Genomic DNA, 72089 nt, shown 5'->3' with positions numbered 1-72089 from the left:
TCTCTCTCTCTCTCTCTCTCTCTCTCTCTCCACCAACTCCACCATTGATGGTTGTTCATCGCCTTCACTATCTCTATCATCGATTGGGATCGCTCATTCTCACAATTGGCCCACGACCACCATTTTTACTGTCAACTATCACCATTTCAGATTTGATGCCTATGAACTCATGTTTGGGATCAATAACTTCAAATCTAAGATAAAATGACCTCATATATGTCAAAAAAATGATAAATTGATATCTTACAATGAAAAATTGAGAGTTTTTTGTTTGTTTGTTCATAGATTTAAAGTAAAATTCGACTATAATTCCTTTATCTAATATGTACTATGTTTTCGTAACAGTAAAACTTTACTCTGGTTAACGAAAATAAAGTTTGATTGTTGATTTGCTTAACGACAGTAAACTTTTACTTTGAATCATAGTAAAATCTACTTGGATTCAAAGTAAAATTTTACTATGAATGACGCTGCAATTTTGCCTTACTCTGATAATGACAGTAAAATTTTATTGTCTATGTCAATTTCAACAATTTTTTTGTTTTATTTTTTTACGAAATTTCATAGTAACCTGAATCTTATTTGATAGAACTTGAGGAGAAGATTTTAAAAATACTAATTTTATTAAAAACCGACATTTAAAAATAAAAAGGGCACATATGTGGATACAGGTTGGATATGTTTTACAGTATAACTCATATTAAACTTATATTGTTTCTGGCAGTAACATTTTATTGTTTTTCAAAGTAAAATTTTACTCAAAATCTTCATTTCTACTGAAGAAGCTCCATTACAAATTCTTTTACATAAGACTAATCAAGAACATTAAAAAAATATATTAAAGTGACAATGTGAGACTCCTAAGTTTTATAACCCTATTAAGGCCCTTACTTTTAAATTATTTCTTTGAAATCGCTCAATTTCTTAATTAATTGCAATTTTAACCCTAGGATCAAAATACATGCACTAATTGAAAACTCGCAACCCTAATCAATTTCGGTAACTTAGAAATCATTTCTAATACCCTAATACTAATTAATTTACTCCCTAAATATGAAATTACCACTTGAAAACGCTAGGTTTTTCCGATCTTTATCACGTTCGTCGGTTGATCGCGTTTTTGTTCGAAACAAGAAATCCAAACCAAATTAGATTCTCTAACCCCAATTTAATTTAAATTCTACACAAAAATAAATGTTCCAATTCATAAATTAAATCCAAAGCCCACACATTTTTCTTGAATCACATTTTGACTCCAAACTAGTACCATTACACACACATACACATATATATATATACTTGTACCTTTCTTAAATAAATAATTTTGTACACAAATATCTTCATATATATATATATATATAATCAACAAAAATCTCCCCAAATCTAGCACATGCCCAGCCATCACTCTCTCTAGGCTACAATGATAGATACTTTAGAGACAAATTCCTTAAATCATGGAAAAAGTATCATTGGTACCCCCAAATCAAGCAAAGTTGTCTTGTACTTGTAACTATCTTGGTTCTACTTAAGCGTAACCCTAACTAGATCATGCCTTAATACATGATTAGGCTCCCTAATGATCCCTTATTCCATTACATTCTAACTAAATACATCTCAATTCCATTCCATTCCAACCAATGGGCATTTGGATCTTTTACACCAATTTTATTATAAAAACACCACCACCCTTCACATGTTACACATCTTATGCACTCACACACCTACACAATATGTTAAGAGAAAGAAAGAAGAGGAAAATAGTGAACTTTGGTAGTGAAGGAGAGGAAAAGAGGAGCAAATTGTGCAAACACTTCACTAGGCAATCAAGTAAGCCACAACACAACTCTCTCTTATTTTTCCTTTCAAATACATGCTCTTAGAATTTTTAAACATTCATTTCAGATGTGTTTTCATGGCATTCTTGTGTTAAAAATGAAAAGAGTTGAGCCTTGGTTCTACCCTTCTTGTATTTCTATTAATCGGTATAAGACTACATTTTTCCATATCAATCTCTCAAACTTTCCAAAGGCACACGTGCACCTTAAATTTCTGAGTTTAATACATATTATTTATCATTTTTTTTATCATAACAGAAGTGGAAAATTTCCCCTACTTGACTTCTTTTCTCACCAACTTTCTTATTTCAAGAACTATGCCAGAAAAATCTATTTTACAGCCAACTTGCGAAAATTCTAGAAAAATGTATAAAAATCTTCTGGACCTCAGTTTTATGTACAAATCTTCCTTAAGAAGTTATCTTTCAAGTAAAATTGCTTTGATTGAAAACGAGTGAGCGGTTTGTAAGAAAATTCAATTTTCGTAACAATCAACGAATCTGGACAGCGCTGGAGTGTTTTTTAAATAACTAAAAATCTAGAAAAGCTATCATTTTTCTGAAACATGTTATGAAAATTAGATTAAGTTCTCTACGAACCACAGGAAGGCTATGTTCAGGAAAGATCTGAAATAGCCATTTTGATTTTAATCTTTAAATGGTATTGAATCTAGAAATTTAGTTTTGCATGGGTGTCTTATGCTCTTGTGTTGATGAGTATGCTTATTAGTACGTGATCATGTCTTGGGATGATATTTCATGTGTTATGGTTATGTTCCTTATCTTTTTCAATTGATGATGTTCATGCTTATGTGGATGTTACTACCTTATTAAGTTGTTTTAACTTTAATTTAAAGCATTTAACTCAATGGGAAACTTAATTGGGGTGGTATTGGGTTTTCGTTCACTTGAATATTGAAGAGATGATAATGTGTTATGTATGGATTGATGGGATGTGCTCCTTAATTGAAGGTTAAGTCTTGCGCAATCGGTTGTCGCGTAAACCCTAAAATGGAACGGATGTATTCGAACTCTTTGCGATGGTTTGATTGGTGAGATAAAGTTGGGTCCGGATAGGACATTCAGGAGGATAAAACTTTTTGTGGAAAGATAAGGTTGGATTCTGGGTGACAAAACCTTTTTTCTTTTCGCTGTCCCTTTTGAGACCCTGTGGTTGGCGCTACGCGGTATATAATCGCTGGTAGGCATCCGATGTAAGTTCTGAAACAAAGCAGCAACACGGGGAGTTTCGAATAGTCCGGTGTCCAATTTTTTTGGTTGGGAGGATGAAATCTCTTTGGGAGATTTCTAGAATACTAACATCTAACCTTGTAATCCTTGTTGTTGACTTGAATATCATGCTTCACTACTTGCTTGTTATAAATGTGATGGTGTATTGGATTGGGAAAAAGGGACGGGGTGTGTGTGCGTTTACTGGGTATTCAAAGCTCATGATATTTCATGCGAGGTATTGAAGACTATTAGAACGGTCAAAGGCAAAGCTGAAGCATTTGAGGACATACGGCTACCCTAGGAGGATTAGAAACTAGTTTGTAAACATGTTTTGAGATTGTAAGTGATAGATCCCATGTTGTATTTAAGACATGACTTTGTAATTTGTATATATATATATATAATATTTATAACCTGTCCTTTGTCACGACCCAAACCCGCCCCTATGGGTTTAAGCATCGTAACCGGCTAGTAATCCGTGATTACCGAAAGCCTGCTTAATAGTAAAGACAGTAATACAGAGTACAGGGGCTGGCGGAAGCCAAAATAGTAATAAAAGATGTCCAATGAGTTGTGACAGTTTGTATGCAAAAAGACTTTTTTGAACATATTCACATTCATAAGCAAAACATATATACACCATATGTACAAACATTCAGAGTACAGTACAAGTCTTAAACAGTATTACAAAACAGAGACGGAAGGGTGGAACTGAGACACCCTAAAGCAGCCTTAGCTCGGTTAGACTTGGAACCTCGAGGTAAGGCACAATGGTTGGCTTGACAAAAAGGGAGTTAACCTGACGCTCCTAGCATCGATCCGGTGCCTGAACACCTACATATATATATATAAACAGTGAGCTAAAGTCCAGTGAATAACAGTTGTGTAAAAAGGTTAAGAATGAATGTCCTTTTAGTAATTAAATAGTCATATCGGTCATTTAGAAACCATAGCAGTCATATGTGGTACATCCAATAGTAAAACAGTACAGTAGGTCTTAACAGACTGAACAGTCAGTTGATGGCCATCATAACAGTAACAGTAGTGGTTCCAAACTTGGGAACCGACAGAGATCTTTGTGATAGTAACAGTAATAGTACAGTAATAGTAAATTGCTATAGATACCACGAATACAGTTTACAAATAGGACAATCATTCATTCATTAAACAATAGCATTTCAGTAAACAAAACAGTTGATCATTTAGAAAATATTCATAATTGAACATATCTTTACAACATTGTTACTCATAGAGCACTGGGCTATAAGTAGCTAATGAGCGTCCTTAGATGCCAACCCTACACAGTTACAGAACGAACACACACTAAGTTACACACTTGGGAATCAACAACTTAGTCCCTATCTTGACTTGGTGTGGTTCTACATCAATATCCTCATTAAGATGCCTTAAGCATGGCCTAGGAATGCCTACGATGGAAAGAGGATGCAAAGATGCACTTTAAAACACTTTTCAAAATTTGCTGAAACAGGGGTTCACGCTCGAGCGTGACTTCCTTCGCTCGAGCGGACTGTAAACTCAAGCAAAAGTACTGGATGCATGCAATTCACGCTCGATGGGCGCTCGACCTCCGCTCGAGCGTCAGACACAAGTCCTCACTCGAGCGTTCATTTCCTCGCTCGAGCGGATTGCAAACATATGAAAAGTACTGGATACATGCATTTCACACTCGAGCGTTACTTTCCCCGCTCGAGCAGGATGCATGTACTCAGAGTGTACGCTTGAGCGTGAAGTCTTACACTCGAGCGTGGGTTCAAAATCTGGAATTTCCAAATTGAACCTCCAAGCTCAAATTCAACATTTAAAGCATCAATTTTGATTCTTTTGGGCCAATTTCCTGGAAAACACTTTAAAACTCATAATATGACATGCTACAAAGATCAATTTGTAAAATCAAAGCCCAAAGGTAGTTCAATTAAACACTAATCCAAACAGAACTTCATGAACATAATGTATATGTAACATGCAAGTGTTCAATTGAAATCAAAGCTTCAAATACTTAATCAAATGAGTCAATTCACTCAAAAACATGATGAATTCATGGACCATAGCTAGAATATAGACATGCATGTGAGGATTTCCATGAAATCAACCTTAAAACTCAACAATGTGTACATGCATGCATGATTTAGTTACTCAAATAAAATCTTTAAACCAATTCTTGACTTAGATCACTAATGACTCATGAACCATGCAAGAACCAACTTGAATTCATAAACTAAAGGATAAATATCCTACCTTAGGTCCTCAATTTCAAGTCTAGAAGCTCAATTATGCAATTTACTCTTCAATTCTTCCAATTCTCCAAGCAATTCTTGTTGAAACCAAAGCTCTCCTACTCTCCCTCTCTTGCTCACGGTTTTGGCCTTAAGAAGGATGATGAAATGATGTATGGAATGTACTAATTAAGTCACAAACAAGTGTTTAGGAAATGGCCACTCAATGGCAAAATTGTAATAAACTTGAACTAATGTAATTTAATATTATTTAATCTAATTTAATCGTTCCAAATCAAATTTAAATTAAACCTACCATAAAATCACACAAATTCTAATTAGCATAAAACACTAATCAATTTCTGATTCGGCCGCCGATAAGGCCTTCAATTTGCAGTTCAAAACTTAAAACATGAACAGATCAATCAATTGATAAACAGATAGAAATGCAATCAAACAACATACTCACGCAATCAGTTTAGGATTTCATCCTAATCAGTTGCTTATCATGTTCAGTCACAGTTTAGCAGTAATCAGAGGTGAGGGTTGTCACAGTCTCCCCTCCTTACAAAGAGTTTGGTCCTCCAAACTCGAATTACCTTCATTTTGGAAGAACACTTGCTCCAGAGGGAGCAGTTCAGGATACCGTTTTATCATATCATCTTCCCTTTCCCAAGTGGCATATACGTCACCATGGTTTTGCCAATCAACTTTCACTAACGGAATCTCTTTATTTCTCAACTTCTTGATTCGTCGGTTTACAATCTGAATAGGCCGTTCTTCATAAGTGTAGTCATCACTTAGCACTACACGGGTAGGCTCAATCACATGGAAGGGATCCCAAAGATAATCCCTCAATATTGAAATATGGAAGACATTGTGCATATGCTCCATTTCTGGAGGAAGTGCTACTTGATACGCCACCGGATTAATCTTCTCAATGATTTCATACGGTCTGACATATCTCGGTGCTAGCTTACCCTTGACTCCAAAACGAGTCTGCCCTTTCATTGGTGTCACTTTAACAAAAACATGATCACCTACTTCATATTTCCTGTCTCGCCTTCGGACATCCGCATAACTTTTCTGTCAGCTTTGTGCGGTTTTCAATCTCTGTTAAATCAGTTTCACTTTTTTGGGTAGTCTCATGTACAATTTCGGGCTCAAGCAAAGGCCCATCTCCAACTTTTGCCTAGCAAATAAGAGATTGACATTTTCTGCCATACAAAGCCTCGAAAGGTGCCATACCAATGCTCGAGTGAAAACTGTTGTTGTAAGCAAACTCAACTAAAGATAAATGACTTTCCCCATTTCCTTGGAAATCAAGAACACACATCCGTAGTAAATCTTCCCGAGTCTGGATGGTTCTTTCTGATTGGCCATCTGTCTGAGGATGGGATGCACTACTCAGTCTCAATTCAGTACCCAATGCAGTTTGCAGACTTTGCCAAAATCTCGATGTGAACTTCGAGTCTCTGTCAGAAACAATAGATACAGGCACTCTATGCAACCTAACAATCTCGTCAATATAAATCATAGCCAATTTGTTCGCATTATAGATTGTTTTGACAGGTAGGAAGTGAGCAGATTTAGTCAATCTATCAACAATAATCCAAATTGAGTCTATACCTTTACTGGAGCAAGGTAAACCAATAATGAAATCCATGGTGATATGTTCCCATTTCCACTCCGGTATTGGTAAGGGTTGCAGTAAGCCTGCGGGTCGTTGATGTTCAGCTTTAACTTGTTGGCAATGAAGACATTTCGATACAAAGTCAGCAATCTCTTTCTTCATTCCCGGCCACCAGAAATTCAGTTTCAAGTCTTGGTACATTTTTGTATTTCCTGGATGGATAGAAAGTTTTGAATTGTGGCCCTCTTGCAGAATTCGTCTTTTCAGTTCAGAATCATTCGATACACACAACCTTCCCTGGAATTTCAACACATTGTTCTCAAATTTAAAGTCCGGCCTTGGTTTGGACTCCCGTTCATTAATGACCTTTTTCAAAAAGTCATCATGTTGCTGTTTCTCTTTAATCTCCTCAATCAGTGCCGGTTGAGCAGAAATAGCGGCTAAGGTTCCACCTTGTTCACGCAAAATAACTTTAACCTCAAAAATTTCAAGGTCACATAGCAATTCTTTCTGCCCGGTGAGTAAACAGGCTAAATTTCCAACTGATTTTCGACTCAATACATCGGCAACGGTGTTAGCTTTCCCTGGATGGTACAAAATTTGCAAATCATAATCTTTTATCAGTTCTAACCATCTCCGCTGCCTCATGTTCAATTCTTTCTGTGTGAAGCAATATTTTAAGCTTTTGTGATCTGTATACACTTCACATGTTGCCCCATAAAGGTAGTGACGCCAGATCTTCAATACAAACACTACTACAGTAAGTTCTAAGTCATGGGTCGGATAATTTTTCTCATGCGGTCTCAGTTGTCAGGAAGCATATGCGATAATTTTACCATTCTGCATTAAGACACATCCCAAACCCTTATAAGAAGCATCACTAAATATGGTAAATCCATCCGTACCTGAGGGTAAGGTGAAAATCGGTGCAGTCACAAGTCGAGTTTTCAACTCTTGAAAAGTTGATTCTCTCTGATCGGTCCAGTCAAATGATATCCCATTTTGAGTCAACTGAGTCAATGGTAGGGCAATTTTGGAGAAGTCTTTCACAAATCTTCTGTAGTATTCGGCTAAGCCTAAGAAACTTCTGACTTCAGTAACATTAGACGGTCTGGGCCAATTCACTACTACTTCAATCTTCTGTGGGACAACTGAAATGCCATCCTTACTGATCACATGTCCCAAAAACATTACATTGTCTAGCCAAAATTCACACTTCGTTAGTTTTGCATACAGTTTCTGTTCTCTTAAGGTCTATAAAGCAATGTTCAAATGACGTTCATGTTCTTCCGTGCTTTTGGAATAAATCAAAATGTCATCTATGAACACAACTACAAATTCATCGAGGAACGGTTTAAAAATTCTGTTCATAAAGTCCATAAATGCGGCAGGTGCATTAGTAACTCCGAAAGGCATAACAAGGAATTCGTAATGTCCATACCTCGTTCGAAAGGCAGTCTTTTCAATGTCCTCTGGTTTGACTTTTAACTGGTGATATCCGGATCTAAGGTCAATTTTAGAGAACACTTGGGCACCCTGTAACTGGTCAAACAAATCATCAATTTGAGGCAATGGATATTTGTTTTTCATTGTTACCTTGTTCAGCTCAAGGTAGTCAATGCAGAGTCTCAAGGAACCGTCTTTCTTTTTTACAAACAAAACTAGAGCACCCCACGGTGAAGTACTAGGCCTGATGAACTTCTTATCTACAGTTCTTGTAGCTGAACTTTCAGTTCTTTCAATTCAGTAGGTGCCATTCTGTAAGGAGCTTTGGAAGCTGGTTGTGTACCCGGAATCACATCAATGGTAAACTCAATGTCCCTGTCAATCAAATCCCTTGGAAAATCATCTGGGAAAACATCTGGGAATTCTCTAACTATAGGAATACTGTCTACATTAGCTTTAGCATCAATAGGTACAGTCAATATATAACATAGATACCCTTTACACCCCTTTTTAATCAGTTTAAATGCTTTCATGGATGAAATCAAGTATGGGGGAGGTACTACTCCAACTCCATTAAACACAAATTCAGGCAGTCCAGGTGGACGAAACACAACTTGTTTTGTTACACAGTCTATGGTAGCATGATATTTTGTTAACCAGTCCATTCCCAATATCACATCGAAATGATCGATATTCAAAGGCAGTAAATCAATATACAAATGCACATCCCCAACAATAATTTCACATGCAGGGTAAATATAAGCACAAGTCATGGATCCTCCAACAGGTGAAGATACAGCTAACAAATAATTCATGGGTTCTAGTGGTCTATCTAGTTTTTGCGAAAAAGCATGCGAGACATATGAATGTGTAGACCTCGAATCAATCAGAACATAAGCATTTTGAGCACAAATTGAGAGTATACCTGACACAACGGTCTCGGTTTTCTGCACATCTCCAGGTACAAGTGCGAACACTCGGCCTTGCCTCATAGGCTCCTTTCCAGTAGCTTTGGGGTTGGGTTTTGGTGGAGCAGTTGATGCTGTTGCACTTGCTGCAGCTTTACTATTGCCTTGAGAAGTAGAAGGGCAATCTCTGACCATGTGGCCTACCTTGCCACACCTGTAACAAGCACCTGAGATTTTATAGCAAACCCCTTTATGTCTTTTCCCACATTCGGAGCAGGGTGGTATGGAACCACTTCCTTGGCTAGAACTAGTCGTTGACCCTATATTTTGCTTCTTATTCGATGAATTATTTCGGCCTTTCTTGAACTTAAAGCCTCGTCCCTTACCGCGCCATTCAGTTCCCGGTATTTCAGTCCGTTTCAGTGCCTCGATATTCGACTCGGCTATTATTGCTCAGTCAAGAACATCTACATATTTCAGTAGTTTTAGAACATTGATTCTGTCAAGTATTTTAACATTAAGGCCGCCTTCAAACTTCCTGACCTTTTTGTAATCAGTGTCTACCATGTGTGGTGTATATCTGGCGAGTTCGGTAAACTTTGATTCATACTCTGCTACTAACATGGTACCTTGCTTTAACTGTTCAAATTTAGTTACTTTACGATCCCTAACACACTGAGGAAAATATTTCTCAAAGAAGGCTTCTTTAAACTGAGCCCAAGTCATAACATTATCGGTGTCACGGACAAGCATCCACCACTGTCTGGCTTCTTCTTGTAAGGTAAAGGTAGCCAGCAATACCTTGTGTGCTTCGGAACAAGGAAACACTTTGAACAATTTCTCGATTTCTAGAACCCATGCTTCGGCCTTTAACGGTTCAAGGCCTCCCTGAAAGGATGGTGGTTTCATTTTACTGAACTTCTGTGTCAGAGCAATTATATCATCATTAACATTCTGCTCGGGTTGAACTGGAGGAGGTGGGGGCTGTTGGTTCTGTTGTAGCCTCAAGGCCTCAGTTAACAGTTCAATTGTTCTTTCCAATCTTGCCATTTTGGTGTCAGATGATTCTGTTTCATCGGCATTCCTTGCATTGTCCATTTCACTATAAGCAATATAGTAATAATAAACATAAGAATTGTTTACTTAAACACATTAGTACATTAGCACATATATTCATGTCATGGCCACATACAGTTTTTCAATGCTCATGCAATGCCCTATTCACTTTTCTAGGACATTCTATAGCTCATTTGGACACGTGTGTGCGATATAACTTGTGGTTTGATATTGCTCGGATACCACTCTGTCAAGACCCAAACCCGCCCCTATGGGTTTAAGCATCGTAACCGGCTAGTAATCCGTGATTACCGAAGGCCTGCTTAATAGTAAAGACAGTAATATAGAGTACAGGGGCTAGTGGAAGCCAAAACAGTAATAAAAGATGTCCAATGAGCTGTGACAATCTGTATGCAAAAAGACTTTTCTGAACATATTCACATTCATAAGCAAAACATATATACACCATATGTACAAACATTCAGAGTACAGTACAAGTCTTAAACAGTATTACAAAACAGAGACGGAAGGGTGGAACTGAGACACCCTAAAGCAGCCTTAGCTCGATCAAACTTGGAACCTCGAGGTGAGGCACAATGGTTGGCTTGACAAAAAGGGAGTTAACCTGACGCTCCTAGCATCGATCCGGTGCCTAAACACCTACATATATATATATATATATATATATATAAACAGTGAGCTAAAGCCTAGTGAATAACAGTTGTGTAAAGAGGCTGAGAATGAATGTCCTTTCAGTAATTAAACAGTCATATCGGTCATTTAGAAACCATAGCAGTCGTATGTGGTACATCCAATAGCAAAATAGTACAGTAGGTCTTAACAGACCGAACAGTCAGTTGATGGCCATCATAACAGTAACAGTAGTGGTTCCAAACTTGGGAATCGACAGAGATCTCTGTGACAGTAACAGTAACAGTACAGTAACAGTAAATTGCTATGGATACCACGAATACAGTTTACAAATAAGACAATCATTCATTCATCAAACAATAACGTTTCAGTAAACAAAACAGTTGATCATTCAGAAAATATTCATAATTGAACATATCTTTACAATATTGTTACTCACAGAGCACTAGGCTATAAGCAGCTAATGAGCGTCCTCAGATGCCAACCCTACACAGTTATAGAACGAACACACACTAAGTTACACACTTGGGAATCAACAACTTAGTCTTTATCTTGACTCGGTGTGGTTTTGCATCAATATCCTCATTAAGATGCCTTAAACATGGTCTAAGAATGCCTAGAATGGAAAGATGATGCAAAAATACACTTTAAAATACTTTTCAAAATTTGCTGAAATAGGGGTCCACGCTCGAGCGTGGTTTTCTACGCTCGAGCAGACATGCAGATAAAGGAGCTCCGCTCGAGCGTGACTTCCTTCACTCGAGCGGACTGTAAACTCAAGCAAAAGTACTGGATGCATGCAATTCACGCTCGATGGGCGCTCGACCTCTGCTCGAGCGTCAGACACAAGTCCTCGCTCGAGCGGCCTGCAAACATATGAAAAGTACTGGATACACGCATTTCACGCTCGAGCGTTACTTTCCCCGCTCGAGCGGGATGCATGTACTCAGAGTGTTTCTCGAGCGTGAAGTCTTATGCTCGAGCGTGGGTTCAAAATCTAAAATTTTCAAATTGAACCTCCAAGCTCAAATTCAACATTTAAAGCATCAAATTTGATTCTTTTGGGCCAATTTCCTGGAAAACACTTTAAAACTCATAATATGACATGCTTCAAAGATCAATTTGCAAAATCAAAGCCCAAAGGTAGTTCAATTAAACACTAATCCAAACAGAACTTCATGAACATAATGTATATGTAACATGCAAGTGTTCAATTGAAATCAAAGCTTCAAATACTTGGTCAAATGAGTCAATTCAATCAAAAACATGATGAATTCATGGACCATAGCTAGAATATAGACATGCATGTGAGGATTTCCATGAAATCAACCTCAAAACTCAACAATGTGTACATGCACGCATGATTTAGTTACTCAAATCAATTCTTTAAACCAATTCTTGACTTAGATCACTAATGACTCATGAACCATGCAAGAACCAACTTGAATTCATAACTAAAGGATAAATATCCTACCTTAGGTCCTCAATTTCAAGTCTAGAAGCTCAATCTATTCTGTAATTCTTCTAATTCTCCAAGCAATTCTTGTTGAAACCAAAGCTCTCCTACTCTCCCTCTCTTGCTCACGGTTTTGGCCTCAAGAAGGATGATGAAATGATGTATGAAATGTACTAATTAAGTCGCAAACAAGTGTATAGGAAATGGCCACTCAATGGCAAAATTGTAATAAACTTGAACTAATGTAATTTAATATTATTTAATCTAATTTAATCGTTCCAAATCAAATTTAAATTAAACCTACCATAAAATCACACAAATTCTAATTAGCATAAAACATTAATCAATTTCTGATTCGGCCGCCGATAAGGCCTTCAATTTGCAGTTCAAAACTTAAAACATGAACAGATCAATCAATTGATAAACAGATAGAAATGCAATCAAACAACATACTCACGCAATCAGTTTAGGATTTCATCCTAATCAGTTGCTTATCATGTTCAGTCACAGTTTAGCAGTAATCAGAGGTGAGGGTTGTCACATCCTTATACTCCGCCAACTCATGTAGGCCTTATGTTAATACCTTGTCAAGATCTGTCAAAAAGGTAGCTTTGCTATCTAAGGTGGTTGGACTTAGAAAGGAGGCTATTTTTTACTCCTTCGACCTTCTTGGGATCTTGCTTGGTTATTAGCCAAAGGACTCATTAGTGACATTTCCTACTCTTGTAACCTTAGATAAACCCTGTCTTTAATGGTTAATATATTATCTGATGTTCCCGATTTTTGGGGTGTCACAGGCAAATTGAATTACAAAGCAACTCAGTGAATTGGATAAACAATCATTCAATAACACAGTAAAAATGGATTGTTATTGCAAAAGTACTACATTATTTTCATACTTTCATTACAAAATAATAATGTCTTTCATGACAATGTCTCCTTACAAGCCTTCTTGTGTATGATCGTACTTTTTACATTTACCACACTATGCTCGTCTTATACTCTCACCTCTAAATAGAATCTTATTCTTTCTTGGCCTATTGGGTATCTTCTTACAAATTGGATGAATGACAACAAGATCATCCACAACTATCTGTAGTCTCTGCATCAACAATACCAATTGTAAGAGGAAAAAAATTTGAAAAAGAGAACATTTTATACTTAGTAAGTATCATACACAAAAGGCCAAAAAAATAAAACAATAAAATGTTACTATAATTAGAAGTAGAAGTTTACTATGAAAATAAGTAAAATTTTACTTTAAAATTAAGTAAAATTTTACTTCGTAAGACACTGACAGCAGTATCTACCTTGGTCTCCATCCTTCGTTGTAGTGATAACAATATGCCTTTATATTTGCCATTCAAGAAAGTACCATCAATAAACAATAGAAATCGGTCAAATCCTACAATATGCAGTTTGACATAACTTTCAACACAATGGTACAATCACCATATTTGCATAACAACATAAGTGGTGGAACCATTTTTCAAATCTGCAATCAGTTGATAGTAAAAATTTATTGTCAATCAAAGTAAAATTTTATTATCACTACAAGTCCAAAAAGAAATCACAGAAGCACACAGTATCAGAATAAAATTTTACTGTTATTCTATCAAACAAAACAAAAACATATAATACCAGAATAAAATTTTACTCTCATTTTATTAAACAAAAACGGAGCACATAAAACTAGAGTAAAATTTTACTCCTAAACAAAAACAGAGCATATAGTATCAAAGTAAAATTTTACTCTCTTTCTATAAAACAGAAATAGAGCACATAGTACTAAAGTAAAATTTTGCTCTCATTCTATCAAACAAAATCAGATCATACACAATAAAAATGAATAAAAAAAAAACTAAATAATCAATAAATCAGCATACCTGATCAAACTCAAACAATAATCAAACATGTAATTGAAGCAAAACTTTTAAAACTTGATCAACACTTTCAATCTTGATGAAACTCTCAAAATTCGATATAGATTTGTATAGATTTGAAATATAAGCTCTCGTTGATACAGATTTCGAAATTGCCGGAGAACACATGATCGAAGCAAATTTGGTGAGATCATCAGCATCGAATCGTCCATTGTTGATAGACGACAAGATCGTCGACGGCAAAATCTTTAGATTTCAAGATTGTCTTCGCTGATTAGATTTTTAAATATATGAGATCATTGTATATATCAATCATAATTTGAAATATATGATATATATATATAAGGGCAGTATTGTCCAAAAAAATGAAAAATTATGGTGTGTCCTTACTAAGTTACATGCCTCTTTCACAGGGACTTTTTGAAGCTAAATTAGTTAAATTGTCCTTTACCCTAAAAAAAAAGCCTAAAAAGGAGGGTTTCATCAAAAATCCCAAAATAAGAAAAATTAGTGAAACATCTCTCTTCAACTTTGTGTAGTAGGAGATGCCAAAGATATATTTTTTTTTATTAACTAAAGTCCCTCAAAGAAATTTTACCCGACTCAAAGAAATTTCAATTTTCACAAAGAAATTTGAAAATTGAAATTTCTCTGAGTCATAGCCAAATTTCTCTTAATCGGGTCAAATTTTTTTGAGTCGAATTTTTTCTATGAAAATGTTGAGGGACCTTAACTACTATGAAAATATTGTATATCTTTTATCTTATAAAATCTTAATATCATGAATCTTACAAAAAATTTCCTGATAAAGGACATATAATATTTTCATAAGATAAAGGACATACGATATTTTCAAGAATATTTGAAATATTTTTATAATATTTTTATCCATGGACATACAATATTTTTATCGGGACATACAATTTATATGAAAATATTTTTATGAAAATATTATAAAAATATTGTATGTCCTGATAAAAATTTCCCGATAAAGGACATACAATATTCTTGCGAGAATTTGATTAGAATAAAAATTTTGCAAGAATAAAGAAATTTGAAATTTTAATTACAAGTAACCCCATGGATAGATTACAATTTTCTCGTGTTTTGTATTTTTTGTTATATATATATATATATATATATAATTTTCATCATCTGCACGTTGAACAAATTTAAAAAATATTTTACAAAATTGTCTCCGTCCGGCCATAGCTTCTTTTTTTAGGTAATAAGAAAAGCTAAACAATAGAAAAAAGAAAAGAAAAGAGAGGGTTAATCCCTCTCATACACAATTCCAACCATATTAGCCACAAGAATGGGCCTTAACAAAATAGGAGGGTCTTCATAGATCTTCAAATCTTCCACTTGGTTTTCTCCCATATGAGCAAGGGCATCTGCGCCCTTATTGGCTTCTTGAAAAATGTGTTTGATAGTGCAGTCCATACGAGAAGTAAGGAATTTAATGTCTTCCACAAGAGCACGGTAAGGGCAATTTAGATGAGCTCTATCATTGATGAGGTTGACAGCATCTTGACAGTCTGTTTCAATTATCACATTTCTCCAACCTTTTTCATGAATGATGGTTGTTCCGCGATAAATAGCCCATATTTCTGCTTCGAGGCTTGTTGCTACATCCAACTTTCCAGAGTATCCCAGAATCCAAGAACTTTTTGCATCTCTAAAGAGTCCTCCAAAACCAGCTTTTCCCAAACTTTCCTTGACACATCCATCAACATTTAGCTTGATATTACTTGTAGAAGGACGCAACCAATTGATTAGTTTAATTCTTTGATGATCAGAGCTAAGGGGGCATTGGAAAGCCTCATGGATCTTTTGAGTATACTGGAACACTAGACGTAAGCTGTCACTAATGTGAATTATCAAAAACAGTTTTATTCCTACCTTTCCAGATGAACCAAAGGGTGACAGTTAGCCATATGTTCCAGTTGATACTTGCAAGTTTTGTTTTATCACAAAGATTGAAAGAAAGCCAAACATCAAGAGGCTTGTCAATGCCATCCTTAATCCATTGATCATTTTTCAAATTTTTCCACAACTCCCTTGAGTAATAGCAATCTCTAAGGAGGTGGCTCATGCTTTCCCCATTAGAATGGCATCTAGGACAAAGATCATTGCTGTCAAAACCTCTGCTGACTCTGAGTTGGTTTGTGAGGAGTCGGCCATGCATAACAAGCCATAAGAAGCCTTTGAGTTTTTGAGGAATTTTTAATTTCCAAATCCAATTCCAACAAAAATTATGATCTTCAACATTAATAATGAGGTCATAAGCAGATTTGGAAGAGAATCTACCTTGGGGAGAACCTGTCCAGTAAGGAAAACCTACCTTGGGGAGAACCTGTCCGGCCATAGCTTCGACGCACCTTTTGTAATGCTTTTTTCACAATCTATAGCATTGATGTTGTGAACCCTTGCATACCATTAACCAAATTAATGACATAAGCATACCTAAAAAATCCAGCATTTACACTTTTATGACTGCTTGAAGAAAAAACAAAAAATAAAACAAAACAAAAAGACAAAACAAAACAAAAAAAGCTATTCTCAATTATTTTTAGAAAAAGAAAATAAAGAATTTCAATTCTGTTAATAAAATTTTTATTAGATTTAGATCGAGAGAGTGTTAACCAAAATCTCACCAAACAACACAATGATGAAACAATTGTGTTGAGATTTCATGCCTGGAAAGTTCAAGAACTTTCTTGGAGTAAAAAAAATAATAAAACAAACAAGAAAAAAGAGAGAAAGAAGAAGAAGATAATGATGTAAATGATTGAATAAACAATCAAATACAAGAAAAGTATATTAAGACTATCTCTATTTAAGTTTAAACTACTCATATATAGATTAGATTTATCCCTAGGATAGAAAAAAAAATGAAAATCAAGTCATGTATTGATTTCTTGGACCTTTTTACAATAGAGCCAGCAATGGCAATTTATACAGAAAAATGTAGGAAAGAACTTCTATTAACCATCATCTAACCACCTATATAACTTTGCCTTCTTACATTATCAATTGTCCTCCATCTCTTGAATTTCCAAAACTTGACTTAACTTCTTTTAACTTTCAAGATTTTCCTGTATAATCATAATAATAACAACAACAATAATAATAAGTAATAGAAAGTTTAAACCTAATTATAATAGATATAAATTTTATTTATGGTGCAAACAATGCCCCCCAACTCTTTAAGAATGAGTATTCGAATTCTTGAAAAGTTGTATAAACATAAATATATAATAGAAATTATGAAAATTATAATCGATTGGCCATATATATATAATTTTTTGTTTGTTGTGGCCACATCGAAATACTCATCCATTACTGTTATATAAAAAATAGAAATAAAATTCAGATGTTGCGTTTGGTAGAGTTTTAGAATTATGATTTGAGAATAGAGTTGTATTTTGAGTTTGTGAGTTTTAGAATTATGATTTGAGTACAGAAAATTTGTTTGGTTATGAGTTTTAAAAAGAGTTTGAATTGAGTAATGTGACATATAATATTGAAAAGTGGGTGTTTTGAAAAGTGGGTGTGGAATTAATTTTCTAAAGTTGTAACCAAATAATACACTCAAATTAAGGGGTAGAATTAAATTTCAAAAATTCTACCAAACAGAGCCAGAATTTCACTTTGTAAACCACTTTATCAAAATTAATTTTTGATATAACCCACAAAGCCATTGTAGTTGTTAGATGACAGAAATCATAATGTCAATTGATTTTAAAAAATTCAATTTTTTGACAAAATTAACAAAATGTCAAAAAATTCAAATTCATCAAATGTGAGTTGTTCATAATTTTTAGCCATGTTTGGTTTAAAATCATACCCCCTAATTGGATTTTCACCATCATTTTGTATTTTTTTTCAACAAATTTAGCCATATTTGGTTTAAAACCATGCCCTCCAATTGGATTTTCATTATCATTTTATGATGGTTGTTCATCAAATTTAGCCATGTTTGGCTTAAAATCATACTCTTCAATTGAATTTTTGCCATCATTTTGTAATGGTTGTTCAACATTCTGTCATATTTGACTTACAACCATTTCCTCTAATTGGATTAAAATGCTCAATAGCTTTTGGCAAAAGAAGTTGGTATTTTTTTTTTCAATTAATGGCTTAAACAATTGCCCCACAAAAGCATGCCATTTTCAAAACTTAATTTTTCCTTAGGCCATGATTTTTGTAGAGAAAAAGTTTTGCTTGGAAAAGCCTCTTAGAAATACATAAAATTTGTGTTTTTTAAGATTATTTAATTTTTTACTCCAAAGTTGAATTTCTCTATCAACTTGATAAAATTGACAACTAAGTTGACGAGTCTTTTCATCAAAGTAATTTTTATCTTTTTACATCAAATAATATAGCGGTGATGAAATTATTTAAAATTTTTGCCAATCAAGAGAATTAATTTCTTCTTGTAGAGCCAAAATTTCATTCTTGCGCTAATAAATTTATTCCTCACAACACCGAATTATTATTTCCATATCATTTGTCATGCCATTATGTTGGCAATAGACAGTATAATCATTGTCATAATATTGACAATTATTATACATGGAAGATAAGACATTCCAATAATAATTCATACCCATTGGTAGTTTACATCCATTGGTACACAAGATACAAACATGCCACTTGATGGCATAATTTCTTGATATTTTATTTGTATCATTTTTTTTTTCGCCAAGTTAAGACGATATCCCACTAGCCGTGCCAAAAATTATTAGTAAAATTTTTGTTCGGTTTAGATTCACAGAGCCTTAACCAAAATCTCACCAAATAATACAATAATCAAGCAATTGTGTTAAGATTCAATGCCTTGAAAGTTCAAGGACTTTCTTAGAGTAAAAATAATCATAAAACAAATAAGAAAAAAAAGAGAAAGAAAAAGAAGATGATGATGTAAATGATTGAATGAACAATCAAATATAAGTAAAATACATTAAAACTACTCATATCTAAATTTAAACTACTCTTGTGTAGATTAGATCTACTCCTAGGGTAGAAAAGAAATGAAAATCAAGTCATGTCTTGATTTTTTAATCCTTTTTATAATAAAAAGGAAAAAATATCTATTAACCATCATCTAACCACGGATATAACTTTTACTTTCTTACATTATCACTTATCCTCCATCTATTGAATCTTCAAAACTTGACTTAACTTCTCTTAACTTTCAAGATTTTTTTGTATAATAATAATAATAATAATAATAATAAGTAATAAAAAATTTAAATCTAATTATGATTGATAAAAATTTTATTTATGGTGTAAACAAGGTGATATGCTCATTTGAGTATTTATCTTAATATAATGGAACACTCAAATTGACATTTGTGATGCAACATCACTGATTTATTCTCTGAAGTTCCACACTTGGAAGCTTTGAATCTCCTAAAGGTCAATATATATCTATTACATATTTTTATAATCATCAAATTCAGGTCAATATATAACTATCAACTATATATATTTTTATAATCTGCAATTTTTTTTTTTTTAATTAATGTTTGTATTCATAGGCAATTAGGTGATTTAACATCGAATAAGACTTTTAAGTTCACAACTATGGATGGAATTTGTCTCTTTTCGATTAGTATTATATAAAGTCTACCTTTTGAGCATCAAAGTCTTTGCAACTTTGAGTTCACGGGCTCTATGGCACCCACCTTTCTTTCTCCTTTTAAGGCTTATCTGAAAGAGAATTAAATACTTATTATGAAGGTTTTAACTGATTGTTCTTCGTTTTAAGAATTCTAATATTTTATCATTCTAATCATGACTTTAATTTTAAAATTTATTATACAAACTAAAAAAAAATATTATAAATTTTAAACTTTGAAAACTGAAATAATATGATAGGTGTTACATCAATAAGTAAAAAAAGGTTTATAAAAAAATTTGTTGGTTTGTGTAATATTACTCCCCTTTTTGTTAACTTGATACATATTTAAACATTACTCTCATAAAAAGTATATAATCATTTTAGGCATCTTAAAAAGTACTCTTACACCACTTGTTAAATAATCCTAAATTAAAAGAAAAATTTACTGAAAAAAATTAATACAAAATTACCACACCATATAGCACATGCCCTTAACACTTGTTAACATTAGCAATTAGCCTTAAATGAAATGAGCCCATGCCAAATTTAATGGAGTCTCCTCAAGAACATGGAAAGTTTGAGGTCTTCAAGAAAGGCAGGGTCTTGCCTTGAGAAACCAAGTAACAGAAGATGGTGATGGATGAGATGAAGCTTAGAAATTGTCAACAGCGTTAATGCTATACTTGTCATGACTTAAACAATTTCTCAAGTTTTAAAAAACTGCTAAATGCATAGAAATAAAATACTGAAAAACAAACAAAAAAAATATTCTGTGCAATTGAAATTCATCATGATTGCAATGCAGGCTATTTAAAAGAAATTTCAATCACACAATACATTTTATGTGTATTTTTGTTTTAAATTTTTATGCACCTAGTATTATTGTTTTACATTAATTGAGTTTTTTTCTTTGCATTAAAGAAATCGATCCATTGCCATCATATTCTAAGGGGTTATTTGGAATGTCCTAAATGAGTGTACTTTTTGACTTTTTATGAAATATAGGTTAGGTATGGGTTGGGTTTGAAGTGATGTAATAAAGAGGTGATGTGACTTAAATAAGATGATGTAACTTAAATAAGATAGTGACTTAAATAAGATAGTGACTTTTTTATTTTTTAAATTTTTTTAAGGATGCCAAACTTGGCCTAAATATTATATACATGAGGGGTGGACCAATTGGGAGCAAGAGAGAAAGAGATTGGGAAAAAAAATTCAATATAATTAGTAACCATGTGATAGGCACCTAATACTAGTAGTCTCGAATCTGGCATAATGTTTCAATGTCTCTCAAGCCCTCTCTTTCATGGTTTGAGGCTCTATTATTATTTATATTATTATTGTTATTATATTATTATTAGTTTAAGATTAGAGACTAAGCTAGCGACAAAAAATGAGGTGGCCTCTTGATTTATGGTGATCCCTTTGGAATAATCATGAGAGAGCTTGTTAGAGATGAAACTTTGATCCCAATTGATTAGTAACAAGCACTGTGTCAACACTCTCCTTTCACACATGCAATCATCAATTGCCTCCTAATGTTTTTTTTATTATTATTATTGAAAATTACCATTAATTTTGATAGGCTTGAAAAAATATATTAAAATGTATAAAAAAAAAAAAGTATTTAGAGATGTGTAAAAAGTACTTTAAAACTCTTCTCTTTTTCTTTTCCTTTTTCTTTTTCTTTTTTTGTCAATATTTTTTTTTCCCATTGACTATGGCTCGCATGGCCTTTTATTATTTTACATTTGCATCATTTTTCCTTTTCTTTTTTTTTCTTTTTTTTTTCTTTTGGAGGAAGCGATTTTGCATTACTAGACTCTAAAATCTTGTTACATATTATTCTGAATCCTCCCACAATTACATAAATTATTTTTTTGATCAGCGAAGAAAACTTTATTGATGAAAAACAACACAATTACATAAATTATTATTGAATTGATTTATTGGGCGAACAAAAAAAAACTCTTTTCAAAAATTAGCATGCTTGGTACATCTAAAAGAATAAAAAAAATATTTAAAATTTTAAAAACATTCACTAAAAACAAAAAAATACGAAAATAAAAAAACTCAGTTTTCGAAAAATTTAATCCAAAAAACTCAAACCAAACACACTGTTGCATTTATATTGGACTTTTGTTAATTAGATATTGTTAAAAGAAGGTTAATAAGAGAACCTTTTCTGCAATGATCCTTCATCAAACTTATGCTAAAAGGAGCTACTATGATTTTACAAGACGTGAATGCTCAACTACTTTTGTGATAGATTTTTAAACAATAATATTAGGGACACAAATCGAACTCAAAATTGAACACATTGATGGGTAAATTTTTACAATACTTATTTAATGGGACCCACGTCTCAAAAATCCTATGCATTTATTTGTTTTGTGTTTAATAGTGTGTTTTGTTTTTTATGTTCTAAAAAATTACTATAATTGTGTCCTTGTGAATGGAATCAACAAAACGGATGACTAAAATATATTTTGCAATTTACATTCATGCCATGAATGTTTTGACTGAAGGTGTGATCTTGTAGCAAGAGCACGAGAGAATTTTTTGCCTTTCTCATGCTAGTAAAGGGTCGTTATAAGGAAGTGAAATTGATCTTGTTTTGCAGCCCTTAGTTTAAACTTTGTTCCACTATCTTAATTTCATGCATGACCCTGCAAAAATTGTCCAATACACTTTTTATAAAAAAAAAAAAAAAAATCATATGCCACTTAAAAACATATTTCATCGAAAGCCATCATGTTGCAGACTCACCAGCACCATGCTCTTGGACGCAACATTGGGTCCAACACAATTATTTGCCCACTTAAAGTTGCAGCCTAAGTAGTGAGCCGATCTAATTAATCACTACAAGAAAATACACCTTTGGCGACTAAATTTTTAGTCGCCAAAGGTCCTTTTTTAGTCGCCAAAGGTCGAATTTTCACTTTTCCCGACAAAAACTTTTAGTCGCCACTGTTGTCGCGAATTCATGGTCGCCCATTCCTTTGGCGACTAAAAACCTGTTAGTCGCCAATTCACAGGTCTTCAGCGACGAATTTTTTTGTCGCCAAATGCAATTCCATTTTTTGAAATCATACATTTAGCGACTAAATTTTTAGTCGCCAATAGTGATTTTTTTTATTTATTATTTAAACATTTCCCGACTAAGATTTTCGTCGCCAAAAGGTATACCTTTCGACGACCAACGCCTTTAGTCGCCAAAACCATATTTCAAAAAAAAAAAAATATTGCCTCTGCTGGATGTCCCAAGGTTCGAACCTGTGTTCCCAGCTTGCTCCCCACTACGCCACTCCCAATTCATATGAATATTATTGCAACAAATATTATTTATATACTATATTCACTGGCATTAATACAAAATTGTATATATGAAAATAATTTTTTTATTTAATATATTTGATGTAAAAAATAAAATATTTACAAAAAAAAATAGGGTAAGCACTTTTGGCGACTAAAGTCAGTTTTAGTCGGCAAAACCTCTACTTTTAGCTACTAATTTTTTTTTAGTAGCCAAAAACAGCCACTTTTGGCTACTAAAGTCAGGTTTAGTAGCCAAAACTCCTCCTTTGAGCTACTAATTTTTTTTAGTAGCCAAAAACAGCACTTTTGGCGACTAAAGTCGGGTTTAGTAGCCAAAACTCCTCCTTTTAGCTACTAATTTTTTTTTAGTAGCCAAAAACAGCCACTTTTGGCGACTAAAGTTAGGTTTAGTAGCCAAAACTCCTCCTTTTAGCTACTAATTTTTTTTAGTAGCCAAAAACAGCACTTTTGGCGACTAAAGTCGGGTTTAGTCGGCAAAACCCCTCCTTTTAGCTACTAATTTTTTTTAGTAGCAAAAAATCTGCACTTTTGGCGACTAAACTGAATTTTAGTCACCAAAACCCTTACTTTTGGCTACGAAATTGATTTTAGTCGCCAATAACTATGCATTTGGCTACTAAATTGTCTTAGTCGCCAAAAGTGAACACTTTTGGCGACTAATTCCATTTTAGTTGCCGATTGTCCTACTTTCAGCGACGAAAATTCATTTTTTAGTCGCCAAAGCTGGATTTTCTTGTAGTGAATGTATATTAAAATCCAATATGAGACTCCATTCATTCACACATGTTCCAACATAGGCACATATAATACATATCTTTCATAAATCCCTATAAATATGTAAATGGTAAATTACAAATACGCCTATTCAGATTTGATTAAAATACAAATCGCACCATGTGGTTCCGGAAATTATATTTTACTCTTGAGATTTCTAATTTCATAACAAATCACCCATTTTATTAATAAATCATCAAATCAATTAATAATTTTTAATAATGTTATAAATATGTTTCAATTAATAATTTAGGTAATTTTATTATTGTATAGGAGAGAAATTATGAATTTCTTTTTTTTAGTTTATTCTGTTAAATAAAAAATTTTAACGAAGAGATATTTATAATTTTTCAAACTACAGTGGACAATTTGTATTTTAAGTAACCTCATGGATGTTTTTTTTTTTTTTTTGATCGGCAAAACGAAAGACTTTATTGATACTAAATCCAACAAAATGAAGAATACATCAATAAAAAGGAGCTTGAAGCTAATCATAACTCCAACCTCATGGGTGTATTTGTAATTTAACCGTATGTAAATGATGCTTAACATGCTCTTAGCTTAAAGTACAACTTTTTGAACAACAAATACTTTGATGATGTAACTTTAACTTGAAAACTTGTGAATTAATTTTCTAATAACTAATAAAAGTAATAGATGCCTATTGATAAAACAATCGTCCATGTAGAAAAACAAACCTAGAATTAATCATATATTTGTTTGGAAAGTGAGTATCAAGATTTTAAATTGGTGGAACTCAACAGTAGTGAAAATAAATAAATTATGCATCAAGCTTTGTTATATAGGGTGTGTTTGGTAACATTTACGTTTTCAATTTATATTTACAAAAATTTTATAAACTGGTTTTTGTTTCTTTTTAGAAAGACATAAACTACAAACGTGTTTGGTAATTGACAAAATATTTAAAAAAATTTAAAAATATAAAAAAGAGTGAGAAATGACAAGTGGTGGCAAGTGGCGGCGGAAGACGATGGTGGAAAGTGGTGACGGTGGGTGGTGGGTAGCTAGCGGTGTTGGGTGGTGGCGGGTGGGTGGTGGTAGCAGGTAGGTGGCGGGTGGTGGTGGTGGGCGGGTGGGTGGGTGACGGTAGCGGGTGGTGGGTGGTAGCGAGTGGGTAGTGGTGGTGGTGGTGGCGGGTGGCGGGTGGTAGGTGGTGGTGGCAGGTGGGTGGCGGATGGCAGGTAGTGGTGGGTGGTGGATGGTGACAGTGGATGGGTGGGTGGGTGACGGTGACGGGTGGTGAGTGGTAGCAAGTGGGTGATGGTGGTGGTGGTAGTGGTAGTAGGTGGTGGTGACAGGTGGGTGGCGGATGGCGGGTGGTGGCGGGGGTAGTGGTGGTGGTAGTGGGTGGGTGGGTGGGTGGGTGGGTGATGGTGGCGGTTGGTAGGTGGTAGCAAGTGGGTGGTAGTGGTGGGTGGCGGGTGGGTGGCAGGTGGCTGGTAGTGGTGTGTGGCTAGTGGTTTATGGTAGTGGCAGGTGGCTGGTGAGTGGTGGTGGCAAGTAGGTGGCGGATGGTGGGTGGATGGCAGATGGGTGGTGGGTGGTAGTGGTGGTGGTGGCGAGGGGTGGGTGGTGGTGGCGAGTGGGTGGGTGGTGGGTGGTGGTGGTGGTAAGTGGGTGGGTGGTGGGTGGTAGGTGGTGGCGGCGGATGGTGGGTGGTGGTGGGTGGTGGTGGGTGGTGGTGGCGGAAGACGGTGGTGGAAAATAGTGCAGGTGGTGACTAATGTTGGGTGGTAAAAAAAAAAAAAAACTGAAAACTCAAAATGGAAACACATTTTTTGGCCAAATTTATAAACTGAGACCACTGATTTATAAATCAAAAATTTTACCAAACAAATTTTTATTTAAGTTTTTTAAATTTTTATAAATATAAATAGAAAACTAAAAACGTAAGTATTACCAAACGGCACCATATTGTTTTCTTTGTACTTGCCACATACATTGTTACTCTCAGAGAAAACTACCTTCGATGGTGTACGGAACTCCCTAGTTTATGCCCCCAAAAATATATATATATATATATATATATTTTTTTTTGTCTCTAGAATTGCATATATGTCAACAATAAACATTTTATTTTATGGGTATTTAGTTTATGCCTTATCGTAGCCACTAGTGCTCTTCTTTCCAATCATCAGCCATTTGACATGCCTTAAAAATAATGATTTTCCAGAACCACTATATACTTTAAAAAATAAAAAATAGAGAGAGCAAATCCAAGGTCCGAAAAAAAGAAGAAAAAATATAATGGATAAGCAAGCATGCATAATATATATAGTATCGAGAGAGGTGGTGTAAGATCACCAAATATTTTCAAAAGTTTATTGTTGTTTGTGTGTGAAGCAAAAAATAGACTCTTTTTAACTCTTGTAGTGTCCCATATGTTGGGATTATGTTCCTATATATTTATTTTCTCCAATCTTGTGGGGATAAAAGAGTTATATTTAAGAGGATATATATAGATTCATAGTCACATTGGGTATTTATTTAAATCTATTACTTGCGACAATAATGATCCTACATTAATTTGTTTGTTTAATTTACCAAGCAACATATAAATAAGCATATTTTTGTCTGGTGGGTAGTTTGGTTGGATGCTCTACTCAATTGCAATTTGTTCTTTCCCATTTAAATTTCTAATTAATCAGAATAATCTCTATCACAACTAACTTATTACAATATTAGCCCTCATTTGGGATGAGGATTTTTGGGGCTAAAAATGCTAAAATAACCACAAAAAAATAAAATAAGCTAAGATGTCAATTACATAAATGTTACATCCAAATCATAATCATTTTATTTTTTCTCTCATAAAAGTCAAAAAAGCCAAAAAAAAAAAAAAAACTCATCTCAAACGAGACTTTTTAGCCCCGGGTTAAAATAGTCAAAAAGTCAACAATCCAACTCACATCTCAAAGGAAGCCTTAAATAAATAAATAAAAACTAGCTTATTAGAATGTTTTAAAGCAATTAAGTTACATTTGAGTGCTTTTGGAATCAGCTTAATAATCTCAATGTACTATTGGGCGAACCATTTTAATATCGTTTGAGTGCGTGCAAATTAAGCAACATTTAGCATAATGAAGTTGCTAATGCTAATGCAATGTCATCACACGTTTAATGACTCACTAGTAAATATAAATGTGCTTGTTGGTGTCATTTCCATACTTATGCAATGTCATCATAAGGTATCGTTCCAGTTTTAACAGATAGTTGATTAATGCTCAATTTGATGTAATTTTCATAATTTAAAAAAAAAAAATTATCCTCTACTGAGTGAAAAAGTATTTTAAAAAAATAAAATATATTTCAATGCTGCAGGGGAGATCAAATTGCAACTCATTTTATGAAATTGTAAACTCAACATTTTTTTGACGTTCAAGTCAAAAATCAAAAAGAGGGGAAAAAAAATTATTCTTCCAATTAACTTTTTGTGATATTCTGTTTTTCTATTTCTAGGAAGGATTTGTCTTCTCTCGGGTCCAAATTATTGCCTGGAGGGTGTTGTCCGAACTTGTGAGACTCACTACGGGTCACGTTTTAATTATTAAAATTGTGTATTTTGTCGGGCTCTTAGGCCTCGTTTGGGAACAGGCTAATTTAGTAATTTTTTGGCTATTTGGCTAAAAAGGTAGGTAAAAAAAACTTGTATGTTTGGGATGACTTTTTGGCTAATTACGAAAAGATGTGCAAAAAGTAGAGAGAAAAGAGAATCTTTGACTTTTTAGTATGAGTTGTTGGCTTTTTGGCTAATTTAGTAATTTTTTGACTAATTGGCTAAAATAGCCTCTTGCCAAACGAGGCTTTAGATTATATCACCCATAATTGCAGTTTATTCAATTTATCGCATTTCTCATAAAAATAAAAAATAAAAATAAAAAAGGGCGACAAGTGTATTTTTAAAAATAGTCAATTCAATTTTATTTTTATTTTTTTGTGACAAACGTATAAATTGAATAGGTTACAAATATCGGATCGGTTTAATTTTTTATGAATGATATATACAATAAATTTTACAAAATGATTAATTTAAATTATTAAAACGGGCCTTGGTAAATCACATGGGCCGGATAGCAGCCTCCAAGTGGAGGGGAGCCTGGTCGGAGAAGGGAAGCATGAGAATTTCAATAAGTAACCCATTTTTGCGTGTGTGTGTCATTATAAATTTCTTAAATAAACCGAAAAGGACTTAAAACAATGAATTGAAAAACTAGGCTGCTTTGTTCGGTTTTAGTTTTAGTTTCAATTTCAGAGTCAATTTTCGATTTTTTTTTTTAAAATAGAAATTAATTTGACAAAAATAAATATTAAAAATATATTTTTCAATGTTCTAAAAATATCTTTAACCTTAAAAAATGTAGAATCATATAAAAATTATGCGCATTTTATTTATTATTTTTTACGTTAAAGTAGTTTTACATTTTTTTAAGAAATAGACAAACGAAACCAAACCAAACTTCATACACATTCTTGTGGCCTGAGGCCCATCTCACGAAGTTAAGTATTTAGTTGATGCCCACTAGTTTGAAGAGGTGTCAATATAGGGCCGTTGGCCCAAAATAAAGGAGCCCCAAGTTCAAATTTGTATTTGTTTTTAAACTTTCTCTCTTCTACTTTAAGGTTTTTTTGTAATAATATTTGTATTAATTTGAAGTTTTTTTATAATAATTTGTTGTATTTGAACTTCGTTGTCACTGTGATTCATTGTGCTAATGTACAATTTATAAATAATAAAAAAATCATTCTTGGCATGGGATTATTTGTTCTCTTGTCCTAGTACACTTTTAATCATTAAATCATATCTTGAGATTCTACATATTAAAAATGGATTGAAATAGAGAAATTAAAATATCTAAAAACAAAAATATTTTGTGGGTCCATTTTAGACATACCTCAATAATTCAAATTGTTTATCTTGTTGGGCCCGTCAAATAGATCATCCATAGTAAAAATCAGATTGACTGGATATCACTAGTCATATGTTTCAACCACGCTTGTTTTAAAAAAATAGACGACAAGTGTGATTTTGAAAATGAATTAGCATTTTTTTTGAAGACAATGTTATTCAAATATATGGATACTGAAATCCAATCAAATTGATTTTTCACATAAATTAAAAGTTGAACGATTCAAATTATTAAGATTAGTCCAGAGTAGATTCACAGTCGTTATCTGGGCTATTATACCTTTTTTTTTCTTTCTTTTACAAAAGAATATATATCTGAAGAATATATAAAGCTAGACTACTAATTTAATCACCTCAAATCAAAATCCTGAATCTCTTGTATTTCCAACCTAGTTGGGTATGGTAGGCAAGATTGCAACATATATATGATGAGAATTTAAGTAGTAAGGACCAATAAGATCTCCTTTGGTGATGTTCTTGGTATATAGATCACACTGTACATGTAGGTCATATATTCTATCTAATTTATTCTCTGCACATTCATATTAAAAAGTTGTACCAGGTTCTATCTTGGTTCGATTTACATTATTATTATCCTCTCATCTTCAAAAGATTCTACATTTTAAGATTGTGATGCTTTTTTCGTCATTGTTTATCCTATACACCATTTGTATACATGAGCACAAGCATACACACTATATAGAATGTAATTGCAAAATTAACAACCACAAGTAATTAATTCTATCAAAATCATTGCATATGTATATAATATAGATGTGCACTCAGGGTGAGGGTTCAATTTTTCTACTCTCGTGCATTTCACGGAATCAGGCTGATTAGCTCTAGCCCCTTGGGTGTCACTACCATAATCTCTCTCTTTATCGGGCAATTATTTAGTAATCTTGAAATATGGACATGTGATATTTCATAGTATTATAATTGGTGAAAAAGGTGAGTAGGTGGAGTATAAACATGAGAGGGTATATTGAAAATAATTAGTTATAGAGTATAAATACGTGGTACTCCGGGAATATTGAAAAAAAAATTCTCTTTTTCTATACCTATATTAACTTTTGACCCATCCGATGCATGAGATAAAAGATATATATATATATATATATATATATATATAAATAAGGCCAAATAACTTCAATTCTTTTTCTCCTAACACATGATGGCATTAATATATCCAAATTTTAGTGGCATATACATAATCTGTCTCCATTTCGTCCACTTGGTATTAAGGAGATTCTGTTTATATATAGACTAGAATGTATGCACACTCTCATGATGAGTAGTTACAAAATTCTTAAATTTATAGATGTGCAGTTATAGAAGAAAGTATTTACTTTTATGCTGTGTTTGGTTGGGGGTTTTAGGGAGGGATTTGGAAAGAAAAATGTGAGAACCCGAATATAAAAATTAAGTAAATAATTAAATAATAATTTTATAAATCTCAAATATTTTATTATGAATCTTTAAGTGCAAATTAAACATTATTAGAGGATCTTTTAATTAATTTTAAACCTAAAATAAATTTATGGTGAAAGTCATTGATTGAGAAGCAAGATTTATTATTAAAAAAAAAAAAAGAGAAGAGGGTGTGACTTGAACTCTAGACCACAAAATTAATAAGTTAGACTCTTACCATTTGAATTGCCTGTAACTTATATATGTATTTTGTATATTTATCTATCTATTTGACCTAAGTGTGCCCACAACTAGTATAAAATAAAATAAACACAAACCCTAACTCTTGTTATAATTGTTTTCCACAACACTAGCAGCCCTAGGAGCCGTGGGTTTATGAAGAAAAGAGAGGGGTTTTTCAATCATCAAGATTATTGTTGTAGCCAAGAAGGAGAGCTTTGGGTGTGTTGTGCTGTGTGGCTTACTAGGTTTTCTTCTCTTCTTTCTTTGTTCTTTATCTGTTCTTTATCCTAATAATATTGTTATTTAATTCATTGATGGAGAGATTGTAGATGTATGTATTTTGTGTATATATATATGCTGTTAAGAAATCTAAGGAGTTAAATTCATGTATAAAGAATCGGTGTGAATCTTAGTCCAAAAATTCTGCACATAATCGCTAACTTTAAAAATCAAGAAACCATATCAAACAGATGAATTTTAATCTGAAATTTTTACAGTAGATCAATTACACATTGAATTGCATATCTGAATTTTTTTCATAATTTTTGGGAGTCGAAATCCATATAAATTGAGGTATTCAAATCTGTCCAGGAAACCAGTCCGAAACAGTAAATTCGGGATTGTTGTTCTATTTGGGTATAAATCCAAAAATTATCAAATTAGTGTCATTAGAACCGGTTACGAGTCTAGTTTTATACGTTTTTGGCCTTGCATTGATTGCTTTTGTATATTAAGAGAACCGTCAATTTCTTTAAAGTGCTGCAGAAAACAACCTGTTTGGATATAATAAATTGTAGAAAATTATTTTGATAAGCAAATCAAGTGAAACCAATTGGGTTTGAAACTTAGGATATATTAGATTATATCTGGAGGTTATTGGAATTTTTCGAATAGCGTGGAGTGGGTTTTGAAAATTTCAAAGTTAGCGAATAGATTGAGAAAACTTGTTTAAAACACTGTTTCATCTTAAAGTTTTTTTAGTTAAGTTTCGATCGGAATCTATATCTTGGGTGATTTTAGACCTTGAAGAATATGAACTTAGGTAATATTTAAGAGTAACGGTGAGTTGGGTTGAGCCGTGTTAGTGCGTTTTAGTTTGAGGTTACTTAGTTCCTATTTTTTTTAGTATTTTTAAATTAGTTGTGACGCGTAGTTTTTATACTTGGTTCAGGCCACTAGTTGGACTTTTACACTCTATTCGAGGATTATATTATTGCGTTTCAGGTGAGTAGTTTCATGCTACGTATTTTTATAAATGTTCCCTTACCCTGAACTGTTGGAAAAATTAAATTGTTGTTTCATGATTAAACTGTTTTGATAAATTATTATATTATCAATTGAATCAAATTATTTCTGAAACACGTGTGAACTTGGCATACTGTAAACTATTTGTTTTGGTCTCATGTTTATAATGATGAACCACCATGTTTTGCGAAAACTGATGTGTATTGATTATTGGGACCATGTGTGTATTTAGTCTAGGGAAATTATTCCACTATGTGTGGTGACTCTGGCCACTAGGGAACAGATCCGGGTTGGGCCGTGATGACTCTAGTGCTCAACGATTGTAAGGAACAGACCTTTAAAAACAACTAGGTGACCTTCAATCGGATCGTCTTTGAGAAAAGGCCCAGGTGCCACCCTGAGGATGACTCTTAGTTCGGTATTGGATCCAACGGGGCTTATAGCCTGAGAAATGTGTGGCAGATTATTTGTTTTTATTGGTACCCAGAAAATTATTGGTGTTCATGTTATAATCTGTTTTAAGTGAAAAATGTCGTTTATCATGTTCTTGCGAGACATGAGTATTTTAAGTGTTGAACTGTGGAACCTTCTTTTTGAAACAGATTGTATTTACCAAACTGTATGCCAATATAGTTTCTGTGATATATATCTTATTTTGGAATTGAACCCTGTTTTCAAAACTGTATTTACTATCCATGTTGCTACTCACTGAGCTATCAGCTGACTTAGTTGTTTACCATTTCCAGGTGTTAGAAGGACTTAAAGTGGACTCATGGCGTAGCGGGGACTCAATTGCATGGACCTCTAGGGCATTCCTTTAGTTTAGAGTGTTATGTCAAGTTTGTGCATATTTATATTTATTCTTATCGAAGTTCATTTAGGATTATTTTTGATATGTGGGTTGTTTATATCCCATAAGTTTGGATGGCTTTTGATTACGGTTGATTTTGCCGTTTATAATTGTGGCATGTCTGGATTGAGTTTTGGTTATTTATTATTGGACTATTGTTCAGTTGTTCAATGTGATTGGATTCGTGTTTAGGCTTACGTGTGCCTTGGGCTAAGTCCCTGTGGGCCACGGCCGGTCATGCCCGGATTTGGGGTGTGACAAAAAAGGAAAAATGTGTGTGAAACTATGTGAAATATAGGCATGATTTATTCACATTTCACCTATCTTTTCCATTTCCGTTTCCAAATCACTCTCCAAATCCCCCAACCAAATACAGCATTAATGGTATTTTTGGAAATAGTTCTCTTAGGAGTATTTTCAGAAATAAGAATTCTGTAACATCAATACCAATTTCAGCTTGCACTTATATAATAGTGTAGATATCTATATACTAGCAATGGATGCAAACACGATGTGTTTGTAATTTATATTTAATTTTTTTAGTGATTTGATAAATGGAGGAGATGGATTGAATTTAATAAGTATAAGAGGTTATTTTCTAAAATAGTTAACAATATGAACAATTTTGAAAGAATGAAAAAAAAAATGTTACAAAATTTCAAAACATTTTGAATTGTGTGCTTTGTTATATAAAATTAAATAGTATATATATACTCAATCATAGGGGCATTATAAAATAGACAACATTGACAAGAATGTAGAGAGAGACATGCATGCTTTACGAATGGGGAGCAAGTGGAATGCAAAGTGCCTTTATTAAAAAAGAGAAGAACGAAAAATGGTGGATGATTGTCTCTTTCCTGTAATTTTTATGTATTAGTGCGTTTTAAATTCTTGGAGTACAAATCTAAAAAACTAAAAAATAAATAAATAAGTGGAAAGTGGTGAAACAAAAGTCATAAAATTGTCTTATGTTTTAAATAGGTCTCTTATGTTTTAAGGTAGTTTTCTATTATTCACTTTTCTTGTAGGATAGATCTTATTATGTATTGGTAATGGCCTCAATCAGGATAAGGATAAAGAAGATGCCAATAAAAAATCCGTTGATCTTATAACTAATTTCAATAAACAAAATTTACCAGATATAAGAGTATTTAAAGTATTTTTGTGTGTCAATGTAAGATATTTGCCAAAAAGAGAACATGGATGCATTTTTGTTGCTCTAATGGAGGTTGTGTGTGGGTTCATTGCCAAAATTAATGCCAGATATTAAGGCGCTATTTGGTGCAGTTTGTTGTAAACTAAAAACTGATAATCAGAAAGTAGAAACCAAAAGTACCCTTTCTCTAATTTCTAAATAATCAGCTTTTCTCAACTTGTTTAAGCTATTTTTATCTAAAAAGCTGTAAGTAGAAGCTGCACCAAACAGTCTGGCACAGATTTTCAAGTTAAAATAAGTTATAATCACTCCCTATAATCCATACCAAACATCCTATAAAGAAATCGTTAACTATAGCAATTGAACTAACAAGAGAGCGGCTCACCATGGTGCACAAAGTGATGATATACCCATTCATTCATTAAACCAATAAACATTAACACACAAAATTGAGCCCCACTCATGTCATGTAACGCACTAATACACACAATTTTAACAACTATATTGAAAATGCTCTAAGAAAACTTCGAAAGTGTATTTAGATCTTAGATTTGTAGAACGAAAAAAGAAATATCTATCTTTTCTTTTCCTTTTTTTTTTCAATTTTATTTCTACAAATTGTTGATCCCATAGAATTCTATCCCAATGTAATCTAAAGATGAGTGTCCCATAGAATTCTTTCCCGCCTTTTAAAGTTAAGAATTCGCTCCTCCATCTAATATATGTTATCTCATAGACTTTTTATGAATCCCTTTATATCCCTATATCCTTTTCATCTTGCCCACCAATAAATATAATATAGGCCAATACACAAGAAAACTATTTGTCTTATTGTATTTCTCTTGTTTTTCTTTATATTCTTCTCCTTTACTCCATTCCTTATCTGGGAACAGAATAAACCCAATAATGAATCTTTGGGTTCCAAGAAATGTTCATTTCATAGGTCTATCTACATTTAAAAAAAAAAAAAAAAAAAACACTATTGAGAGTTTGTGATATTTGGAATATTTGGCACAGTAATTCTTTTTCCTCTTTTTATTTGGCTGTTATAGTTTTCCACTTGAGTGGCCTTCTCATTCAAAATAAGATTAGGCCGAAGCATACTCATCAAGCACTATAAATCCACCACCAAACTCTCTAGCCCCTCAATTTATTGGCCTATCACAAAAAAGCCACCCTTTTAGGGAAACCCATGCATTCAAAACATAATTAATCTCGTCTCTAGTGCTCATCTACAACAACTTATATCTTTCAATAAGATCACAAGCCCTCCAATCCACTGCAACTCAACCAACAACTAATATCTCCAGCAGAGGATTCAACAATGGAAAGAAACCCAATTGAGAAAATCCCATCTATACCATCTTCTTCGCCTTCATTTCTCTTCCAGAACCAGAAATGGCCACCCAACTCCATTCACACAACCCTTTCGGAGCTCAAAACCCAGCGACGAATAGCACTTCCTCTGGTAGCCATGAACTTAACGTGGTTCGCCAAGATAGCCATCACAACCGCGTTTCTAGGCCGGCTTGGAGAGCTGGAATTAGCCGGTGGAACACTCGGTTTCACCTTTGCCAATGTCACTGGCTTCGCTGTCCTCAACGGGCTCTGTGGTGCCATGGAACCCATATGTGGTCAAGCTTATGGAGCCAAGAATTTCAAACTGCTTCACAAGACTCTTTTCATGGCTATTCTTTTGTTACTACTCACTACACTACCCATTTCTTTTTTGTGGCTCAGTGTTGACAAAATCCTCATTCATTTCGGCCAACAACAAGAAATTTCAATCATTGCAAAGAAATACCTCTATTATCTCCTCCCTGATTTGGTAGTCACTTCATTTCTATCTCCTCTTAAAGCCTACTTGAGCTCACAGAGCATAACTGTACCGGTTCTGATTAGCGCTGTTCTGGCTGTAGCATTTCATGTCCCCATCAACATATTACTCTGCAAAGCTAAAGGACTTGAGGGAGTTTCAATGGCAGTCTGGATAACTGACCTCATAGTTGTGGTTCTGCTAGGATTTCATGTGTTGATCACGGAGAACAGCAAGGGAGCACAGTGGAAAGAAGGCGGATGGTGGGACCAACACGTCCGCGACTGGATCGGATTGCTCAAACTTTGCGGGCCATGTTGCCTGACCACCTGCCTCGAATGGTGGTGTGTCGAGATCATAGTCTTGCTAACTGGGCGGCTCACAAATGCCAAACAGGCAGTGGGAGTGTTGGCCATTGTGCTCAACTTTGACTACTTGCTTTACTCTGTAATGCTTTCACTAGCCACGTGTGCGTCCATTAGGGTCTCAAATGAGCTTGGTGCAAACCAAGCAGGCCTTGCTTACCGGTCAGCATGCGTGTCTCTGGCCTCGAGCATAGTTTCTGGCTGCATCGGTGGCTTGGTTATGGTAGCAGCAAGAGGAATTTGGGGGCCATTGTTTAGCCATGACAAGGCAATTGTGAAAGGTGTGAAGAAGACAATGTTGGTAATGGCCTTGGTGGAAGTAGTCAATTTCCCTGTAACAGTTTGTGGAGGAATAGTCCGGGGAACAGCTAGGCCGTGGTTGGCCATGTATGCCAATCTTGGAGGATTCTACTTGTTGGCCCTGCCATTGGGTGTGATTTTCGCTTTCAAAGTCCATCTTGGGTTAGGTGGACTACTTGTAGGGTTCTTGGTTGGGATGGTTGCTTGTTTAGCCATGTTGTTGGTGTTTGTTGCAAGGATCAATTGGGTTGAAGAAGCTGACAAGGCACAAATACTTGCTGGTGGCATGGAAGAGACACTGAAGGATGATGGAGATGACAAGAATTTGGCAACACAAAGAAGTATCACAGTATGACAAACAGAGAATTCTGGTGCGATGGGGAAGCCAAGAGTAGTTCGGTTAGAGATTTCCAATCAGGAATTCACTTGGACAGAAAAACTTCTGCAAACAAGTTCAAAGCTTTGATTAAACATGTGGAAAATTGCACAAAAAAAACTATTTTGACATGAAATGGTAACTTTAATTTTCTTTTTGAAGGAATGGAATCTAACTTCTTTCGCATCTGAAAAAATGGACATCACTATGAATAGACCATACAAAAAATTCAAGTCTTCTTACAAAATGTTGGACTAAAATTAGAACTGATATTTAAAGAAAATCTAAAATTGATTCAGCCATAAGCCAATTGGTAGCTCCCCTCATCTTTAGTGGCTCCATAAGGCATGACATAGTTGTACCCTTAAATCTTATGTAAAACACATTACCACAATTTAATATCATCTTTGTAGCAAATCCATATTTTTGTGAAACACAAAATGAATTCATTTTTAAATACAAAACAAAAATGTCAAAGAATATTAAACTTCTAAGAAAAGAAGGCCAAACAAAAATAAAGAATCCAATTACTGAAACTAATTGGTATTAAATCATAGAAAACTTGGGCTTCACTGGATTAGTAATGCATGGATATTAAAGAACACCAAAAGCTTTTTGGACACATTTTGATGTTGGAAATTCAGTATTAAGAAAGATAACAAGATTTTGATCCATATGTAACTGTTCTTGGTCTAACATGTAGACGTTAAGCCATGGTGTACAGTGTACCCCAGAGTTTTCAAACAAGTAGAAGCATGTACAAGTCAACAGTGAAACCTTTGACAATGAACTTTGATTTTAAGCACTACTTTGCAACACCCCATCCTTGCTAGAATTTTGAAGTATCACAACAATTAGACAACAGAACACAAGATATTCCAACAATTTCAAAATTATAAGTAAATAAACAAACAATAAGCATGGAGAATATTATAAACTCTGTTTTCCAAAATTTGTTATTCATCTGGTTAAGTTCAAGCCAGCCACTATCAAATGAACTTTGCAGTGATTGAATATAAAATGTAAACTTGATTCTATGTAACCATCCAACTGACCATATATGCAGTCAATTAGAGATGTGTTCATTGACAAAATAACTACAATTCCGACTAAAAAAGCAAAAGTTCAGCAAACTGAGTAGACACTTACTAGATTTTAGCTTTTCACCAACAGCCCAATCGAGGGCAATTTGAGCTGATTCAGTTAAAAAAGGATGCTTGGGACAGAAAAAGTACATGTCAGTTCCACACAACCAAAAAAAAAAGGTAACTTGATCGTTTCCTTCTGCACTTTGAAAATAGTAATTCCGCTTTTGAGCAAGAACATTGCAGCCAGATTAATTCATGCCGAGATCTAATGTTGGATAAATATTATAAATTTCCCATGATTGTGGCAATAACCCCAAGTCGGTCCCGAGACCCTATTTCCAAGTCCCAACCTAGGATAGCATGAGAACATCAAGGTGTCAATAGGGAGAAGGAATTAAAAGGTATAAGAGAGACACACGCCAATGGATAGCTGCCCTGCATAGTTAAGCGGGGACTAAGCGTGCTATCATGGGCAGACAAAGAGCGCCCGCATGTGTGTAGGCTTACTTGACCAAGCTGAGATCGGCCGAGCACAGTTATGGGGGGGCAGTTGGTGTTCCTCCTGGTCGGTGATTAAGGCAACCAGAGATTATACTCAGTTGGCATGCATGGCTCAACCCTGGAGGGGAGTGATCAATAGTATATGCGTGGTCCACATGTCGCCTTACAAGGCTGACACATTTTTCAGTCTCACCGGGTAGCTGACGCTTAAGAGTAATGCTAGGGGTCCAAAATGTTTTATTAATATTTTTACCAAATATCTTACATGAGTGTGTGAGACACCCATGTAATATATTTAGTAGAAATTTTAATAAAACATTTGAGTTTCCCAGCATTTTTTCGGTGCTTAATGCTCTCTATTTGGAAGCGCATACTATACAATTGTGTCCAATGACAGATTTAGTAAGGGAACATGGGGGATCACGCGCCCCAATTGGATTTTTGATAATTTTACTAATACCCTAATATTAATATATATAAATTATGTCTTATATATCTTTTATAAAATTATAAAATTCCCTTCTTAAATTGTAATAGTGACCCACTTACTATAAGAATCTGTACTTTTAGCGACTACTTTCTGCGACCAATATAAAAGTTAGTGGCTAAATATTATCTTTTGGCGACCAAATATTAATTAGTCGCAAATGATCATTATTTTTGACGACCAAATATGAGTTGGTCGTAGAAGGTCATATTTTGGTGACTAAAAAATGAGTTGGTCGCGGAAGATAAAAAATAAGTTGGTTATTGAATTGGCGACCAAAATTTTAGTCGCAAAAAACTTATTTTCCCCAATTACAAATTTGGTCGCGGAATGTCACATTTTGGCGACCAAAAAATAAGTTGGTCGCGGAAGATAAAAAATAAGTTGGTTATTGAATTGGCGACCAAAATTTTAGTCGCAAAAAACTTATTTTCCCCAACCAAAAATATTTTAGTTGGCTTATATTGAGTTTTGGCTACTAAAACAATTTAGTCGTCGAATGAAATATAAATTTTTTTTCTTTTCTTTGGCGACCAAAAATTTGGTCACTAAAAACTTATTTTCAACAATCAAAAAAAATTACTCGCCAAATTAATACTTTTAGCGACTAATTTTTAGTCGCCATTGATTGTGATTTGGCGACTAAAAAAATTTGTCGGCGAAGTTACCTTTTCTGCGACTAATCTGGTCTTTTGGTCGCCAAAGTTTGGGAGGGAAATTTGAAATGTGGAGATGGGAATTGAAATTTTTTTGCAACAAAAAACTTTGGTCGCCAAAAATTTGGAAGGGAAATTTTTTTTTATCTGTATTGATATTTTTTTACTTTTTAAATATACTTAAAAAGTAAAAATATTTTTTAAAAAATCTAACAAAATTCACTAAATATGAAAAATAAAAAAATACTTTCTTTGCAAAAAAAAAATTCACTAAATATGAAAAAGAACAAATATATATTTGTGTTTAGTTAAAACAATAGATTTCATCAAAAATATTTTACTTTTTAAATTGATGTATATTAAGTAAATTTAGAAAGTAAAAAATAATTAATTTAAATATGAAAACATTTACTAAAACATAAGAAAAATAAAAAAATAAAAAACTCGGCAGTTTTTGAATTTCAAAACCAAACTAAGTTATAATTCGAAACAATCCCTTGTAGTTTTAACTCATAATTGTTTCTTATTTTTCACACTTCACATTTGCTAGGTATTTATTTATTTTTGAAAGGACGTGAGAGTCCCGATCTTCATTGTCGAAAACAAAAGCCCTAGCTCTCGCTCTCAATCTTTCTCGCCGAGCTCTCTGAAATTCTATGGCTATCCTCGCCTTTCACATTGCGTTGAAGATGGATGATGAAGCTATCGCAGACAACTTCTCCTTCGGGAGCTTTTTCTCTCAAGAGCTGTGTCTCAGAAGGTGTGCCATCTTTATCTCTATCGCACAAGCGGTGCCCTTTCAATCTAAGATCCGAATATGATTTTCACTTTTTATCTGATCTGATTTTGTATTTGATTTTCATTTTTGGTCTAATTGACATTTGTATTTGATTTTAATTTTTTGTAAATTTTGAATTTGAAGGGTTCATGCCCTAGCTCTACAGAATTGCCTTTGCATTGATTGAGCTAATGATTGTCTTATTTTGATTGAGATATTGATTCAATTTTGGGATTGGCATTAATTAGGAAGAAGTCGACGAACAATGACGCGATGACGAACAATTCATCGCTGATCTGCTCTGGTTCTCCCACAATCTCTCCGTCATATTAACTTGATCTTCCTTCACATTGTAAGGTAAGTTTTTCTCTATTGCATATATGTATCTATAGACTCGTGTCTCTGTTTCCTTCTTCTTAATATGAGATGAAAGGCGCAAAATTATTCGTACATAGTTAAGAATTTACTGGAAGCATGCCCAAGGAGAGGGCTTTAGCAAATCATTTGTCAACCCATGCCTCAGTTGGTAGCATGCCCAGGGAGTATTTTATCATGGTTGTCAGTGGCGAAACATTTGGTCCTAGTCCTTGTTGAACAAGATGACAAGGAGACACTATTTTCCTAATATCATTGGCAGCAATGCTACAGACCCCCACTGGGGATGACCCCCAGTGACCCCCCAGTGCCACGTGTCGGCCTGGGATTGGCTGAAAACTCAAAAAAAAAAAAAAAAAAACTGTTTTTTTTTTGGACCAATGGGAGGTGACCCCCAGTACCCCCACTGGGGGTCCAAAGCTTTATTCTATCACAGGATGGCTTAACAGTATTTGCTCAGAAGATAGGGTGGGTGTGGGAGTGGGTGTGTCCATAAAATTGCCTACAAAACTTTTTTTTTCATTTTTTACAATCTTTTGCTGCGAATGAGCTAAGAATTTCATAAGTTGGGTTTTTTTTACTAATAATAGAAGACACATTACAGAGTCTGTAGTCCGAAGGTGATTTGTGGAAACAATTTGGCTTTCTTAAACTTCTGTTGCTACTATCTGTGGATTGAATATTTTACATTTCTTAAGCTTCCATGTGCTTGCACTTGCACAAAACCTTGATAGCTTTTACACATTACACACTACTACACCATTAGTTGGATGTGTTTGTTTGGGGATTATAATCTTGACTACTGATCAGAAGAGGGTTTTTTTTTTTTTTTTTTCCCTGAAATTTATCAGATAAATTGGTTCTTTGGTTGATTAGGTGACATGTCATATTGGTTTCCATCCTCTTGAGCTCTTACTAGAATCAATGTTTGTCACGTGGGCCTCTTTGGAGCCTCATTTTCAATGCCTTATTTTTTATATTTCACTACAATTTCCTTGCAGAAAAGCAGGGAGAGGAGAATAAATTTCTCTACATGCATCGAAAGTAGATTGCTATTTTAGAGAAAAAGATTTGGTTACTTAGTCCCATATTTAGATGTTAAAGTCATAGTTAACACTTTGGTACCATTTTGAAGCTGTGACATTACTTGGGGCAGGATAATTATCTAGTAAGTTTGCCTACCACTTGGTCGTATGTTTGCGGATCCTATAGGTCTGACCTATAAGATAATTTCTGCTTGGGGGCAGGTTGTGATAGTTGCTGGGGCCAATATCTTTGCTTGGGCTTTTTGGCTGACTGTCAAGTTAATTAATCTTATTTGTGTCTCGGCATCGGTTACAAGGACTTGGGTGTTAATGTATTTCATATAGCATATCAAGCATAACATAGGACTTGGGTGTTAATTTTTTATTTAGAACAAAAAAAGTTCAATGCCATTAAAGCTTCTAGACAATTTTCCCATTTCTTGTCAATTTTAGTGTTGTCATTAAGGTGGGAACTCCATGATAGCTGGGAAAAAATGCAAAACTATCGAGTACAGTGCTATCATTACGGGGAAGTCAAGAAGATCTTGTGGATGCTTGTAGACATGTTGTGATAGATGAATATGGTGAGTGTTGTTATTTTGGGCGTGAAAACAGATTGGAGGTTGATGTCAACTTTTTTACAATCTGTTGTAGAAAATTCTCCATGTAATATTTTCCATTTACAAAAACAGGTAATGATAGTACTGGATCTTAAACTGATTTGTTCTTTTTTATTTTATTTTAAATGATCATTTTGATTCATTGATCTTAACTTGTGTTTTTGTTTGTTTTGGTACTAATAGGTTATCAAGCAAGTTGAAGTTGAATATGTACCAGAAAAGGCTAAATTTGATGGTCATTTGGATGAGGAGTTTAGGAAGGTCTTTGAGAAATTCAATTTTAAGCTCATATGTTAGTTTGGATCAGATGCCAAGCAAGTTGGTATGTTAAATCATTAAAGAATGTGAAAGGCTTCAAGTTTTGTGTCATGTTGGACTTCAAAGAGGATGTAGCTTTTGAGAAGACATGCTTACTAAATTCAACTTGACTTGAATATGCCTTGTGCTGCACTACGATTACATATTTTCATCTTTATTTTAAATGGAATTCAATTATTGTTTGATGATTTAGTGAAGTTATAAGAAAAGAAATTTGTTAATTATTGTTCCTAAGTTTTTCTTTTTTAAATGTTATTGTTCCTTAATTGTGGTTGGGTTGAATGAATTTTGTTCAATATTGGATTGAATGTTTATAAATAAAAATTGATTGTTCTCAAAAAAAAAAAAAAAAAAAAAAAAAAACGATTTGACGACTAAAAAATTGGTCGGCAAATTCTACACTTTTGCGACTAAAATCATTGGTCGGCAATTCCTTACCTTTTGGCAACTAAATTGTTAGTCGGCGATTCCTTGACTCTTGGCGACTAATCTGTTTGGTCGTGGAATGTGACAATTGGCGACTAAAATATTTGGTTGGGAAAATATCACTTTTTGCGACCAAAGTGTTTTACCGACAAAATGGATTAGTCGTAGTAATAATATATTTAGCGACCAAAAATTTAGTCGGCAAATCCAACTTTTCCCGACCAACAAAAACTTTGGTCACGAATTACTTTTGCCGACCCTCAATTGGCAACCAAAGTAGCGACCAAAAAAATTGGTCGCAAATAACTTTTGCCGACTAAAAATGGACTTTTAGAGACCAATTTTTTGGTCAGCAAAGGTGGTATTTCTTGTAGTGTCTATTCTACTGAAATGGGTCCTTCTACTATACACTTCCTAAAATGGTGTATCATAGATAAGTTATGCTATTTCATGGTGTTGATACTAGAAAGTGTTATAAGCAAATCATTTCCAGTTATAACTAAAAAGATCACAATGAATAATCATAGCTAATATCATAATGTGTTATAACCAAAGATTGCAAAGATTATAACTGTGACATATAATACACACCTTTTTGCGATGTATTTTATAGAATTTTCCTAATACATCATTTTATCTCGACTTATTTTCTTTTATAATTTTTCAATCTACTTATAATAGTTACTCTCCAATATTTTTACAAAATTCAACCTTAAATCCCTTAATTTGAAATTCATGTTTATCTAAATGGACTTATAATGTTAAAGTTTAGTAATATTTCATTGTTATTGATTATGAAGGGGAAAAAAAATCATTCGTTGTTATTAATTTGTACCTCTATTATGAATTTCTGGCTCTGTCACTGATTGCATTATTTACATGATAAATTTTTTACCATTTAAGCTCATTCTTAATAATTATATCAAGTAATGGGATGAATATAAATAAGTATTGTACGGAAAAGAAATAAACCTTCTCGTATAATCCTGTTGATCAAGTCTACGCTTCTCCGTACGACGTCGCTTTACTCCCTGAAAACACAAACATGAGCTAGCCGGCGGGTGTGTGCCGGATACCTCTCCGATGCCTAAGTCAGCAAAATAGACAAATAGACAAAAGCTTTCGGGAATCAAAGTTGTGTTACCTCTCCATAGGTGATGTTATGAGCTTTTATAGGTTCCGTGTGGCATAATCCTAGTAGGACTCTTACTCCTCCATGTAGAGTCCTCCTAGGAATCACATTCTTGAAAGATAATACTTATCCCTCAACACCCCCCTCACTGCTTAAACCAAGTGAGATGGTTTTACCATGATCGGATCCCAATATAACCAAGGTAAGCATGGCTATGCTAAGCCGCAGAGTAGACCGAACTAAAGCCAGTTCGGTTTCTTCCATTCACTACTCTTACCTCGGCTTCTCCTCTACAAACCATGGTGTGTTTAGACCGAGCTAAGAAATAACAAGGTTTTGACCGAGCTAACCACAACCTGCCACGACCGGGCTAACTCTGAGTGTGGTGACCGGGCTATCTGTAATATTCTCTTAAATCGGGATAACAACAAGGCTTTTTGGGGACCGGGCTAACGCCAAGGCCCTTTTTACTCCGTCTTTCTCACTGTGGCTCACAATGGCCCATTACCCAGCTCGGCCCAATTTATATATATAAATTACCCTCTCAATTGCCCCTCAATTCCATCTGTACAGCATGATAGGGATTACCCGTTACCCGCCGAGCTAAAAAGTTTTAGCCTCCCAACCGAGCTGAAAAAACTTTAGTTTTTCAACCGAGCTACAACACTGTCCGGTTAAAAGCGTCTCTTCAATCGCAGCAACTAAATCGCTTCTCATTCCACGGACACGTGGCACACTCTGATTGGCCCAATGCAGCTGTTACGCCGCCTTCGTACTCCGTGTTTTTTGAACAATCCCACCCAAAGTTTGGGCCTTTCACCAAAACAAACCCTAAGGTTTTGAATCCATCACTTTACTATTCACACTCTTCTTCCTCTTCCTCCTAAGCTATCATCGTTTTTCGACCTGCAATTGAAAAAAGCATCGTGTTCTTGCTTCTGGTGCCATTTCTATCTTCCAGTTCCTTCCTCTTCAACCTGGTAAGCTACATCTGTTCTCTTTTTGTTATTTTCGCACTTGTTTTTTATAATCCACAACATATTGTTTTGTGTGTTTTTGTAAAACACATTTTCTCCATTTTTTTGTTTTGCCTTGCGTTTTCTGGGAAAAACCTTGTAAGAACCACTAGTATTCATGAAACAATCTGTAGAACACTGCATCTAATCCAAAATCACAATATAACCGAACTAGGAAGTTGTTTGTAGTTGATGTCAGTCTAGCCAGACTAACCAACCGAACTAACACTTCATGCTATTCCCGTAGTTTTAACAAGTCAAACCACCTTTTGATTCAATTAGCCGAGCTATCGAACCGTACTAGGTCTGCGTAATAGCGCACTTCAAAGCCTCAACCACGACCGAGCTACAGCTTAGGGCTAAACCAGCCTCTTAGTCCTGACCGAACTAAGAACGCTGCCCCTCGAGGCTCAGCCGGGCTAACAAACACCTTGTTCAAACCGAGCTAAGACCCGTAGCATCTCACATAGCCGAGCTAGGACTCCATTTATCTTGCCTTTATTTCTTATAGCACGGTCCAACGATCCGTGCTTAACACCTTTGTTTTTCGCTTTGCAGACTTAGGTTGCCCAGGCACTCCTTTCAGCGCTCAACTGAGCTACTCGACATCATTCTTCGACCAAGCTAACACTCCAGTTTAATTTATTCATAACTTAAACCACAAATGGGAAAGTATAGGTTTTTAGTTAACTCACCAGGTGCCATGGCCTAATTCCGAAAAGATTATAACATCCCTGATGATGTCCATCTCACCCTAGTCGACCTGGATATCATACCATGAGGAAAACGCGACTTCGTTCCCTTTACCCTGCTGTCCATAGTAGAGTCCGGACTAAGATTCCCTATACAGCCTCTTCTCTGTGAATTCCTTAGGCAGACCAACCTTTGCCCAACCCAACTTTTCACCAATTCTTACCGTATAATAAATGGTATTGCCGAGCTAAACCGCCGAGCTGGCCTTAATCTCGGTTTAGCCGAGCTCTTCCATCAATATTATATAGGCTCCGCCGAAGATAGATGGGTCTATTATTTAAGAATAAGGCGCCGGCATGAAAAAATAATAAAGGATACCCCAGATAAAGACGTAAATGATGATGACTTCCTCTAGGTATCTGGAAATTTTGAGGACCAACAAGCCCAGATCCCTGGTGATAGAATAAATTGGAACAAGGGTGTAGCCGGTAGAGTTACCTCGGCGTCATACTACGCCTTTTTTTACTTCGATTTTCCCATCTTAAACCGCTCTAACTGTTGTCTTCTTTTTATGCAGATTTGAACTTCCTCAAGTCCCAATACAGCTACCCAAACTTGAATATACTTCGCGTCGCCCTGCGATATCCCAACCGAAGTTGGACCGAGCTATTGGACTTTCAACCGACCTACCGATATAGTGGCAAACGGAAGACCAAGGTAACTGACTTCTTATTGGAAGCCTCTCCTAAACCGTACCCAAACTTGCCCCAAATCAAATTGATCCCTCTAACCACTGAGTAAGAGATGTCCAAGAAATGAGCTGTGAGGGCCCTTCTAACCGAAACAAACAAGGCCGAGGTACCACTAGCAAGCCAACCACAAGAGACTGTGATGGCCTTATCGACCCACCAACCCTCTTCATCTCGTCCAAACAAGCGTGCTCAGACTTCCACAACCAAGCCACGTCTTGTTGATGAAGAGGATACCACTCCTCCACCAAGCCCACAACCGGAGCGCTTTGACTGGGCTAGTTCTTCCAAGTGGGCTCCAAAGATCACTTTTCAGAACTGTGCTATACGGGATACTGATTCAGTGGTCTCTGAAAAAGATCACCTAATGGCCTTCAATCTGGCCAAAAGTGTTTGCCTTCCACCTGACATGGAGCACCACGACTACCTAACCGAGCTAAAGGCACTTCGCTCATCCACAAAATCCATGGTGCTGGTAAGTAGCTCTCTTGCTTATCTTTCAAATTCTTACAACTTTCTGTTCGGTCGTACTAAAAAAGTTTCTTTCCATCCTTTTGTAGGCCATACAGAAGAACCATATTGCTTACAAGCGAGTGTTGGAACTTCGAAAAACCACCAGGCAGGCCATGGCCGAGGCTAATGAAAGAACGACCAAACTAGAAGTGGCCAGGAAACAAATAGCCGAGCTTAAAACCGAGAATGGTCGTTTGACCGGTCTTGTTAGCTCGGCTAACGCAGACAAGCAAAAGGCAGCAGCCGTGGTAAAAGATAAGTATCTGCACGAGCTCGCCAAGCTCGAGGAAAAAAAGAACACCGAGATAACCAAGCTTAAGAAGAAGCTGGAAGATGCGGAGGACCGTGGTTTCAAGGAAGGGGAGGCTCTTTACATTAAGCAATGCGAGGCGGCCAAAGACTTATTCTTTAAGCGCGGATGGAGGGCGACCGTGGCACAGCTCGGTCATGGGCCAGAGACTGAGTTCTTCAACCCTCCTCCGTATTTTATCCCAGGTTCGATGACGGAGTACGCTGTTGCCATTCAGCAACAATTTCTTCAAGCAGAGGATGACGAAGAAGAGACCGAGCCAAACAATACCTCGGTTGTTAATGAACCTGCTGTTCAATCAGTTCAGTTGGAGCCACTGGTTGAAAATCTGACGACTGAATTACCAGATGAGACCAAGCTACCAGATGAGACCGGCCTCTAAGTTGATCTTGACGCGAAAATAGATGACCTTTTTGCTTAATCTCTGTATTTTCGTCTTTTTGCTTTTGGACAAGAAGTTATAACCGGGCTGAGGTCCCACCTTGTGTATTCAATTTGCACTTAATGAAATCCTCTTTTGTTTCAACTGTTATCTCGGTTTATTTCCATGCTGGTACTTGCTTTCTAACTATAATCTGAATGAAGTATAACCTTCTCTTGCCGAGATACTTTATCCCAATTTTTAGCTTTCTAATCTATCAAGCCATAGTTGTCAACCTCTTCAGCCTAGATTATTATCTCAGCTGAAGAACAATAAGTGTTGGTTTTTCCAACCAACCACTCTTCAGCCTAGATCCTTATCTCGGTTGAAGAGTACAAAGTGTTGGTTTTTCCAGCCAACCACTCTTCAACCTGAATCCTTATCTTGGCGGAAGAAAACTAAGTGTTGGTTTTTTCAGCCAAACTTCCTACAGCCTGGATCCTTATCCTGGACTCAGGAGGGGTATTGGTTATTTCAGCTAACCTCTAAGTTGGTTTTTTCAGCCAACCTAGAGTATAGTGTTTGGTTTTTTCATCCAAACGTCCTGCAGCCTATATCTTATCCTGGGCTTAGGAGGGGTGTTGGTTATTCCAGCCAACCTCTAAGTTGGTTTTTACAGCCAACCTAGGGTAAAGTGTTTGATTTTTCTAGCCAAACGTCCTGCAGCTTAAATCCTTATACTGGGCTTAGGAGGGGTGTTGGTTATTCCAGCCAACCTCTAAGTTGGTTTTTTCCAGCCAACCTAGAGTAAAGTGTTTGGTTTTTCCAGCCAAACGTCCTACAGCTTGGATCCTTATCCTGGGCTTAGGAGGGGTGTTGGTTATTCCAGCCAACCTCTAAGTTGGTTTTTCCAGCCAACCGAGAGTAAAGTGTTTGGTTTTTCCAGCCAAACGTCCTGTAGCCTGGATCTTTATCCTGGGCTTAGGAGGGGTGTTGGTTTTTTCCAGCCAACCTAGAGTAAAGTGTTTGGTTTTTCCAGCCAAACGTCCTGCAGCCTGGATCATTATCCTGGGCTTAGGAGGGGTGCACAGTTGGTTATTCCGGCCAATTATGCTTTCAATTTTCCTAACTCACTAAAATAATCTTTTACAGAGAAAACAGCTATACTGAAAAGAAACTGCTTGTTTTATTGAGAACGGAAAAAACCATAAATACTTGGAAGAAAAGCTAAAAATAAAATAACTTGAGATTGGCAGTGTTCCACGGCCTTGGAATGACTTTGTTGTCTTCATCTTCCAAGTGGTATGCCCTTTTTCCTGCTAATCCAACCACTTTATATGGTCCTTCCCAATTGGGCCCTAACTTGCCATCTCCGGGTACCAAAGTGTTTCACTTTGCGAAGTACCCAATCTCCAATCTTGAACTATCTTGGATGAACTGTCTTGTTGTATTTCCTTGATAACTCTTGCTGGTATGAGGCGATGTGAACCAGTGCTTTTTCTCTTCTTCCACAAGGTCGAGCTCTAAGGTGATGGCTTCTCCATTTAGGTCTGGATCAAAATTTTCACTTCTGATTATAGGGGGCCGACTTCCAATGGGATTACTGCTTCCATGCCATTGGCCAAGGAAAAAGGTGTTTCTCCAATAAATTGACGAGGTGTGGTATGGTAAGCCCATAAAACATGAGGGAGCTCTTCAGCTCACTTGCCCTTTGCTTTTTCTAGCCTTTTCTTCAATCCATCCAAGACAACTTTGTTTGATGCTTCTGCTTGGCCGTTTGCTTGGGGGCAAGCTGGTGTAGAATTGTAGAACTCTATCTTATACTCTTCACAAAAGCCTTTAAAAATTCTGTCGTCGAATTGGGTGCCATTGTCTGATATTAGAGCTTTTGGTATACCGAACCGCGTAATGATATTCTGCCAGACGAACTTCTTCACATCTTTCTCCTTTATTGATGCCAGTGCTTCTGCCTTCACCCATTTTGTAAAATAGTCTGTTGCTGCTAGAAAGAACTTCCTATTGCCGGGTACTGTTGGGAGTGGCCCTACTATGTCCAAGCCCCACATTGCGAAGGGCCATGGGCTAGTTAATGGTAGAAGTTCTTTGGCTAGCTGATGTATTTGGTGTGCGAACTTCTGACATTTCTCACACCTCTTTACATACTTCTCTGAATCTGCTTGCATGTATGGCCACCAATATCCTTGCGAAATGGCTCTATAAGCTAATGATCTTCCTCCTTGGTGGCTTCCGCATACGCCTTTGTGTATCTCGAACAAGAATGCTTCAACTTTACTTGGATGGACACACTTTAGATAAGGTCTTGTGAAGGATTTCTTGTACAAGGCCATTGATGGGAGAGCCAAAATCGCTGCGACTTTGCTCTTATTTTGTTGGCCTCTTTTTTCTCTTCCGGTAGGACGCCATCTTTTAAGAATGCTATGATGGGATCCACCCATGAAGGGCTTAGTTCGACGCAACATACTTATTCTACTTCAGGTTCTTCAATGCTTGGTCTTGGTAAGTAGTCAATCAGTAACGGATATGGGACGAATGTATCTGCCATTAAAGCAAAGCCTGCTAGTTCGTCCGCTCTACTGTTCTCTTCCCTACCAATCTGTTCTATCCGCACTACTTCAAATTTCTTGATCTCTTTTCTGACTAATTCTTTGTACTTAGTCATCCTGTCATCTTTTGCCTCGTAGTCACCTGAAATTTAGTTTACCACCAGCTGTGAGTCACTGTAAACCATTAGCTCGGTGGCCTTCATGTAGGATGCTGATTTTAGTCCTGCTAAAAGTGCTTCATATTCCGCCTCGTTGTTTGATGCTGGGAAGCCAAGGTTGACTGCTTGTTCCACTACTAGGCCATCTGGTGAGATGAGGACTATGCCGAGTCCTGCTCCGTGCCTGTTGGATGCTCCATCCACAAAGAGCTTCCACATCTCTCCTACGAATAACTTCCAGCAGGTAAAGGGATCGGATGATACCTTGGGGTCCTGAGTGTTGCTGGTGTTTTCTTCCAAGTCCATACTTACTGTTTGCCCCTCATTATCTGATTGTACCAAGTCTTCATTTGCTGGTGAATCTTTGCTTAGTGTAGTATGGTTTGTTTCTTTCTCCCTTACTTTACTCTGGTCTGCCTTAGGGTCTGACTAGGTATCCTGCACCAAGGGTTGCGCTATTCCGGCGTCAACTTCTAACCTTAGTTCAGTTGTATCCGTCAGGTCGACTAGGCAGATATGATGACTTCCTGGGGCGAATTCTACGACAAAGTCTGCCAAGGCTTGCGCTTTTACCGCAGTTCTGGGTTGGAACTTGATGTCAAATTGTCCCAGCTCCACTGCCCACTTCAAGATTCGCCCTCTTAAACAAAGCTTTTAATGGGAAAGCTGTAAGGACGATTTATGGTGTGGGCGTGAAAGTAGTGCGACAACTTTCTTGATGTCATCATCAAGGCTAAGGCCAATTTTTCCAATGGTAAGTACCTGGTTCCGCACCCAGCAATGTCTTACTGACATAAAAGATGGGTAGATGTTGGATTCTTTCCGCTCGGACCAATACTGCACTAATTGCATGCTGTGAGATTGCCCGGTACAAAAATAGTTCTTCTTCAGATATTGGGGTTACTAGCAGCGGCGGAGAAGACAGGTATTCTTTCAAACTTTCAAGGGCACGATCGCATTCTTCATCCCACTGAAACTTGGCCTTCAATGTTTAAAAGAATGGTTGACATCTGTCTGACGACCGACTTATGAACCGATTTAGCGCGACTGCCATACCGGTGAGATGCTGTACATCTTTTACTGAGTTAGGCCTCTCTAGATCCTGGATTGCTTTGATCTGAGAAGGTTCTGCCTCGATGCCACGGTTGGTTACCAGGAAGCCTAGGAATTTACCAGATCCTACGTCGAACGCACACTTAGATGCATTAAGGCGTAACCTGTGTTTCTTTAGGATCTGAAACATCTTACCTAGGTCCTTAAGATGGTCACTCTTGTCCTTTACTCTTGACCACCATGTCGTCGATGTAAGCCTCCATGGTTCTGCCTAACAATGGTTCGAACATCTTGGTGATCATCCGTTGGAATGTTGCCCCTGCATTTTTTAGACCAAAGGGCATGACCTTGTAGCAGTACAGTCCTCTTGGTGTTGTAAAAGATGTGACCTCCTGGTCTGGTTCATACATAGCAATCTGATGGTAGCCTCTGTACGTATCGAGAAAGCTAAGACGGTTGTGTCCTGCCGTCAGATCTACTAGTTGGTCTATCCGTGGAAGAGGGAAACTGTCAATTGGGCATGCCTTGTTGACCGTTTTGTAGTCCACACAAGCATGCCATTTTCCATTCTTCTTAGGCACTACCACTGTATTGGAGATCCATCTGGGGTAGTGCACATCTCTGATAGCTCCTACTTCTAATAGGTTTTCTACTTCCTCTGCCACTATCTCGGCATGGTGGAGTGCCGATCTGCGAATGCTCTGTATAATTGGTCTAGCAGTTGGGTGGACATTCAATTGGTGATAGATGAAGCTTGGGTCAATGCCGGGCATGTCATACGGCGTCCAGGCGAACATTTCGATGTTAGAGGTTAAGAATTCCATGACCTTTATTCTCTCAGTGCTGGACATAGATGAGCCAAGCAAAAAGAACTTATCCAGATTCTTTTAATCTATTCTTACCTGTACCAAGTCTTCCATTGCCTTCTGTTCAGCGGCTTTGCCAACATCCGTAAACAATTCATTATTTTCGGGCTCTTCTACCATCTGAACAAACCCCGTGGCAGCTCGGCTGCCATTTACTGTGACAAAGCATTGCTTGGACATAATTTGGTCTCCATAGACCTCTTCAATTACTCCGGCTTCGTTGGGAAACTGCATGACTTGATGGTATGTTGACGCTACCGCTCTCATGGCGTGCAGCCATGTCCTTCCCAAGATTATGTTGTAAGTGGAGGGCACTTTTAATACATAGAATTCCACTTGTTTAGTCGTGCTTCCTGCTTTGACTGGGAGGATTGTCTTGCTGACTGGCCACTCTAGCATTGAGTTGAACCCGATCAGGGGACATACGGCGGGTGCCAAGTCTTTGTCCTTCAATTTCAATTGTTTGAAAGTTTCGTAGTACATTATCTCACATGAGCTTCCTTGGTCAATCAAAATTCATTTGACGTCGTAATCCTTGATGCGAAGAGTGACGACCAGTGCATCGTTGTGAGGGCAATATATCATTTCCAAGTCTTTGTCTGAAAAAGACATGACATTCGTGGTCTCTGTTTTCTCATTTTTAAGGGTGGGCTGCGCACTTAATACCTCCCTTAAGTGCTCAGCCTTCTTTTGCCCCTAAGCTCACATACTCGCTCAGGCTCGTATACCCCATGTAATACGTTTATCACACCTTGAGGTGGGACGTTATTCGGTGTTCCGTCTGGGTGATCGTGGTTTTGGGGGGCTGGCTGCGTCCCTCTTTCTATGTACCGGTCCAGGTGACCAGCTGCCACTTATTCCTCCAGATGCTGTCTTAATGGTGTGCAGTTTTCAGTGCGGTGCCCCTTTTCCTTATGGAAGGTGCACCGAGATCTTTCGTCGTAGTCCTTCTGTGCTTCTCTCAATTTAGTTGGCCATTTGACGAAAGGTTCATTGCGTATCTCACTGAGAATCCGGTAGATTGGTTTCTTGAATACCGTGGTAATGGCAGTGTGGACTCTCAACCATCTTTTATCTCGGTCCTCTTCGTTGTCTCTTTTGCCTCGTTTATTCTTGCTTTGACGTTCTACCGTATTGACCTTTGCTGTAGTCTTCTTGTCTGGTGTTGCTGTTGCACCAGATTTTCCCTTGGCACGGGCGCCATCCTCCTCCATCCGAATATGTTGGTGCACTCTCTCTATCAAGGCTTCCATCGTGAGAGGTGGAGGCATTGTAATCGAATCCCTCAATCTGTTTCCGACTAGAAGTCCTCTTTTGTATTGTGCGATGGCGAGATTGGTGGGGCAGTCCCCTATTTGGTTGAACGACTCCCAGTAGCGACTGTTGTAGGACCTCAATGTTTCTTTGTCGCCCATGTCAATGGAGAGTAGCTGATCAATCTCCACTGGCGTCTTGGTGTTCGTTCTAAATCTTGCCATGAACGCCTCCGCTAATTGCGCCCAGGAGGCTATGCTGCCTTCTGGTAGCCTTTCGAACCAGGTTAAACCTAGGTCGCCAAGGCTGGATGGGAATATGATGCACATCAAAGCTTCGTTCCGCCGGTATACTGCCATAACCTGGCGAAAGTGGCTTAGGTGCATGTAAGGGTTTGTCTTCCCTTCGTACGTGGTAAATTTAGGCTGGATGAAGCCTAAGGGTAATGGTGCGTTCTCAATCGCCGGAGCGAACAGTGAGCTATGTAGTCTTGCCAATGCTTTATCTGTTAATTCGTAGGCAATGTGCAATATTGGCATTCCAACCTCGACGCTTCCATGCGTCCGAGGAGCCAACCACTGAAGGGCTGAAACTCTGTATAGGTCGTGTTCCCTGGCATCCTCTTTCTGTCGCGCCCTTTCTTCAAGCACTGTCCGTAAGTCGGACGATCTAGGCAACTCCGTTTGCCTGGATGATGTCTTGTGCGTATGTGACGGCCGATAAGTACTTCCCTCAGTGTAAGATCTCAACGATTTCGTTCTCTCAGACCTGGAGTAACGAGTTCTGGAAGTCCTTGATTGAGTATCGTCTGTCCTAAGGCTTCTACTCTCTGCTTGCGATGGCATGGTATGTTTACCACGATCTTCTGAGCGGCGATGAGGCATATTGCCTTTGCGCCCTTCTCCTGTTGCCACCATTTTTCCCTTGATCTGGCGCTTCATGGCCTCCATGTCCGCCGCCATCTTTCTTATTAGTTCATCTTGCTCTTTTACACGATCCTCCAGAGTTTGAGGGTCGATTCTTCGCCTTTGCTTTTCAGGACTTTGTGAGCGAGAGCGACGGGGGCTGTTGTTCCGCCTTCCCCTTGCATCCCTCCGGGGATTTTGTCGCTGGGGCTCTAAGTCCGCCATGGGAGGGATAGAGGGCAATCATTCGCGCCTCCCACCCCCCTCTAGGGTTTGTCCATAAATGACAAACTGCGGCAAATCTTTGTTGTGCGCCATTCAATTAGCGGGGGAAACTTAATCAAGAGGTTTTGTTCTTTGTCTGGTATTCTCACAGACGACACCAATTGTACAGGAAAGAAATAAACGTTCTCGTATAATCCTGTTGATCAAGTATGCGCTCCTCCGTACGACGTCGCTTTACTCCCTGAAAATACAAACGTGAGCTAACTGGCGGGTGTGTGCCAGATACCTCTCCGATGCCTAAGTCAGCAAAATAGACAAATAGACAAAGCTGTGTGTATTCGGGAATCAAAGTTGTGTTACCTCTCCATAGGTGATGTTATGAGCTTTTATAGGTTCCGCGTGGCATTATCCTAGTAGGACTTTTACTTCTTCATGTAGAGTCCTCCTAGGAATCACATTCTTGAAAGTTAATGCTTATCACTCAATATCCCCCTCACTGCTTAAATCAAGTGAGATGGTTTTACCATGGTCGGATCCCAATATAACTGAGGTAAGCATAGCTATGCTAAGCCGCAGAGTAGACCGAGCTAAAGCCAGTTCGGTTTCTTCCATTCACTACTCTTACCTCGGCTTCTCCTTTACAAACCATGGTGTGTTTAGACCGAGCTAAGAAATAGCAAGGTTTTGACCGAGCTAACCGCAACCTGCCACGACCGGGCTAACTCTGAGTGTGGTGACCGGGCTGTCTGTAACACTCTCTTGGACAGGGATAACAACAAGGCTTTTTGGGGACCGGGTTAACGCCAAGGCCCTTTTTACTCCGCCCTTCTCACTGTGGCTCACAACGGCTCATTACCCAGTTCGGCCCAATTTATATATATAAATTACCCTCTCAATTATATATATATATAAATTTATGCTTCTTTCTTTCATAGTTGTAATTTTTCAGGCCTTGATTATTAAGGGCCCAAAATAAATTGACTTCTGGTATGTAATGCAGCAAACACAATGTTAATTAAGATGAACCACATGTACATGGCAAGAAAAAAGAAAATTTAGAAGGTTCAATAACTAACCCCTCAATCTAGATCCCAATGAGAAGAGCTTCTGTCCCAGTAGATGGATGCTTCAGCTTTCTTGCTTCCAACTCAACCATAGCAAATCACTTTACATGGCCCATCTAATTTCAGTCACCGTACCCAATTCAAATCACCAAGGATCCTCTAAAATACCTCAATCCCAAGCAAAACACAAAACCCAAAAAATCAAAATAAATACACGAATCAACAAAATATCAAACAACAACAACAAAAAAAAAAAAAAAAAAAAAAAAAGGAAAAAAATCAACAACTTTCATAGGGATAAAGCCGTCCTATAGAAATATATATATAGGGATAGACACCAACTTACGCAGTAGGGAGACTGAACAAGCATTGTGCCATTGATGGGTATTTGTTGTTGGATTAGAGAGAGAGTGTGTGAGCCGCTATTTTTGCCGATGCTGATTTGAAGTGAATTTTAGATCGGAGAAGATAAACAAGAAATTTGAAAACGACGCCGTTGGTAGTTGCAACTTGAAATAGAGATACAATTATTTGTGTAAAAAATTCGATCCAATATGATGCATTTCAATAATTTCATTAAATTTGAACAATACAATTATTTCAATACAATAATTTCATTTCAGCATAATTATAGGGTTGTCTGAAATGACTTAAATAAGTGTACTTTTTATCTTTTTATAAAAAGATGTATAAAAAAATAGAAAAGTGATGTAATAAAAAAAATAAATAAATAAATTATTTAAAATATGTCAAACTTGACCTAATTCATTCCAAAACCGATTATCAAAGAATGTCCGGACAGACGTACCCAACGACCACATACAAGCGTGGTTTGGAAAATAGTCTAGTATAGCCTCTTTTTTGAAAATAAAATATAAAAAAAAAAAACAAAGAAAACCTTTGATTGGTGAGGCTAGTACAATTGGATTGCATTGTAAGGTGAAATGACGGTTTTACTAGTTGATTGTTTGAGGCTGGTACAGTTGCGTTCAATTTCTATTCGAAGATTCATCCCACTAATTTTTGAACTACTAATAATTTTAATAAGTTTTAAAAAAAAAAAAAAAACAAACTCAAGGCAAAACATCACATCACTTTGGTGTGAACCATTGTGCCACATCATTAGTGATGCTCTAAAACTCCTAATTTAGTACTCTAAAACATTATTCTTTCCCTTCTAGACCACGTCAGCACACAATCATTAATTCTTATGTCGGGACATGACACCCTACATGTAGGGGCAGTTTGGTCATTTCATATGAAAATATCATTTAAAAACTTTTTTCAATACAATTATTCAAAAAAAATTCACTCATCTTCTCAAACACACAAACTAAAATAGCTTACTAAAATAGTCAGACAGTCAAAAAGTCTAAAAATATTTACTTTCCAAACGAGGTCATAAATTTAATGAAAGGATAAAACTTTCTTAATTTGATAAAAATAAATAAATAAATAAGACTGTGTTTGGTTATATGTTCGGTTATGTGTTTCAAATACATTTTCACCCACTCATTTTAGTGTGGTGTTTGTTTTGAGTTTTCAAATTATAATTTCACACCTACTTTTGAAAACTCTTTTTCAGGCGGGAAAATTTGACTAACCCGGTCATCCTCCCGAATGTCCGGCCGGTTGACCGGAACAATGTTTCAATTTTTTTTTCTTAGGCACCTGTTATTTTTATATTGTAAAAAATATTTTCTGATTTTTTTTTTAATTTTTATATAAGTTTTGAATAGAACTTTGGGTTGTATGTTTGGTTATAAGTTGTAAATTTTTTAATCAAATAACTTTTCTAATTTCAAAAATTCAAAACTCCCTCCAAAATTCAATTCAAAATTCTTTTTAAAACACATAACCAAACAAATTTTTCACATTCAAATCATAATTTCAAAACTTACAAACTCAAAATATAACTCTATTATCAAATCATATTTAGGCCAAGTTTGACAACACCAAAATAATCAATCTTTTTTTCTTTTTTCCATCACATCACCTCTCTACTTTTCTACAAATCTTTTCATAAAAAAATAAAAAATATACTTATTTAAATCATCCCAAACAACCCCTTAAAAAATTCTACCAAACCCTACCTAACTCTCCTTCCATTTAATGAAAGAGTTGGAACTCACATATTAGACATTTTCTATTAAATTTGAATTTGATGGCATTTTGGACTTCTTTTCCTTGGAACCAAACCTTGGAAATCGTGGATTGGGCTTTGTATTCAATTGACGATCTGGCCCAAATAATGAATTGGATCGACATAAAAATTCTAATCTCTTTTAAGAAAACTTTCAATTGAGAACAACTTCTCATATCGCCTCCTTCTTAATTGTATGGAATACGCGATTGTGGTGGGGGGGGGGGGGGGGGGGAATGAATTTCCCTTGGTGTTAATCCCTTATTTGAATTATTATAGAGGAGAGAAATGAAAAGAAAATAGAATGAAATGGAGGGAAATTGATTTTTCTTACCACCACTTTTTGGATCACTCCAAAATTATAGAGATTGGAGAGAAAATAAATAGAATGATTACCAATTCTATGAAATACTAAAATTGTCCAACTAAGTATTAAAGAAATAAAACATAAAGGGTTATTTGTTAATATATCATGTAAGAGTTTATTTTCTTTTATATAGTCTATCTAGATAAGATTTGAGAGATTAACCAAACAAGAGAATAAGGCATACTAATCTTTTCTCTTCTTTTCTTTTCTCTCCTAACGTAACAAATCATTTTTTTTTTTATCTCTACTTGGAATCCAAACATAGTGTTGCCATAAATAAATAATATTATTATTATTTATTATCTATATTTGTAGGAAAAATGGCACTCTTTACTCATTTTGAGGTTAAAAGAAGTTATAAAGTATTAATCACATAGGAAGAGATGATAGAGGAAGTGGAAGGTCATAGAATATAAAATGGGAGAGATGGAAGATCATGGAGGGATACATGGCAAGACAAGAATGGAGATGGAAGAATTAGATAGTTATTAAGTAGTTTTTTTCCTATATATTTTTGCTTATAAACAGTCATTCTTGTAAAAGATCAAACTCAAATCAAAGAAATTTTTTTTTTTTTGTGGCCATTTCTCTTATCTTATGACTAGTTTAACATAAATTTATTTTCTACACTTTCCTTTCAAAGCATAGGAGTAGAGATAAATTAATAGTTACTTTGATTGTTCATTTAATTGCCTTGAATGTTCACTCAATCATCTTCTTCATCTCCCTCTCTTCTTCTTTTAATTTTTATTTTATCTATATTTGGCAATTTTGAAGTCCTCTTCATTGAGACAAATGAACCATCAACGCAATTGCTTAATAATTGGCTTGAATTTAATTTGTAAACATTTTTAAATCCTTACTAACACGCTCGTATTTATGATATTTTCCTTCCAATCAAGTTTTTAAAATTAATTTTTTAACTTAAAATAAACTTAAACTATTTTACCACAAATTATAATGATTATCTCATTTTAGTTTAACTAAAACTAAAAATCAAATTAACTGCAACAAACAACCCCATACAAACATCAATCAAGAAAAAAAAAAAAAAAAAAAAAAAAAAAAAAAAAAGCTATGGAAGGTATGAATTGATTTCTATATTTTAGTGGTACAAAAATTTACATTTTAAAACTGATTAGTTAACTTTTCTTTTCAAATTTCTAAATTTAAATTTTAAAATTTTTGAAATGTACAAATCAAGGCATAAAAGCTATTTAAAATTTTAAATAGATTAATTAACTTTCCTTTTAAATTGATTAATTACTCTCTTTTTTTTTTAAATGATTCAATAAAAACTAGCCAATAAATTTTTTTTAATTATTTAAAAAATAAGAATTCTAAAAAAATAGTATAAGGGTTTTTTGCTTCACAAGAGTTTTCTCATTAGAAACTCCATTTTTCTTAATACATATTTAGATATATATTTGATTTACATTTTACAATAATGCTAAAATGATGATATTTTTTTCCAGTAATTTTAACATTAAATCATTCCAAAAATTTACAAAAGGTAGTGCCCCCCCACTTAGATTAGACAATCAAATCTTGAAGATCTTTACATGTGATGTCTAATTTATTGCATTGGGGGGGGGGGGGGGGGGGGGGAGAAGGGGGTTTAAAAGGCATTCTGTTCTTGAATGGTGGGTTTGGATTGGATTCTATTCTGGAACTGAAACTGGAAGTTGATGGCTGCATCTCTTCATAATTTTGAAAATGGTAGGGACTTGGGTATAAATCTCTGCATGTTCACTCCACCTACCAAATCTCTTAACTGGACCCCCCTTCAATGTTGCATGTCCCTTACACATTTTGATCCAATGATCTTGAATTGATCATACAACCTCCTGTTACAGATATTTTACTTTAAGAAAAGGATTTTAAAGTAACTGGAAAATATTTTTCAAAAACACTACATCTAGTTCATCAATAATATGTGATGATAGGCATGTTGAATCCTCATAAGACACTAATGATCACTTGATTCAACTGTGGATCTAACTTGAGACATAAAGTAAGGGTGTTTTAATAATTTTGCACTTATGACATGTAGTCTTAACACTATGTTGATGTAGTTAGGAGTGATTATCTCGGTATTTCATTTTGTAGTTCTTTCTTAACAAAGTGGGTTCAATTAAATACAGAACAATGAGCAATGCCATTTGCAATTTTGCTTGACAACCTTTCGCCATGTTGTATGGTACCCTCGCCTATTCTTCAATTGTAAAAAGAATACATTTTTCTAGGTCTCTTAATAGCTAGCTACAAATGCATGTAAAGCAATCTACTTGTTTTTTGGTTTTGTATTTGATTTATAAATGATATTATAATGAAATTTTAATATTTACGCGAGAAATAAGATTCACACATAGGGCTAACCTTGTTAGCTATGTAAAACACTTTACTTATCACCTAATTAAAGTATGATTTTTGTTTTTTTTTAAAGTATATTACTTGGTTTTATATTGCTTAACTATTTATTTTTATGAAATCCTGATATAACTATTTTAAGTAGACAAATAAGTACTTTGTAGTCATCTGACTTTTTCTTTTCTTTTTTCTTTTCAACCGATAGAATATGAATTAGAAATATGATAAAATTATGTCAACCCCCTGTAATAGGAGAAAAATAATTAATCTTTGTCACCCTAACCTCTGGAATAAGAGTACATAGGCCCTGTTTGGTAGAGCTGTGAGAAAGCACTTATAGCTTATGCTTAAACAGTTTATAGCTTATAACTATGAACATAAGCTGATTTCTGACTTATAAATTAAGCATCTCTTGCCCTACTCAAAGAATAAGCTGATTTCTGACTTCCAAAAAGTTATAAGCTATAAGCTATAAGCTAAACCAAACGCATCAAAATAGTTTAAATTAAGCTGAAAGTTGAAATAAGTAACTTTTAAGCTACACCAAACAGGGCCATAAAAGTGACCAAAAGAACTATATAACTCAATTTGTTTGAAATATTAATTAACAAAATTCATAGACTGAGTATTTAGGTGAAGAACGTGCTTTTAAAAGATAAAGAGGACAACCCGATGTTAGATTCTTAAATTAATAAAGTCTTAACACTTGCAACTAACAAGTTAGTTACATCTCACCAACCCTACCTTTGTAATGCCACTGGGGTTTGATAACATCAGTTGAAAACTGAAACCACCTACTTTTAGTAACTATGAAGCCATATATATATATATATATATATATATATATTTCTTTTTCTTTTTCTTTTTCTTTTTTTTATCGAAAGCTATTTGTATAGGTTGAGTGATACAAATTTTAAATTTAAAGCATGAGTTGAAAACTAGGAAATGCATTCCCCTTGGGAAAACATGCCATTTTACAAGTAATAGATCTCATAAACATATGTGAGTTTTGGCTCATCAATACAAGGGAAATTCTTTTATGTTGTGTTTGGTTGAGAGATTTGGAAAGGGAAAGGGAAAGGGAAAAGGTATGTGAAACTAGGTGAAATATAGGCATGTTTTATTCACATTTCATCTACCTTTTCTATTTCTTTTTCTAAATCCCTCCTCAAATCCTCCGACCAAACACGGCATTAAAGAATTGAATCACACGTTAAAGAACTTATGGTCCAATTGAAATAGCACTCTGAACTCGTTTTGCAAAAATTATTTACAGTTTATTTGTTAAAAAATTGAATTTTGTGTTCAAACAAGTTGGATTGTTTAGTAAAATTTTAAAAGTTTTTAGCTTTGAAGCTTAAAATAAACTCAAGAAAATATTTTTTTTTGAAACTGAATTTTTAGAATTTTTTTAAACAAACTTTTCTTAAGTTGTATATAAGTTTTGCCAAATAGGGGCTTAATTTTGTTTAAGAGCATTTTCTTGTGTTGAATTTTTTTCCCTCCACTGAAAAATGAAAAGTGATTCTAGTACCAATTATCATTTATGAATCACAAGAAAATGACTAATTATAATATTGAATGCAAATTTTAAAAATATACATACATATATATATATATATATATATATATAAAAGAAATTAATTAATTAGCCCATTGAATGAAATGTAGTTAGTTATAGAGTAGTTATCAATTGTGATGTAAGTGATGGAAAAGAGCACACATATGTTGTGAAAAATGCATGTGAAATAGGAAAATGACTAATCTTATGGGGAACTAAACAATCACTATCATCAAGAATTGCAAAATCATTAGCAAAGGATTGATTTTTATTTAAGGTACCTAGTTGGACAACATTTTTATTGCACTAATAGTGGATGTATGGTTCCTAATTACTACACGACATGTGGTTTTCCTTGTCAAATAGAATTAATTTAATAAATTTATATTTGAGGAGCTTAGTTTAATGATTTCACAACTATATGTGACATATGGCCTTGATTTTTACAAGTATATATGCTACCCATTTGAGGTTCTAGAATGCTTTTATGTAAGTTTCACAGAGTTTTGTTAACCATTAACGGGAAGAGAATAGAGAATTAAAAATTGTATCTCGTAGCAATAACATTTGAACTCAAACATAACACTCAATAAATGAAGTATAACATCCACAGCTAATCCTTGGCCTTTGGGTGAATTTCATTGAGGGTGTTTGGTACAACTTAAATTAGTTACTTATAATTTTTTTTAATTTGAGAATTTGTGCTAAAATATTTTGTATAACTTCTACTTATGACTTATCAAGCAGAAATAACTTAACGCTGTGTTTGATTAGGGGATTTGAAAAAAGATTTGGAAAATGAAAAGGAAAAGGTATGTGAAATTATATGAAATGTAAATATATTTTATTCTTATTTCACCTACCTTTTTACTTTCCTTTTTAAATCTCTTCTCAAATCCCCCAACCAAACACAACATAAATAAATTGAAAAAAAAAAACTAATTATCTCAAAATTGGGAGAGAGGTGTTTTTGACTTTTGCTTTCTAATTATCAACTTTTAACTTATAATGAGTTGTACCAAACAAGCCTTTGGGTTTGTTTGTTAGCAAAACAGTGATGAAAAAAAAATTTTGTTAGTTTAGCAAGAGTTTTAGAAAATGTTGAAAAAGTGAAATTTTTTCTACAACTCTATTAAATTTCTAAACTTAAATTTTAGTTTCCCACAAAATAGGTTGGGGATTTTTTTTTTTTTTTTTTTTTTTTCATTGAAAGTGGGGAGCATTGTTTAGATTTGTCTATTGTTCCATCTACTTGTTTAAACTGGATAAGAAAATTAATTAAAAAATATATAAAAAGATCTTAATTTCTGCTTTTTGTCTACAAATATAAAATCTCCAATATTTTTTTTGTTAAAAGTTTTATTCCAAGTATGGAAGAAATAAATTTTCTTTTCTTTTCACTTGGCTTCCTATCATCAGCGGTTTCAAGTTATATCATCAGCGGTTCCACCTTCTCACCAATCATGTTATCATAGAACACTACGTGACCATATTCCTAAACTACCGAATAATCACCCATTTATAACATGAAACCTGCTTACTTAAATAGCAACATTGTTCTAGATCTACTATGAGCAGCTCATCAAATTGACTTGTGCATCAATTTATAAGAGTTATTTTACAAATATCATTTATAGGAAAATCTAATAACACATAATCATAAACATATAATTAACAAGTCTAATAATCACAACAATCAGCATCTTTCATCAATAGGGTTGTCAAACTTATCAAGACCTCAAACCACCACGATAGTTACCGCGTCAACCAAATACAACTGAGTCACTTAAATATCATGAATGAACCTTTAAACCTTTATATAATTTAGCCTCTTATTGGAAATACCTTCTTATAAATATAAAAAAATATATATATTTAAAATCTACGAAAAATATTTTGTATTGGCTTTGAAGAAAATATAGACATGACAAATAGTTTATTACAATTAGGAGTTAGGACGACATTTTTTTCAATACCAAAAAAAAATGTTGAATTCTATTTGTAATTTATATTTTATTTATTACATGATTTCAAAATTACATTACTAACATATATAAATGGTGAAACATATTAAATTAATATAATTATATAGTATATAAAATAATTAAAAAAAATACAATACATAAATATAATTATTACATCAAAATATGAAGACACCATCCTCAAGGTCACTTTCTTTTTTTTGGCAAAATTTCTCAAGTTCACTTCCACATTAAAATTGATAGGTTGTTGAGGAAGTATTTTCCTTCAACCACTGCTTTTAATTAGTTCCAGCTGGCATATGGATAGGCATACACCACCTTCCACCCCAACCAAGGACAATGTCCATCAACTAATAACCTCTCCAATCTTTATAGTTTGCACATAAAAATTTCATTCAAAAATCATTACACTTCATAGTGAATTAGAGTGACACATTAATTTTTAAATCGTCATAGTTATGTCATAAAAAGATATATCATAAATAAATAAAAATTTTGATTACAAATCACTACATTATGTAATGAATTATTATGATTACGTTAAAAATATTAAAATGTTACCAAATTTATAGAAGAAAGGTTATTCATTATTATATTTTGTTATGAATTGTAATTTTGAAGGAGCTTACAGGATATATCTTTAAGAACATACACCACAATTTTTTTCTTTCACCTAACTATTATTCTCTTTCATTCATCAGTATGAGACAACTTCAGAAATATATACATATATATATATATATATATATACGCAGTGCAATCGATAACTCATTATCATTATGTATTAGATAAATTATGTGATATTATTTATATATTTTTTTATTTTTCTAGTGGTAAATCATTTAAGTTCAAGTTCCTAAAATACATTAGGAGTGTTCTTATTATTTATTAGCTTATTTTTAGAAGCAATATATTGATTTTAACAATTTTTTAAGTTTGTTAAACTTGACTCGACTATTTGAACTTGTCTAACATCATGCTTTTGTCCCCCTCTACTAATGAATTTCTCACGCCGCTCCTGTCTATTACTAGCTTGTTTACAATAGTTGAAACTTTACTCTGTTTACTTCTTTAATCCAAAAACGAAAAATAAAAATAAAAATAGTTTGTTTGATTGATTGTTTTCTACTAAAAAATTAACAATTGGTAATAATAATAATATATATATATATATATATAAACAATAAATTAAGGACTCACTCAACTTTTTTAATAATAATAAAAAATAATATTTGCTAAGCACATCAATTTCTTTTAATAACTTTATTTTTTAAAAAAAATAAAAATTGCTAAAAAAATAATAATTGTCAAACTTGTCCAAACTTGAGAGGTGTCCGGCCAAAAAGACCTTTGCCATATGCTTACTCTTGGGGCATTCATGTTTAGTACCCCATCAATCACCTTATGCCTGCCCCAGATTGGAAACATGAGCCGTTTGATTGTATATCGATATCGAAGGGTGCATCGCAATCACTATCTCAATCACATGGGACCAACCCCCATAATAGTACTTATCTTATCATAAGTTTAATCAAATTATCAAACTATATTTAAGTAATCAAATTTGAAACACATGCCCTGGAGGAATAGTGATCCATTCTGACATTTCTTTGGGAGAAATTAGAAAGCGAATTATAAAAGAAATTAACAGGTAGAAGAAAAAGGAGAAGAAAAAAAAATGGTAGTGTCACTTTCTCTAGTTTGAATAATGTTTTTCTGGATATGCTGATTTTTTTATATTGATAAAAGTTATTCATTCCATCCCAAAATATTAAATTTTTTTTATTTTTTATTTTTCCAAAATATTAATTTCTTTTTAAAAATCAAAAATTAAAATAATATGAATTTTCTATTTTACTCTTCTTTTAAATTCAATAATTATGACAATTGATGTTGTCAAGAAAAATTCTAAGGGTACTTATAGAAATTTAATGCTTTTGAAGTGTAATAATTGTATTATCAAAAAAAATTTAATTCTCCATAAAAGACTAATATTTTGGGATGGAGGGAGTCACTTTTCAAACTGATGCAAAATTTATTCTCTCTTTTTTTTTTTTTTAAATTTAAACTCTTTTAGGATTGGTTTGGGAAGTGTGTTGGCTATTTGACTTTTTGATTTTTTTTTTGCTATTTTAGCCCGAAGCTAAAAAACCTAGTTTTGGAAGGATTTTTTACTTTTTTTAGCTTTTTTATGAGAGAAATAATATAATGATTATGAGTTTGATATAATATTTTGTCTTATTAGAGCTAAAAAGTCTATTTTGTTTTTTATAACTATTAACCACAAACCCACCCAAACCCACTTCCCAAACAATAGCTTAGTAATTTTTTATTTTTTGATTAAAATAATATCTTTTCAAAGGAGGTTTGAGGCTATGTTTGCCAATTGATTAAAACAGTCACAAAAAAAAAATTAGAAAGTCAATACAAAAAGTTAACTCGTCATTTTTTTTTTCATAATTTTTTTTTTTTTTTAAAAAGTCACTAAAAAGTCAATTTTGAAATGAACCTTGAACATAAGAAAAAATCATCTGAATTCTAAGAAGGCAATCAATCTAGAGGTTCATTTCTGAAATTGTTGGATTAATAGGCCTCAAGTTTAAATCTTTTGGGGCCAAAAGAATATTATTTGTCCAAAAGAACAACTATATGTTCAAAAGCTTACATATTTGTTTGTTTGTTTAAATGTCATATATCTGTATACATGTAACCTATCTCTTCAATTATACATTCAAATGTCTAACTATATGTTTAAATGTGTACACATGTCACCAATTTGTTCACATTTTTGTTCAATGTCACCTATATGTCCATCTCTTCGCCACTGGTCGTTGGCCATTTTTTTAGTGTTAGTGACTATTAAACGCTTGTTCTTATTACCAAGAAAAAAATTAATATTATACTAAATTATATATTTCTCACTAATTAGTTCAAGTAAATTATATGGTATATGCATCTTTAGTTACGACTTTTGTGGTATTTTGCTATGACCTATTATGGTATTAATTATGATATTATTTTAATTATGATCTAAGAGTTCTTTGGTTGTACTTTAAATAAGAAGTATTTGGTTATAATTCAATTTTTTTTTTTAATTGTAATTCTCATAGAATTGAGTTACTGTGATGTGAGGGCACTTATACCGAGCATTGGCCAAATTGGGTCCGCACGGAATGTGGTGCTAAGCTATACTAAGGTTGTCTGGGGTGTCTTGGGCTGAGCTAGGCCCACACGAAGTATGGTGCTAGGCCGAGTTAGACCGTCACGGAATACTAAGGCGGGCCAAACTCGGCTGAACTGACTTACGTCAGTGGGCCAAATAGCCCCGGCGTTGTAATTCTAGGTAGTGGAACCACGTGGCGGCCGAGTTGTAAATGGTTCAAGCTACAATTGTTGAGACAGAGATGGTCTGTAAGATCACGATGTGTAGCCGAGATAACGAACCGCGCTCCAGGTGACACGGTTAAGACTTTGACCAAGCATACTACTTCTAATAGATCGATCTGATTTAGCCCAGCATCAAGGGGGTCAACGTAATGCTGGTGGTTCACAAGTAATAGCCCCGTCAAGTATTATACGTAGACCAATAAAGAGGAGAAGAATCCACTCCTGGTATGCATCAATTCCATTTGGCGGTGCGACAAACACTGTTTAGAGGTTTTGGTCTCTACACGTATAAGAAATTTAGAGGGGAGCACAGCTGTCTGTCCAGAGAAGGACAGCAGAAGTAGGGCACCCACAATCTCTGAGGCTGCATGGCCAGCCTTGAAAAGGAGGAGCATGCAGGCGTTAAAAGTAAGCAATCTTGTGCAACTCTCTCTCTCTCTCTCTCTCTCTCTCTCTCTCTCTCTACAGTGCTCTACTTTCTCTCTTCTCGCAGCAAGCTAACTTGACCGTCGAAGGGGTTTTCTGGCAAACCCACCCGCCAGGTAGCTCACCTCGATCATATTGACAGTGCGACAAAGTTTCAACGGAATGTAACAAGCTTGGAAGCAAGGAAGTACAGAGTAAGGTGAATATTTCTCTCTTATACAATTGGCACCGTCTGTGGGAAGTTCTTTAACAGACAAACCTTGTTCTACAAGCTTTTTTGTTGGTTTTCCATAGCGAACATCGACGAAACACTATTGTCCGTCATCGACGGTATCACTCCGGAGTTAGTCGAGAGAAGTGATGGCCCTCCCGTCATTTTGACAATGGCGGGCTTGGAGACCTCCTCCAGCGGGTTGCCTAGAGAAGCGCGAGACAAACGTGCAAGGAGCACTAATCATTCGAAGAATCCTGAGGGGGGTCGACGGCGAGGAGAATCGCATGCTTAGCATTTGGAGCACAAACTCAGAGACCAGGATGCCCTCATTCAGAAGATGGCGGCTGAAATTGAGACTTTAAAGCGACAAATCAAAGGGAAGGGTGCTGCTAGAGTAGGAAACCACAGTGAACGTACCCAACCCCGTTCTTCAGGTAGCCAGCACCAACAGGAGACACCCTCCCTCTCCATCACCAGGAGCTACAGCGTTGGTGATTCCGACCCACCGATAAAAAGATCACGCACGCACAGCAGCAGCTACCGTCCCTCGTATCCGTCGACGATGTCAAGATTCTCTCACTCTACCCATTTGAAGGACTTGAGGGACATCTTGGAGGAATGTGCATGCCAGAGAGACCCAAAGAGTGTCGGCGCTGCAAAGGCTGAGTCCCAGAATCTATTGTAGTGAGGAGGTGGCCATACTGCCACCTAGAATAATGATTCTAACACCGACGGACAAAGACTTGGCAAGACTCACCGCCACCCCACTGTCTCCAGAGATTGAAAACACACCCCTCCCTGCCGGATTCCATCAACCCAAGTTCACGTTGTATGACGGCAAGACGGATCCATACATGCACGTTAGTCATTACCGGCAAGTAATAACAAGTCATCGGCGCAACGATGCCTTGATATGTCTTATATTCCTAGCAAGTTTGGGAGAATTGAGCCTAAAATGGTTCGAAAGGTTCCCGGAGAGGGGTATCGAGGGGACGCAGCAGTTAGCCGAAGCCAACGTCACCAGATTTAAAACCAATACTCGAACACTGAAGGAGGTTGACCACCTCTTGGGTATCAAGATGGAGTTGGGAAGTTCGTTGAAGGCATTCAATGCCAAGTATTGGGAGACCTACAATGAGATCCTTGATTGCCCTACTAATTTGGCAATCGCCCAATACAAGCGAGGTTTACCAATTAAATATAGGCTGCAAGACTCGCTCACAATGCACCAACCCACTACCATGGAATCACTAATGCATCGGATTAACAAGCACATCCGAATTGAGGATGATGTCGCTACTGCCGCCGCTACCGCTACTGCCACCGCCACCGCCACCGCCACCGCTACTGAGAAGGCAAATCTAGTTGCGGTGGACAAACATGTGGCCCGGAAGGTTCACTCAGTAGGGCATGAGGATAACCACTCTAATAACCAAGCGAGAGAACAACATCGCGACGCTAGCTGCAATAATAGAAACAAAGGCCGCGGGAATGACCAGGCTTATTCTCCCTGCAACGAAAAGGAAGATGCCAAGAAAAAGTTACGGGCATGGACCAACATCACAACTGTTTTTAAGATTCCAATTTATCGCATCCTCAGTGAAATCCAAGATGAGCCATATGTCCGTTGGCCAACAAAATTGGGGGATATGCAAAGGGGCTTCAACTCTTAAGGTACTATTACACTTTCCATGAAGAAAAGGGACACCGCACGGAGAACTGCGTGCCGTTGAAACAACACCTAGATGAATCGGTTGCAGCTGGGCACTTGGATCAGAACACAAATGGAGGTATAAGGGTCGCTCCACTAAGACAGGGCAAGCCGAATGGGCTATCCGTCTTGGATGCATCACCCCAAGGAGTTATCAATGTCATTCACGGTATCATCGAGCCAGCATGAGTTTGCAAGCTCAGGGGGATGATTAAGAAGGCTAATCACATGAGGGAAGTGCTCTCTGTTCAGCCCGCCGTGAAAAAAGAGAATGCCGAGATAAAAGATATCATGACCTTCTCGAGCAAGGACTTGGAAAGAATTAAAATCCCTCATAACGACGCCTTGGTAGTAACGCTTCCTGTCAAGGATTTTGACATCGAGTGAATTCTGACCGACCAGGGCAGTTCAGTCAAAATCATGTACTACGACGCATTCAAGCAAATGAAACTAGAGGACAAAGACTTAGCTCCAGCAACTTCCCCCTAGGTGGGCTTCAACTCGCAACTGGAATGGTTGATCGGGAAGATTATATTGCCGGTCAAAGCAGGATCGGTCACAAAGTAGGTAGAGTTTTGGGTGCTGAAGGTTCCATCGACATACAATCTGATCTTAGAGAGGGGCTGGTTGCATGCTATACAAGTAGTGGCTTCGACTTATCATCAGGCCATGCCCTTTCTCGCCCCGACCAGACAAATTGAAGAAGTTTGGGGAGATCACGTGATCTCTAAACAATGCTTTGTCGAGGTAAATAACAACCGGCCTGCCATAGGCTTTGTCCAGATGATAGAGAGGCCAAAAGGCAAAGAAGTCTTAAAGGATATAGGAAGAAGAGCTGCGGAGAAATCATAAGAAGACTTAGTGGAGGTTCGCATTGATGAGAGTGATCCGAGCAAATTCTTTCTCTTAGGTTCATCTTTGACCAGCGCCGAGCGGTTGGATTATGTAAACTTTTTGGTTTCCAACATTGAAGTCTTTGTGTGGATGTCTTATAATATGCCTGGCATGGACCCAAGCTTCATTTGCCACCAATTGAATGTCTTTCCCAACGAACAACCGGTCATTCAGAGAACTCGGCGCTCAGTTCTACATCATGCCGAAGTAGTGACGTAAGAGGTCAAAAACTTGTTGGAAGTTGGGCGATCAAAGAGGTGCACTACCCTAGATGGATCTCAAATATGGTTGTGGTACAGAAGAAAAAATGAAAAATGGCAAATATGCGTCGATTATATAATGGTCAATCGTACCTGCCCCAAGGATAGCTTTACCCTCCTAAGAATTGACCAGCTAGTGGATTTTACCACTGGACACTGAAAGTTTAACTTCCTTGACGTGTATCGCGGCTAACACCAAATAGCCATGTACAAACCAGACCGAGAGATCACATTTTTCACCATGCCAAGAGACATGTACTGCTATAAGGTCATGCCCTTTGGCCTTAAAAACGCTAGGGCAACATTCTAAAAATGGTGACAAAAATTTTTGCTCATTTACTTGGCCGCACCATGGAGGCCTACATCAACAATATAGTAATCAAGAGTAAAGAAGAATCTCAGAACCTTGGCGACCTAGCTGATATGTTCGTCATCCTCAAGCACCACAAATTGCGCTTAAATGCATCCAAGTGTGCTTTCAGAGTAAAAACTGGAACATTTATGGGTTTTTTGGTCACCAACCGAGGAATTGAAGCTGACCCTTTACAGATCAAGGCAATCCAAGAGCTGGAGCGACCAAATTCCACAAAGGATATGTAACATCTTGCCAGAATGGCAGCCGCGCTGAACAGATTTATCAGTCGATCATCAGATCGTTGTAAGCCATTTTTCATGACTTTGAAATCCAAGTTTTCTTGGGATGCAGAGTGCGATCACACTTTGACGAACCTAAAGGCGTATCTCTCTTCTGCCCTAATCTTGGTGACTCCACAGCAAGGCGAAGAGCTCTATCTATACTTAGCCATTTCTCAGCACGCAGTGAGTGCGGTGCTCGTCCGAGCTGAGGGGATTCAGCACCTTCCTATTTTC

The 72089-nt window shown here is 35.6% G+C and overlaps 1 protein-coding gene and 1 long non-coding RNA gene across 2 annotated transcripts; both read left to right on the top strand.

Moving 5' to 3' along the window:
- Positions 1 to 34832: 34832 nt before the first annotated feature.
- Positions 34833 to 36945, top strand: LOC114276173 (protein DETOXIFICATION 56). Its single transcript, XM_028217962.2, has one exon. The coding sequence runs from the start codon at positions 35235 to 35237 to the stop codon at positions 36744 to 36746; it is 1512 nt and encodes a 503-aa protein (XP_028073763.1). The 5' UTR covers positions 34833 to 35234; the 3' UTR covers positions 36747 to 36945.
- A 3137-nt stretch (positions 36946 to 40082) lies between these two features.
- On the top strand, positions 40083 to 42836 carry LOC114276174 (uncharacterized). Its single transcript, XR_003634097.2, has 3 exons — positions 40083 to 40259; positions 40526 to 40634; positions 42481 to 42836. It is a non-coding gene; the product is annotated as an uncharacterized LOC114276174 (long non-coding RNA).
- The last annotated feature ends 29253 nt before the right edge of the window (positions 42837 to 72089 follow it).

This window comes from Camellia sinensis, chromosome 13, assembly GCF_055761805.1.
Source record: "Camellia sinensis isolate YWXY chromosome 13, ASM5576180v1, whole genome shotgun sequence".
NCBI classification, from domain to species: domain Eukaryota; kingdom Viridiplantae; phylum Streptophyta; class Magnoliopsida; order Ericales; family Theaceae; genus Camellia; species Camellia sinensis.
This window is presented reverse-complemented; position numbering and strand designations above follow the sequence as displayed.

What these genes read in the sequence shown, in the direction of transcription:
- LOC114276173 (XM_028217962.2), top strand. Translation starts at nt 35,235, where the DNA reads ATGGAAAGAAACCCAATTGAGAAAATCCCATCTATACCATCTTCTTCG.